At 35.1% G+C, this 72089-nt stretch overlaps 6 protein-coding genes across 8 annotated transcripts in view; 3 read left to right on the top strand and 3 right to left on the bottom strand.

Annotated features, from left to right (window-relative positions):
- Nucleotides 1-11779: 11779 nt before the first annotated feature.
- LOC112056810 (lipase 1-like) lies at nucleotides 11780-13177 on the bottom strand. The gene has a single exon (XM_024097295.2). It carries the CDS (start codon nucleotides 13126-13128, stop codon nucleotides 11911-11913), a length of 1218 nt encoding a protein of 405 aa, XP_023953063.1. The 5' UTR covers nucleotides 13129-13177; the 3' UTR covers nucleotides 11780-11910.
- A 12009-nt stretch (nucleotides 13178-25186) lies between these two features.
- LOC112056437 (molybdenum cofactor sulfurase) lies at nucleotides 25187-32511 on the top strand. Its single transcript, XM_024096872.2, has 6 exons — nucleotides 25187-25536; nucleotides 26316-27135; nucleotides 27627-27921; nucleotides 28818-29454; nucleotides 29897-30336; nucleotides 31105-32511. Exons 1-6 carry the CDS (start codon nucleotides 25464-25466, stop codon nucleotides 31324-31326), a joined length of 2487 nt encoding a protein of 828 aa, XP_023952640.2. The 5' UTR covers nucleotides 25187-25463; the 3' UTR covers nucleotides 31327-32511.
- Nucleotides 32218-33970, bottom strand: LOC112056439 (migration and invasion enhancer 1). The gene is made up of 3 exons (XM_024096873.2): nucleotides 33798-33970; nucleotides 33614-33711; nucleotides 32218-32657 (listed from the first exon to the last, which is right to left on the bottom strand). Exons 1-3 carry the CDS (start codon nucleotides 33845-33847, stop codon nucleotides 32494-32496), a joined length of 312 nt encoding a protein of 103 aa, XP_023952641.2. The 5' UTR covers nucleotides 33848-33970; the 3' UTR covers nucleotides 32218-32493.
- Nucleotides 33971-34623: 653 nt separating this feature from the next.
- Nucleotides 34624-46909, top strand: LOC112056441 (ras-related protein Rab-27A). Its single transcript, XM_052884861.1, has 6 exons — nucleotides 34624-34745; nucleotides 34830-35125; nucleotides 36328-36395; nucleotides 39119-39233; nucleotides 40057-40253; nucleotides 40993-46909. The coding sequence occupies exons 2-6, from the start codon at nucleotides 34967-34969 to the stop codon at nucleotides 41096-41098; spliced, it is 645 nt and encodes a 214-aa protein (XP_052740821.1). The 5' UTR covers nucleotides 34624-34745; nucleotides 34830-34966; the 3' UTR covers nucleotides 41099-46909.
- Nucleotides 46910-47048: 139 nt separating this feature from the next.
- Nucleotides 47049-49928, bottom strand: LOC112056440 (transcription factor Adf-1). Its single transcript, XM_024096874.2, has 2 exons — nucleotides 49520-49928; nucleotides 47049-48607 (listed from the first exon to the last, which is right to left on the bottom strand). The coding sequence occupies exons 1-2, from the start codon at nucleotides 49731-49733 to the stop codon at nucleotides 47985-47987; spliced, it is 837 nt and encodes a 278-aa protein (XP_023952642.2). The 5' UTR covers nucleotides 49734-49928; the 3' UTR covers nucleotides 47049-47984.
- A 3447-nt stretch (nucleotides 49929-53375) lies between these two features.
- Nucleotides 53376-72089, top strand: part of LOC112054660 (uncharacterized) — a 226855-nt gene continuing 208141 nt past the window's right edge. For all 3 annotated transcript variants that reach the window (XM_052884841.1, XM_052884842.1, XM_052884839.1), the window contains exon 1: nucleotides 53376-53913. The gene's annotated coding sequence lies outside the window, so the exon portion shown is untranslated. The remainder of the gene's footprint in view (nucleotides 53914-72089) is intronic.

Genomic DNA, 72089 nt, shown 5'->3' with positions numbered 1-72089 from the left:
ATTAGAGATAGGGCATCAAAACTGAGGCGGACAAATGTGGATAATAATTGCCTTTATTTCATTTAGTCGCTTAAAAAGTACCTAAGTATTGTCTACAATGTCAAATTGTGTTTTTAGGAAGTGTAAAAACTATATAAACATAAATATATAATGTAAGTAAACACAATATTGTGCATGTGTGCCCTCAGTGGAGTCACTTGGCGACTAAAATTCGGATCACTTTTTGTGGTGATTTTGTTGGCACATAACTTGTCTATAGTATAAAATCATTAGGGTATAACTGCTTATTTTAGTCCATAATGGCTAAAAATCGCTTTTATTAATGCTGAGACTTTGTCAGCCAATGCTCCTACCATAGGTTGGTAAGTACCTAAATATGATAGGTGACGCAAGTATGGAGTTTTATCTTCAACAACTCGCTTTAGTTGTGGGTAGTTTTATAATTCAAACACCTTCAAAGCAAGAGTGAATAGGCATCTTCTAGGTAAGCACGCTCCAACTTAGATCGCATTCATGCTTTCCATCAGGCTTAATTGTGATCAAGCGCAGGCCTATATTGCAAAATCAAAAAAAAAAAAAAAAAAAAAAAAAAAAAACAAAGTATAGTCCACTCTCTTGTCCAACCATCTTCTCCTTTGACGACAGGGTATGTCTATATAGTTTAAATTAAACAAAAAATATTTAAAACTTTGTGTTCTATTTTCATATGCAATTTCTAAAACCAAACAACGGATTATATAGGCTTAACAATTTCAAAGAGATCCACGTGTTAAGTCGAGCGTTAAAAACACTCCACTTAACATATCGGTTCAATCGGTCAAAGCTTGTATTACATTAAGTTTTATTTACGTGACACTTTGAAGCGGGGCAGAGCTCTGAAAGGGGTAATTAGGCGAAAGATTCACACGAGCGCTGGCCCGGGTGATCGCGTTGAACAAATTAGATCATGTTATTGAGCAAAGAACCTATTTATGAGTGGCAATAATAACTTTGCTAACGGATGACAAGTTGATTACCTTTCATCTATTTTACAATATCTATAAGTAGAATATATATTTTTTTAATTCTAAAGTTAGCCCTTCACTACAATCTCACAGGTAAGTGATGATGCAATTTAAGATGGAAGCGAGCTAACTTATTATGAGGAGGATGAAAATCCAATAATTATTTTTTTTGGTCCAAATTATTTAGACCAAACTACACACATCATTGATAGGTATCCCTCGTTTGTTCTTATGGGTGATTTAAATACCAAGCACCCATACTGGAACTGCCCTGCTGCGAACTTACGCGGTAGAGTATTATTTAATCACATGATTAATAAAGAATATGACATCTTTGCCCCAAGTACACCCACTTTAGTTCATTACAACAGTTCATACACTCCTACCACTCCGGATGTGGTCATAGCTAAAGGTATTAATGTTATTGCTGATATGGAAACTTTTTCTTGTCTATCTTCAAACCATTTTCCAATCTTTTTTACTGTTGGAGGTAAATTTTCTCGCAAATCATTTAAAACTTATAATTTCAAAAACGCTGATTGGGCTAAATACAGAAAGTATATAAATGAAAACATCTCTCTCATAATTGCACCTTTCAAATCTACCACTGAAATAGATAGTAATATTGAACATTTAACTAAAATTATCACTAGTGCCAGAGACCACAGTGTTCCGGTTATAACAGTTATAAATACAATCAAACTACCTCGCCGCATTAGAAAAATTATAAAAATAAAAAACTCGTACCGTAGATCTTCCTTAAAAGTACAAGATAAGTCAGTTAAAAAGTACCTTCTCTCTGAATTTAACAGATTACAATACGAAATTAACAATGAAATTAAAAAATTTAACGATAATATTTGGTCACGCAAGCTTGCTAAAGTTGATAATCCATCATCTGACTTACCACGTTTAATAAAATCATTAAATCCTAAACTAAATACAATTCCTCCTCTTCAAATTACCGAAAATTCTCTCACATCATCCACAGAAGAGCAGTGTGAGGTCTTAGCAGAGGCTTTCCTAGCTAACATGAATATAACAAGTAGTTGGTTCAGCGAATCTGAGGCAGTAGTTGCTGAAGCAGTTACCAAACTAAATGTTGTAAATTCCATAACTCTTGAAGGCCTCGTTAGACCATCTCAAATTCGAAACTTATTAAATAAACTTAAGTCACGCAAAGCTCCTGGTATCGATGGTATAAGTAACATATTACTCAAAAATTTGCCACAGAAATGTTTGGTCCTCCTTACTAAAATTTTCAACGGATGCCTATTATTGAACTACTATCCATCCCAGTGGAAGGTTGCAAAAATGATAGCAATAAAAAAACCAGGAAAGGATGCATCTTTAGCCTCAAGTTACAGGCCCATTAGCTTGCTACCCAGTCTGGGAAAATTATTCGAATCTATCATTTTAACGCGTCTTCAGAAAGTTACAAATAATTTGATCATAAACGAGCAATTTGGGTTCCGTCGTTATCACTCAACTACGCACCAACTAGCACGTGTGGCTGAGCATGTGGTACATGGCTTGAATCAGGGAAAATGCACTGGTATGATTCTGCTGGATATCGAAAAAGCCTTTGATTCGGTTTGGCATGAGGGTCTTCTACATAAACTAATAATAAACGACGTTCCCACCGGCCTCGTCAAACTAATTCAATCGTACTTGACAAACCGATCTTTTGCAGTCATTATAGACGATCACAAATCGTCCTTGAAATCTATACCAGCCGGCGTGCCCCAGGGTTCTATATTGGGCCCCTTTCTCTTTTCCCTTTACCTAAATGACATACCAAAACAACCACATACGCAACTAGCTATTTATGCAGACGATACAGCCTCCTACACGACTTCTGAGGACTGTGACCTCATAGTAGGACGCCTGCAGCTTTCCTTGGAGTTGCTAAGCAGTTATTTTAACAAATGGAAATTAAAACTAAACTCTGAAAAAACAGAGAGTATAATGTTTACCAGAAAACGTACTCTTCCCACCAAGATAATAAAAATAGGGAACCTTGTTATCCCCTGGAAGCGCCATATTAAGTATCTTGGTGTTTTAATTGACAATAAGGTTAATTGGTGTAAAAATATTGACAGTCTAATTTCCAAAGGGACTAAAGCTATCAACGCACTGCACCCAATCTTAAGTGGCAATTCTAAGCTGAGTGCAAAAACAAAATTAAAAGCTTATTCCACTTTAGTGAGACCATGTATAACATATGCAGCCCCTGTTTGGTGTAGCATCCCTGAAACAAGATACTGCAAATTACAAGTTATTCAAAACAAGGCATTAAAAATTTCATACAATACGCCATTTAGAACTAATTTAAAAAAACTACATTATCAGTTAAAATATCCGTTGCTAAAAGATTACATCCTTAAATTGTCTCGTAATTTTTATGTACATAATAACCCCATTCATCCTAACATTTTGGTTTCGTCAATAGGTCTTAGTAGACTCAAAACTTCATCGTACGCATCGACATACAATAAATATAGACTGCCCCATCACTATTTTCTCGGTGATTCATAGCAATAAGTAATAACAAGCGACCGGTGGCGCGCTCGTCACCGATCCGTTCGCCCAATATATTTGTGCGTTACCCGCAAAAAAAAAAAAAATCAAGTTCATTTCAATAATATACAATAAATACCATAGTAGAATAAGTTACCATCTGTAAAATTACTTCTGTGTAATAATATAATTAATAGTAATGTACTTACATGTATTATCATAAGTGCTTGCAACAAACGGGCGCTTAGCAGTGGTAGGTTGGTACCTACATGTCTTAAGTTAATAATAGTTTATTACTTTGTAAATTATGTCCTAATTGTTTTTCCTGCCATTATTCTAAATGTTTATAAAGGTGTGTAAGCCTGTACAAACAAATGACCATAGCATGTTAGCAATAAGAAATATTTATAAGTCTATTGTTCTAACAACACTGTTACAATATATTATATAATAAAGACATTTAAAAATCAAATCAAAATCAAACTACACACAGTTCAAATTTACTTTTACATCTACATGTTTATTGTTTACCGGTATAAAAAAATATTCTAAAATATGTAATTCCAAGTATAAAATAAGCTATGCAATTTGAAGTTTGTAAAATTAGTAACTTTTATTTCCTATACATACTTTAATCTCCAATTCGCCAGATTTCCGGTTATCTGTTTTTTTTATTATTATTTTCTTTTTTAAAGCTTTAATCTAGCGATCGGATTCAAACAAATGGCCTACCGGTAAATCCAGACCATTTTTCGGATTCAAAGCAACCACTAGACGCGTACCTAATCTCATCTAGAAGCGTAATACACTAAATACGAAAAATAAAAACTAAAAAGAGGACCGAGACAATTATTTAACCTGATTAAATACCGGGAAACAGTAGGAGGAGGAAATAAAGACGAGTAATTAATACCCTGCCCAGATACCGGGGAATGATTGCACGACTAAGTAAGAATAAAGAGATAAAAGCTCAAGGTAAATACCGGATAGTCTTGGTGCCTATGAGTAGAAAAAATTCATAAATAAAGCCTTATAAAATTAGACGTTTCAAATTATATAACGTCAAGAATATCTCTGTACAAATAATTGGTCAAGTTAGTGTCTATACGCTTAAAATAGGGTTCCGCAGAGACGTCGTGGCTATATACTCTTAGCACAGTGTCTCCATGGCAGTCCATGTCTAAATGATGACTTATTCTCTTAAACAAACCCCTCAGGAGCCGGAAGTAAGAAAGGGTGACTTCTACCTATAACTTTAACTTGTTATCGCGAAACAATATGTAAACGAAATCTTCAGAAAATCTAAGAATAAATACAAATGGAATTTGTTGAAATATTGCATATGAACAAGCGAATTAATGGTTTTTGATTGATGTGATTTCAAAACCCTTACCAATTTCCTTAATAAGAATATATTATTACTTTTTTTAACTCGAAAAATATTTTACTTTACGAGTCTTTTTCAGAATTATTTAGATTACTTTATTCACATTAATTTTTTCGAAGTGCTAGATTATATCTTGTTTTTTTTAAAATGAAATTTTTCTTTTAATAAAATGTATAGATAAACAAAAAAATCCGTGTTTCATTCGGGAACCCTAATAATATCAAAAACAATAACAATGAACCGGGTAAATAGTAGCTCAAAAGCACTAAGGAGCAACGAAATTTTCCTTAGCTCCGCGTGCAATTCAGTTTCTTACCTGAATTTAAGATTTAAAATGTCCTGCGCGCAACTTTGGCTTACGAAGCTATTATTACACTTGGCCCATATCCAACGAAGGCCCCGTTCAATATTCTAATAAAGTGATGAAATTGCATTTCTGAATATATTATAAGTTTAACATCAACTAGTCTATCACTCAACGTCATAGCGATTGTTGTTTGTGTTACTTTAAATCACCTTCTTAAAAACCAACTTTTCACCCGTATTAATCCCGTTTTTGTAGTAAGTAGTAGGCTTGGAAGAAAGCTATGTAGTGGTACGCCCATCGGCTGTTTGTAAAATTTGTTTTTTTAGGAAAATTGCCTGATAAAGGTAATGCTGTCTAAGTTGGAACACACTTACCTAGAAGATGCCTATTAACTCTTGCTTTGAAGCTAACAGTCAGGAAAATGCCCTTGTAGGGCATTCCAAATTTTTGCTGTGCAATACAAATCGTTATTTACCCCATTGCGACTTATCTTCGCGACTCGTTGTTCTATGACAATGACTTTGGTTCTTCTACGTATCTCATTTCTGATTTGAACACGCAAAAATACTTCGAGCGTAACTCGCTCCATCACCCTTGTGACTCTTTTTGTGAAACTCATTTATCGACTACATCTCGGATCGTAGGTCTTCACTGGCGACACTTTGGTCTTCAGAAGAGATTGCGGCGCAAAGACGTAGCGAAGTTTTTCCAACGCCAAGTTGGATTTGATCATTCAAAATATGCTGAAGATAATATCATAGTGAAATATTGATAAATATTTAATTAAACCAGCCGTGATAGCCTAGTGGATCTGCCTTCCTGCCTGCCTGCCTTCGATTCTGAGCGCAGGTTTGAATTCGGTCTAGTTCGTGAGAATTTTCTTAATTCTCTACGTGTGTGAATCTCGAGTTAGCCGAAAATGGGTTACTAATGATGATGATGAGTTAATTAAGAACATAAATAAGTTTGATGTACGTGAACAAGTCTAGTTTCTACAAGACAAATACGTACAAATCTACATAAAAGTATGAAACTTATAAACCAAAACCGATATAGCCAGTACTCTGTCGGATTCATTGTTGAACGTGAAGCGATGCAGCCGTCGATTTGTCGGCAGGCTTTATTTCCGTCTGTCGCGCCGTGTGGAAACCTGATAGCGCTTATATTTTATTTTCAATATTCCAGTAATCGAAAGAGCAACACCGCTCACTGGTGGAACGTACCTACGTACGTACGAACGTAACCTGTAGTTTGTAAACTGAGATGGATTTTTTTACTAACATTTTTCATATCGGTTTTTGGTATTTTCCTATATAAATCTGACGACCTTCGGGCGCAACTGTGCATACACACCATATCGTAAAAATTCAGGTAGAGAGTATGTATTTTTTTTTTCAAATATTGGCTATGTATTCTTTTATAAACACTATCCTGTGCTCTGTACGATAATAATTTAATAGGTGTTTTTTTAAAAGGATTGGTTTTATATTGTAGTCGCGTTTAAAAATACGGCTGATTTTTTTAAAAGAGTATTTTTTACTGAACGCTTTTTTTCTTCAAAATTCAGATAGAGTTCTGGTGTATGTATTTTTTTTCATTATTGGGCATATTATCTTTTATAAACATTCAATAATAATTAAACTGGTGTTTTTTTTCTTTTATCAAGTTTGGTTTTATATTGAAGTCGCGTTTAAAAATACGGCTGATTTTTTTAAGAAAATCTTCAGAAGAATATTTACTTGAGAAGAAACTCTGATCTGCCTAATAGCTGGCTGGGTTAGCTATTTATCATGGAAGTCCTAGGTTCGATTAATAGACAAAATCATAAAGATTTTTTTTGAAGTTGAAGCTGTTTACACTCTTGTCATTTTAAATTTAATAAACTTAAAGTCTTTTACTAAAGTCTTTAACTTAGGTATTTAAACTCGCTATTAGAGCAGAGTGTCAAGTTGAAACTCTAAATCCCCTCTCCTTTTTAAGTGAGTACTTAATATGACATTTCTATTTCGAGCTGAAAATCGCTACTGAATAATTTTCTAACCACTACTCGACAAATTTGTGAGGAAATTTTGCTTCAGTTCTACAAAGTTGATAAAGGAGTGCTAATTAAACATGTTATACGTATGGCCTATTTTATTTTTAGTTCGCATACTTTGATTCAGAAGAAAAACGTAACGGATACCAGATCATTATCAGCCTATTAAAACAGCCTACTGCAGATCGAGGCCTCTCCTCATAAAGGATGGGATATGGAGCATAGACCCAGCACACCGCTTCAATGTTAGATTCACATTTAACGATCACTATGAAATGTTAATGATAGCAGTGGCGTGCACTTCATACATGCATTAAAGTACTGCATACCCAAAGAGTTGTCTTCGTAACGCTTATTAAATGAAGATTTTTCCAGTCTTCTTAATTTTATTACTAATGCATACCCTGATCGACAACGTTATGCACACCACTGAATGATAACAACTGGGATCGATGGCTTCACGTGCTCTCCGAGGCACGGGGTGTAACACCAACTTTCCAACTCCATGTTGAAAATTTGCACTGAAATTTTCTAGAAAGAAAAAAAATTCAATATTTCATAGTCCGACCGGCAGGACTCGAATCCAGGACCTCATTATCCAAACTCTATCCACTGGACCAACGAGGCAGGATTTACAACAAATACTTGTATAATACTTTGAGGATGCAATTTACTTATCACCCCAGCCATAAAATACTAAAATAATATTTTTAATTAGTTACAAGAATAACAAAATCTAAATTTAAAATAAATAAAATTATTATAACAAATACACATCATCCAATTGTTCACCCATAAGCAAGGTAACCAATACGCTGGCACTGTTACTCTGGATGGCAAGACTTATTCTTTGGGGCAAATAAGCGCCAGAGCTCTTGGGTTACCTGATGCATGGATCAATTTATCGGACATAGAATTATTTTTTTTTGGTATCTATATCTAATGACCAAGGGATTAAAGTCTCAAAAATACAAAGTCATTAGATATGACCGAGTATTTACGACGCTTAAAGAATTGAGCGTATTCAGCAGCTGCACCAGGCGTTAGCGAAGTGCGCGTGAGATGAGATATAATACCTACTTGTTTTTCTCATTTAAAGTATAAAATATAGCACTCAACATAATGATCTATGTGCCCAAGTAATATACACGTAATGCCATCTCTCGGCATTATCTCGTACTGTTTTTTTTTTAATTTCTCGCAGTCTAATCGAAACCAACCAAGTGCCTCAGCTTATAGAGTAGCAGGAGAAGTTCTACGTCTCTTATCCGGGGAAGGAGGCCTTGATGCATATGCAGGCATTCCTATGCATAACAACAATAATAGTAGATTGTTATGCAAGGGGCTAAAAAGACCCATTATATACGAGGTATTTTTAGGGCCCGAGACGAAGGCGAGGGCCGCCTAAATAGAAACCGAGTTTATAATGGGTTTAGCCCCACGTGTTACACTCTGCTTTTCACTACGATTGCGAGAAAATAAAATAGTTTAGTACAATATTTAATGATTTATATTAATTGAAAATTAAATGTACAAAGTCTACAATTTTAGATATTAAGGGAGATGCTTTAACCCGGCAACATAATTTTCGACTCCTGTGAAGATGAATAATGACTATTTGAGGTAAACGTGAGAGATAATAGTTTAAAAAACTCATTTTGTAAGTGAATCCATTCGTTGTTGTTTTCTCCACTTTACCTAGGTAGGTATTTAAGTAAATGCGTCTCGATTTTGATGGTAACAGATTGAAAAATTCATCCATCTCCAAATTAGGATCACCATTATCACTAGATAAAGACAACAATAACAATTAACGTTGAACAATATGTATGTTACGGTCACAAATTTACAATAAATTTCATTAAAAAAATCAAATATGGATTATTCACGGCAATATTGTTTTTAAAATTCTCGCTTTTTAATTTTATTTTTCTTTCACACGAGAAAAAGGCAAAGGTATTACACTGTACAGGATGTCCCATGTCTTCAAATCTCGCTCTGTTCGCAACTCAAACAAAAATTAAATAAAAAAATGAACGCATTCCACAGACAAGAACGCTGCATTTCATTCTAATTTAAAGTTTTTTATTTATTTTTCAAAACAATCAGAGCCTTACCTATAATGATTCTATTTTCGAATAAAACCTCCTTAGTTTTATAGTAGGCTAGTGCTTAGCTAGTACTCGTAACAGACAAGAATTAAAAAAACAAAATTACTTTAGCCCCTAGAGGCTAAAATGCTTGTTTAGCCCCGCTGTGGAGTGGTAATATGACAGTGTTTTTAAGCAAGAGTAGTGAAAAACCCTTTTTGATGTAATTAAGCAATCTAGTATCAAAATGACTACTCAATGAAAAAAATGCGTATTTCAGCCAACAATATTAACATAATAAATAACTCAAGAATTATCGTTAAAATTGAATGAAAAATATGAGCGATTCTGAGGAAGGCGTATTTTTTCTATTTTCTGCAAACCAAAATTGCAGTTTTTCCTAAAAACAAAACCCTATAATAGTAAAATATATTTAGCTCAATATGGTCAGCCGAGGCTTTTGACGATAGCTAAATATATTGTTTGTCCTCACGTTGAGTTCATTTAAACCACGTCAATAACAGCCGATGAATGACAATGAAGGAGGTCCAGTTAACTGTTGACCCGACCAACCGGCGCGTTCATTATCCGGACAAAGCAGAGTGTTTTCAACGTTAAATTGAGTGTGAGAGGCAATCCGAACTGAGCCTCTGTCGCCGACACCGGGTCAGACAGATGCGAGTTGCTTTTTAGGGTTCCACACCCAATAGGTAAAACCCTACTATTAACTAACTATCCGCCCGTCTGTCCGTCAGACACCAGGCTTTGTCTCATGAATTGTGATAGTTAGACAGTAGAAATTCTAACTGATGATGTATATCTGTTGCCGCAACAACAAATCTATGCTTAGAGTTTCTCTGCGTGATCGAATCAACAATGAGGCGATCCGCAGACGAACCATAGTCACCGATATAGCTCAGCGAGTCGCGAAGCTGAAGTGGCAATGGGCAGGCCACATAGTTCGAAGAGCCGATGGAGTTGGGGTTCCAAGGTGCTGGAATGGCGACCCCACACCGGAAAGCGCAATGTTGGTCGACTCCCCACTAGGTGGACCGAGGACATCAAGCGGATTGCAGGAAACCGCTGGAAGCTAGCGGCTTGAGATCGTTTTGCTTGGAGGTCCATGCTTGAGGCCTATGTCCAGCTGTGGACGTCCATCGGCTGATAATGATGATGGTGATGATGATGATGTACAACAAAAGCTAAAAAACAGCATAAAATAAATATTTAAGGGTTTCCAACACCAACATGCAACATGCATGATGCATGAAATATTCACAAAATATTGATTTGTATGCTTTTAAAATATATTAAAATTAAATCAATATTTAATATTTAAGAGGAGAGGAAGGCCAAAGAAGAGATGGTTGGATTGTGTGAAAGAGGACATGTGTAAAAGGAGTGGATGATGAGTTGACGAGTAATAGAAACGAATGGAAAAGATTGACATATTTTTCCGACCCCACTTAAGTGGGATGAGGGTAAGGAGATGATGATGATTTAAGACGGCCTTCTATACTTACAACCAGCGTGATGTTATTGCCGTTTTCATAGATAATAGAACAGAACCCTTCATCAAAGTCCGACTCGCACTTGGCCGGTTCATTTTTTTTTTTCAATTTTTGGCCCTGCATTCACACATCCGCAGGTACTTGCATGTGTTGAGTTCTAGCTGTGTTTTACTCATAGGTTTTACATTGTATTTAGGTGCTCCATCAACTGGGCTTAACAATTGAGTGCATTTGACGTAGCTTTTTAAAACTAACAGTTGATCTTCGACGTTGTTTTTAATTAAAATGAAAAGGGTGTTAATAAGTTTGTTTTTCAATCTATCTTTATATCAGAGTGACTGTCTGGGGCAACGTAGCTTCTAAATGAATTCTGGTTTTCTTTTTGATAGTTGACATGATCGAACTTTTAGCTATACATAATAACAAGTAATATTCTAATAACTTAACACGTATTTTAATTTCTTTACTTTAAAATTAAGCTAAACATTTTTTATTTCAGTAAAAACTAAACACTTTTTCAATCTTCGTAAGCACTATTTGTCTTATTTTTGTCGTCACTTCCTGGTTTAATGCATTTCCCAATTAATTACTATTTCTTTCTTTATATTAATTCAAAAAATAAAAACTTAAAACAAAAATTAAAACGATGTTTTAAACTTTTCATTAAGAAACTTTAAAACGTTTTACATTTTTAACCGACTTCAAAAAAAGGAGGAGGTTATCAATTCGTCGGAATCTTCGAAAAAGAAATGTACCTCGCCAACTGGCATTGAAGCAGTGTGGTGGTTTTAGGCTCCATATACATATGTATATGGAGAGACCTGACCCTGTAGTAAGGCCTTTAAAATAGGCTGGTAATGATGAGGATTTTAATGCTTTACATTACTAATTTCACTTATTTGCACCGATATCCGATCCACAAATTTTGTAATTGTAATTTATTTTTAAGCAGCCTTTATATTATAATATTAGTATAAATAAACATTTACTTAATAGTAACTAAGCTAATATCACAATCATCTACAATCAAAAAAAATATTCGAATCTCGTTCACTGTTATGTTACATTTCTCTTCAAGTTATCCAAAATTGTCAAAACAGGTTTATTGATGATGGAATTCACACGCGCACCGTATACAAACTCAAGGTGAGTAAATTGCAATGTCTCGTTTAATTGAATCAACTTTGTAACTGATTTTAACTTTTTTAAAAGTACTTTAACATCTTCAGCGTCACTGAACCAATCCACTTCACTTGCGACCAATGTACTCGGCACACTGACCAATGACACGTCGTATTCTGGTGGTACAGCAGAGGAATACACCTCAAGGTTTTTTGTTGCTCCATAGTCGTATCGTTGAAATCTCTGAGTCGAGTAACCTTGGATAAAATGCAAGAACACTCTTGCCGACGTCCCAGCTGGTATATGAGTTGTTATAACAGGCAATTTTTGCGGCAGTAAATTAGTCAGCTTTTGCAGACCAAAGTTCACGAATAACTCCAATTCGCATAACAATCTGACGGGTGAAAGAGCGTCACAAACCGAGGCGTGGTACAGATTTAAATTTTCATTGAATGGGAAAACTTCATACACATTCTGTGCTTCTGCTAACCATGTTAGGAAGCTCAATTTTTTGGAAAAGAAATCAATTAACGGATACTTCGTATATTTCAACCACGCTACAGGCGCTAGTAAGACAGCGTGATCGATTTTCTTATTATACTCAGGTCGCAAACTGCACATCACGAATAACGCTGTGGTGCCTTGAGAAAACCCAACATAAGAAAGTTTTGAATAGTTTGTTTCGGAGAGCACGTAATTAATTGTAGCGGGAACATCATATGATCCAATTTCCTCGTAACTGAAATCCCAGAACAACTTTTGGGGAATCTCCTTGACGTGTTCCTTACAGTATCTGTTGCCTCTTGCGTTGAAAATCCAAACGTCGTATCCAGCATCTGCTAGCTGATATGCTAAGGAATATTTCGGTCCCAAAACGAGCCAAGAATCCGAGCTGTCTCCAATACCATGAACCAATAACACAGGAGGTCCTTTTCTGGTTATGCGGAAAGTTTTCAGTTTATATCCATCTTCGGTAATCACAACATGTTTCTCTGAAGTATAATTGTATTTTTGTAACAGTTGCAATGAATCTAGAAATACATCTTCACTGTGTTCACTTGATTGTCTTGCGAGTTTATATTTGCTAAAGGAAACAGCACTGTTGATGTTGGAGATACAAAATATAAATAATAACTTGTAAGAGAGATTCATGATATGAGAACGGATATCACAAGCGACCGGAATCACGAAGCTAAAGCTAATGGCAGAACACGACCAAATTCAATGTCACGTTGTAAATAAAATAAATTTATATTCATTAAAAAAACTGGTCATAATAATATACAGGATGTAGAATATGAAAGTGATTTATGTAACTTAATGTACCATTATAAGGAAGCCTTCGAACCATTTCATTTCAATTCAAAACTATATAGATAAATAAACTAAAGCATTGCCTGTTTTGTTCTAAAGTGTACAATTTTGTCTACATAAATAGATCTGATAAAATTTCTAGACCTTATAGTCGAGATCATTTAAATATTAGATTAATTCTCCAGTTCATTATTTTTAAATTTAATTTCCTGTAGCTTTTCGTAAAAAGCTATTTAGCATTATTATTATGAAATAAAAACAATAGTTAAACATACATAACGTGTCGTTTAAGTACATCCATTTTATTTTTATTTTATAAGAACTATCTGGTTAGGTCCCGAGGGTTAGGAGGGTTAGGTCCTGGGTTTGATTATTGGGTCGGGTTTTGTAATATTTTCTTTCTTCCAACAATTCGGTAGTTTTAATTAGTATTACAACTCCATGCTGCGGAGAGAACGTCAGTACAGTAATTCTCTATATCATTTGATCGTCATCATCATCATCTTCTTCTAAGCTTCATATTTATAAGGAGGAGGGGCATGGCCATTTAGTGGGCCATTATAATACATAGGTTGATAATGATGAAGAATATGGTTAATTTTAAAATAAAGTAGATAATTGAACTAAAGGTTACTAGATATATATTTTCGAAAGTCAAGGTTGAATGATTTTATAGTAGTTAATTCACCGATTTATTATGTAGATATTTTGCTACATTGCTACAAAAAATCAAGTTCACGATTAAACAAATGCGTACCTACATAATATTTGACCCTGTGACGCAAGGTCGCCTATAAGGTATGTTCAGATTGCCAAGATCCTGCCGCGCGTCAATAAGTTAAGTTAAGCGTCCCGTCTGTACAGGATGCCGAGCTACAATTTGTACTATCAATGTTTACAAAAACTTATGCTGTGTGGGGACTCCCGTTAAAATTTTTTATAAAATAAAATTCAAACGACTTCCAACACAAAAATAATCCTACCCACTAAACTAAGAAGCGAAAAATAACATCATATGTGCTACCTTCTGATCAGTTTGAAGGCTGAAACTACTTAATTAATTTAAATGAAACTTGGTGCGATATGAGACCATAATACGTAGACGGTTATAAAATACTTTTAGTCGCGAATATTAAATCAGAAAGGGGTGAAGCAGGGGTTGAAAGTTTGTATGGAAAGTCCTTCATTTTCAATGTAATTTATACTAGTTGATAATTCACCGATTTTTTAAGTAGATACTTTGCTCATTGCTACAAAAAATCAAGATCACAATTAAACAAATGCGCACATAAAATTTGACCCAGTGACGCAAGGTCGTCTAGATATGTTCAGATTGCCAAGCTCTTGTCGCGCGTCTACTCGTTCCGGCTGTTCAAAATGACTAGCGACAATATGAACTAGTATTACTATCAATGTTTAAATATAAAGTAGCAAATTATAAGTTATACAACATGGACTACCGTGTAAATTAAAATAAGAACAATATCAAAAAATAATGCTTTGCTTACCCAGTGACATTGAAATTCATTTAGAGGACTTAAATACATATATAAAACCTTTAAACATTTTGTGTTATCCTGGTACTTTGAGTTTTAGTGTGTTTAACGTTATTTTCATAAAAATCAAAAATGTTGTCATTCAGTAAGACAAACACAACGAGCTTGTAAAATGTCTAGACGCGCGGCTAGAAAACGCGCGTTTGTTTTTTGTCATCTGTATCCGCGCTAACTCGGGGTCAAGTTTTACTATTCGACGGTCGTAGACTAAAATTATCCTATTTTATTCATAATCATGATCCTTAACAAAAGTCTTGAACAGTGTATAAATTACTAGCCCGCTACGATGTCTGCCATTGTAAAAAATTCAAAATTGTATTACTAGTTATTTCGAATTTATAAGGCCGCTTATTTTACTGAGCAAGAATTTATTGCCTTCTCAGGAGATTCTGCATTCAAAACCGGTACGCGGTGTAGTCACTAGTCACTCATCATCATCATCATCATCAGTAACAGTAGGTCTCGAGCCGCCAGCATCCAGCGGCTCCCGGCACCTCACTTGGTGTCCTCAGTCCACCTAATGGGGGGTCGGCCAACACTGCCAACTTGGGATCCCAACATCCATCGGCTCCAGCTTCGCGACTCATTGAGCTGTGTCAGTCACTTTAGTCCTTCTGATATCCACTTTTCTGATTCGATCACGCAGAGAAACTCCAAGCATAACTCGCTCCATCGCCCGCTGACTGACTTTGAGCCTATAGTTAGCGACCAAGTCTCGGATCCATAGGTCATCACTGGCAACACACACTGTTCGAAGACTTCCATCTTCTCTAAGTCTTCTTACGTCTCTCATTAGTCACTAAATAAGCTATAAGCTTTGGATTTTATGCCGTGATTTAAAAAGTGTTCGTTTCTTACCTACCTAAGTATTTAACAAGCGTGACCCCAATGTTACACCAATCTTTTCGTTTAGTATAGACTTGTTACATTACAACATTTCGCCGTTTATACAAGATGCCATTTGTTAACTCCATAAGAGGATGACTATATATCCAATGGCACTTGACTTGAATCTTGAAATCATCAGGGCCGCGGAAGGGTCAATGTTAAAAGTGATTTTATATTACTTAACTTTGGTTAACGATATAATGGAGGTATAAGTTTACATCAATGTTAATTGTATCCAGTTTTAAACCAGTTATTTAAGCACAAGCTCGTGATGCCCAGTGGATACGACCTTTGCCTCCAATTTCGGAGGATGTAGGTTTGAACCTAGCCTGAGGTATGTACCTTTTTACATCAACTTTTTATTTAGTTTGTGCGTTTTAAGAAATTATAATTTATCTCATGTGTCTCAAACGGTGAATGAAAAACATCGTGAGGAAATCTGCATAGCTAAGAATTTTCTGAAGAAGTATGTGAATTCTGCCTGGGCCAGCGTGCTGGACTAAGGCCTTGCCCTTCTCATTCTGAGAGGGGAAAAAAAGAAAATGCACGAGCAATCTCAATAATAACTCAAATGTAATGTTTCTAAAAAAAATAGTTCCTTCATATGCTTAGTGGTTAGGTACGTTAAGTAAAGCTAATTCCGGATTTCACGACAGGACTGGATTAAGGGGTCTAAGGGAGACCAAAACGCGTCATCTTTTTATATCTATATTACTACGATTGGATATAAAATATTAGGTTTAATAGGTATTTTGACGGCCTCCGAGGCGCAGTGGTATGCGCGGTGGATTTACAAGACGGAGGTCCTGGGTTCGATCCCCGGCTGATTTTCTTAATTTGTCCAGGTCTGGCTGGTGGTAGGCTTCGGCTGTGGCTAGTTACCACCCTACCGACGAAGACGTACCGCCAAGCGATTTAGCGTTCCGGTACGATGCCGTGTAGAAACCGAAAGGGGTGTGGATTTTCATCCTCCTCCTAACAAGTTAGCCCGCTTCCATCTTAGACTGCATCATCACTTATTATCAGGTGAGATTGTAGTCAAGGGCTAACTTGTAAAGAATAAAATATATATATTAAATTATCTGCACAGGCAACATTATGGGCTCGAATAGTATTTAATTAACAAGGAATTCGACGTAATGCCTCCGGAAGCCATTACTTATGTTTGCCTAGAAATTAATACTTCCTATATTCATTACCATTGCCAACTTGTTGCAATTAATAAATACTAATCGTAACTTGAAGTTTTTCCGATGAAAATGATTTAAGGCAACTAGTTTTAGCGACCTCGGCAGACAGAATTATCTTCACCTATAGGAATTTACGCCTATATATCTGTCGATCCCAATCTATAATATAAAAATGAATCGCAAAATGCGTTGGTAAGCGCATAACTCAACAACGCCTGGACCAATTTGGCCAGTTCTTTTTTTTAAATGAAGTTCTAGGATGGGCAAGGGTAGTTGAAAGTTTACATTGAGTTTCAAGCGGACGAAGTCGCGGGCGTCCGCTAGTAACACAATATAACCGATATACTTATAATTATTATGTATAGGTACTAATTTGACCGTTATTAAATAAATAACAATTGGAAAACTTCCAAAGAAAACATAATAAATGTTAAAGAGCACTTAATAGACTAAGCACCGCGTTAAAACCGATCAGTAAATAGGACGTAGACTTACATATACGATCATAGGTTAAGGATAGGTCTTGCGGAAATGCCAGAGTGTTACAAACTAGGGAACGCCGTCGACTCCGTTCGCGTGAAATTCTGTTTATAACAAACGCCATGTCAGCCATGGATTGTTCCGGAATAAAAAGTAGCCTACGTTTTTCACTAACATCCAATTTATCTACATAGTTGTACGAGTATACCACATCTTAATCGTTTCTGTGGATTCTTTCTTTAGCCTTGTAAAGGTAACAAACGGACAGGTATAATTTGTATGTGTTATCGCCGTGTTGCTACGACTGTACAGGCGGCTTTAGTGTGCTCGAGCCGTTCACATCTCTTGTTGTGTAATTCTTTATGGGTTACTTGGGAAAGGCGGGGAGAGTGACTTGAGTAGAAAAGGGGAGTGTTTGTTAACAGTCAAAGGCGCATTTAACCCTATTTACAACGTTCACAAGTGCGTGACTTCACTTAAGGTCATTCTCTGCCATTCTAGGGTCTTATTTTAGTTACAGTTTGATTTGTTAATTAAGTTGTCCTGGCAAATTATGTGAATCACAACCTTTGTTCGACATGAGTTTTCTTATTTTTGTAATCACTTCTGAGTCTGCTAAAATATGGAAAGTTATTTTTATATTGTGTTTTATGAAATTGTTTGAATTTTTTTTTATTCTAATTATTTTGTCTTATTTAACTCGTACAGTTTTAATAGACTGGAACTAAAATCATCACAGCCAATAACGCCTATATTCAAATGAAAAGCAGGCCTTGTTTGCATACTCCATCATACTTTTTACACATATCAATATACAAAAAACAAAGAGGCGTAAAAAGTCAACCAATATTTTTTTCATCTACCGCCCGAGGCTCTTCGTAAACAGCGAACTGTTTTAGCGTCACTGCGTTTTGTCACACGCTCCAGTGGAGGTGGTAGTAATTGTTTTACCGTGGTGTAAAAATGGCTCTGTAAATCGAATATTTTCTATATATATAAATATCATTTGGTGTCCGTTATTCTCATTCTTTTTTTAAATAACATTGAACGTTTTTGACAAATATAGAGCTTTACACGCAGTCCAAAACCTTTACGGCCATATTTATAAAGATCTAAACCTCAATTTTCTTCAAAGTAAAGTAAACTTAAAGTAGTAGTGATTTGGTTCACTATAATTTTGTAGAAAAATTAATTGAAATCTTAATCCATGTTTATAAATATGGCTATTAGGGCTAAAACCAATAAACATAGGTAGTTACGGGACAGTGACGTGTACCTACAATGTTTTAAGAAGGATAGGCACTAGGCTAATAGGATATAGGATAGTACATAATATTTTTTTTTTTTAGCAATAATAAGCATAGAGATCAAACAAAACAGAAAATTCCTCCTCCAATAATAGATTCGTAATGACTTAATGAGTACAGGATAGACAGTGCATTTGTGCTTCTAAGAAGTCTGTACATCCGTATAGACGGATATTTTATTGTTAGCAAAAAAAAATATACAATGTAAAATAACTAAATTTTTTTTCTTAAATGATTTTATTTTAATATTTGCCATATTATGTGACCAATATCGGAAATATTCCCCCAAGTAGTCGGTAAAGCCTGTGTATGGAGTAAGTACGACAATAGTCCAGCGGGGCAGGGATCGAACCACCACCTCTCGGTGATGAGTCCGGCCCCATTTCCACTGAGCTAATGAGGCTTTATAACTCGAGAGAGTGTGTGCTTCAAATTTAGCTCCATTTCTCTTTATCATAATAAGGTGAGAGACAGAGAAACATAGAGACGAATAAAAACTCACACTGTTAAAAGATAAAACATCGTTAGATATCAGCCTCTCTAGCCATGTTACATATTTATTACGATTACGATTTTCTTTCTACAATAGACACAGGTACATACCCGATTATAACGAAAGTAAATCCTATACATTTTAAAATTTTCGAAGCATTAGCGATTTTTTAAAGAGAATCTACATTCAACATGGTTAGAGACGAAGGTGAGATCACAATCAAGGACCTTCTGCTCCGGGTGACAGGCGTTTCTTATAAACGTCTCCAATTTTTTTAACCATCTATGCGTGGACTGTAGTCATGCGACCCGTAGATTCTTTTTCTATAATCGTAAACGCTTCATAAATTTAAAAAAATGTATGGAAATGACATTCGTTGTTGACTGGTCACGTGATCAAGTTTTCAATCGGATCTATGATTCCTATCGGGCGCCATCGCTTCGCCATCCGGTGTCCGGGAGTATGGTTTTAGAAGAGATATTCTATTACTTCTAAAATCCTTGTCGACCGTAGACACTGTTTTTCACTCCAGAATATGATCGAGATATATCGCATTCCATACTTACTTTACACTAACAATTGGCATAGGTACCTATATATTATTAGAATCAAACAGGAGAGGCACCATATTTGGATCGCGCTCCATTCTAAAATTTACTTTGGGCCGGCGCAGATTCCCATACACGTTTTTAGTTTTCGTTAGTGTTTGTAGAAAGAGAAACGACATGCCACATGGCTACAGGCCAAGGCTAGATGGTTCAAAAAATGCTGACGTATAAAAGAAACATCTCCCAATATTTCACATTGAAACCCCACCCGGAGCGAATTATAAACTGTTTGGCAAACTGTTATTGGCTCACTGCACTTCGGCGCGCGCCTCGCCGGGTTTGCATCGTTGTTAATTGATTTTTAAAATTCAATTACTTTCAAAATATAACCTATACGTGGGTGGTGTTAAATTTATTTACTGGAGCGAAGTTTTTGACTTGTAAAGCGTATATAGGTACACCTGTCTGTTGCAAACAGTTTTGTTGTTTCATAAAGTCAGATTCTATACATTCGTCGTTATCAACCCACATACGGCTCACTGCTGAGCTCGAGTCTCCTCTCAGAATGAGAGGGGTTAGGCCAATATTTCACCACACTGGCCCAATGCGGATTGGTAGACTTCACACACGCAGAGAATTAAGAAATTCTCTGGTATGCAGGTTTCCTCACAATGTTTTTTTTCACCGATTGAGACACGTGATATTTAATTTCTTTAAATGCACACAACTGAAAAGTTGGAGGACCGGATTCGAACCCACAACCTCCGAAATCGGAGGCAGAGGTCATATCCACTGGGCTATCACGTCTCATTCTATACATTGAAATATCTATAATAATAACGAAAATATTTCGTATAAAAGCTGAAGCCTCAATAGCTCCAGGCTGACGGACTGAAGCCAGACTTTACACCGAGAGGTTATGGGTGTGATCCTTGATAGATTTAAAAAAAACTGTTGATCACTAATAAAAATTAAAAGGAATAACAAAGTAAAAAAATGTGCTTGTGTGTGTTTTACACGTCAATCAGCTATAGTATACTTGTTTCTGTGAACTAAGTAGGTAACCCAATGAATAGCATAAAGTTAGGCTTAAACTTAAACATAACGGTACCTTACCAAACAGCTTTCTTAGGCTTCATTCATATATCAGCCTATTTTATGGACTCACTACAGGGCCAGTTAAGCTACTTATTATAATTAACATCAAATCAATAGAAACCGTATTTTTTGTATTCTGTACAGCTCACAATAACAACTAGGGAATGTCATCTACGTGACATCCACGAATGGTTGTCAGCAGACACTAGATGACATATTTTACCTAAAATCTCAATTTTGATCAGATAGCAATAAATAAAATAATGAATACGAAATCACGTAACTTACGCATTACTAACAAGTAGCTAGTTGGTAATTAATAAAAATACATTCTATAGATAAATTCTATACTAACTAACTTACGTCAAAGTTCGTGAATTGGCATAGCTTTTCATACAGTTAACTTTAATGTTTTTCCGACCTTACCAAACTAAAGAAACTTCTTGTTAGCCAGGCGTAAGATGGTACTGTGCTACGAATGGCATCACTCCATTCATCGACGACGAAACAATAAGAGACAACAAAATATTTTCTGTTTATAAACAGTAGATTCAATTAATGCCCTCATAAAACGAGCGCCTGCGATAGTCAAATACACCTCATTTATAGAAGGCTGAAATTCAGCCTATATTTTTATATAAACTTTTGAATTGTTCATTATCATTCTAATAAAATATACTTACCTAAGAAATAAATAAAAATAAAAATAGCTTTATTTAATTACAGTTTAATAGATCGTTAGTGGGTTAGTTCATATATATTTTTTTACATAGTGTTATTTTTTTTTTAATTATTTTTGGTAAGGACTGCTTTAGCAGTGAAATCTTCCTTCAATTGTAGCCAACATCCAGAAACACTGATTTTCCTACAACCCAGACTATATCGTCAAATCCACCTTCTTAAAACATTTTGAGTCTCGGTACTAGTTTGTAACCATTTGGGACCATTTATCTATCGTTCTATTAGATCTTGAAAAGTATATTGATTTATTCTAAGGCTTAAATATATACTCCCAAATTTTAATTATAAATCAAAGTTATAATTAAACGTCCGAAAAACGCTGTTAGCCAGCCACCAGTATGTCGTCTAACTAAAGGTTTCAAGCAAGCCTTGTTTACTAGTTTTTGGCATTCAGCTTTTTAATAAAAACCATGATTTTTAGTTAGTTAGTAGTTACAATATCTGTATTTAACTAGATTAAAGGAAAACTGTGAATTAAAGTATTTACATTTCACGCAGTTTTTCATTTCAGTTTTTACAATAATCTTTTACTATATTTTATTAAAATTGGTATTTTTCGGATCCTTTTTCCAAGACCTACACAAAAATAATATGGTTTATTTCAAATTCGATATGAGTCAACTACCCTATTGGCTACCGTAGGTACTTGCCTATACTGTAAGCTAAGAAACTATCAGCCAACCGAAAATGAGGGAGTTGTGGCTTACACAGGCGTTTGTTTTGTGTATTCTGAAATATACCTCTAACCTCATTCTTTCTCTGAATGGCACACACGATCAGGGGCTATTGTTAAGTTCATACCATTGTTAATAGTTCAAAATAATCTATCTCGATTACTTTTCAATTTCAATATTTAGAAAATAAACTCAATATACCATTCTACCTATAGACAAATAGACGTGACGTGAGAAAATAATATATTGTGCTATTTACGTAATAAAAGTGCCAAGCTTTTCCATTAACGTGCTATATTTGTTTGGCAATGGTGTTTGCTGGTTTTATTACTCACTTTTGTGAACTCCTTTACTCATTTAATTCAGGTAAGTTTTTATATAATCGTAATTTATTTTGGCCTATTCGAATATGTATTTTTAAAATATTGCAACTAGTGTGAGAAAGCTTAATTACCAACTATGTTTAATTACTAGCGGACGCCAGCGACTTCGTCCGCCTTTAGACCTCCTTAATCAGGTCCTCTCGCAAAATCCGTTCTTAGCGGATCTATAAACTACCTCGCTGCCAAATTTCATCTTTGTACGTCAAGCGGCTTCCGCATAATTATTTTTTGATGACTTGTACATTATAAAATTTAAAACACTCAGGTATACACACCTACCTAAGAGAGTCGTGATAGGTCAGTGAATACGACCTCAACTTTCAATTCGGACGGCGTAGGTTCCAATCCGATCCGGGGCATACACCTCCACCATTACATTTATGTGCATTTTGAGAAATTTAATATCACGTGTCTCAAACGGTGAAGGAAAAACGTGAGAAAGCCTTCATACCTGAGAAATTTCTTAAATCTCTATGTTTGTGAAGTTAGTTTTATTTTATATTTTTTGTACCAAATCGGTAGATACTAAATAAATGAAAAATATAATATGTCTGCCGTATAAATAGATTTACCTGCATTGAAATAGAAGAGCAAGTGTCCTCGTCGTGAACGTCAATTCACTTAAAGGAGTCGATCACGCTCGCTTGGCACTAAAAGCTACTAAAAGCACTCCATAAAAGCAATAATTAAATTGGCGTAACACAATTTAGTCAGGCAAATGCTAGTGTAGGTAGACCTACCCCATAGATATAGATAGGACTAGGTACCTAATAGGTACATTCGCGTGCTTTGCTCACCGTAAGTGCAAATTATCGCTAATTAATTTTAGCACTTTAGTTGTTATCTGGATTATTGTTGTTTATGCACAGGTCTAATTTTGAGTTTGTCGTCACCATTATCAGGCAATGGACGTCTACAGCTGGACATTTTTGTAGAAACCGAAAGTGGTTGTTGACTTTCATCCTTTTCCTAACAAGTTAGCCCGCTTCCATTTTTAACCGACTTCAAAAAGGAGGAGGTTCTCAATTCGGTCGGTATTTTTTTTTTAATTGCATCATCACTTACCATCAGGTGAGATTGTATAGCTAGCTCGTTCGTAACACTACGTGTTACGTACGGTACGTCTTTGCCGATAGGGTGGTAACTAGCAACGGCCGAAGCCTCCCACCAGCCAGACCTGGACCAATTAAGAAAACCTCAATCGGCCCAGCCGGGGATCAAACCCAGAACCTCCGTCTTGTAAATCCACCGCGCATACCACTGCAAAAAAGTTTCTTAAGTCATAATACGGTAAACATTCTCAGCCCGGAGTTGAGACATTGTTGGTGTTGACCCGTGGCTTGAAGAGCACGTTAAGTCGGTACCGGTCCTATCTTTAACACATTGGTTGTTTACAGTAAGTATAATACTACGCCCGCCAGACTCATTGGAGAAGCGTGGTGGGTCTATGCCTATGCGTCTATCTATATCTATAATTTTCAAAGAAAATTTTACCTTTACAACATTAATATCCATTGTAGCCGCCATTATAAAATCAAGATAGACGAAGAGCTAGATACAAAAATGACTAATAAGAATTATTTCCTATAACATTGACTTGATCGATCTTCAAACCTTGAGTGAACACCAGTGAACACTCAAGTCAACATCGAAGGCACCGGTGTCCGTTACAAATAAATGTCAAAACAATTAATTAATGTCATATTGTTTAAAGTTAATTATGTATGTAATTAAGTAAGTGATTGCTATGGCACTGGTAGATAAAGTAGGTATGATATTATGATTGAGCATAATATTCATTGAGCATCTTGTATTGTTTTAAGCAGTAGAAATACTTTTATGTTTTATGTGAAATGAAGTTTTTTACTTTTGTGATACGGAACCCTTATCACAAAAGTAAAATCTTCCACTTCAAGATCACTTCTGCGTCCATCTCTTTAAGCCAAGATTATCTTATGCCAATTTACGCAGACAAAGATCGAGTTTTGTTAGACTGTAACATACAGACTGTAACTGAACTGCCGCTCAAGAGCTGCATGTACCGATTTAAAATTACTACGATTTTCCCGGCAAAACTCCAAATCAAAATTTTGCGGTTTCGAAGTAATTGTATTATATGTTTTGAACTCTCCAAATAATTATGTTTTTTTTTTTCTATCTGTAATAATGTTGTCAATTTGTTTAAGATGGTTCATTTTAATTTCTTCGCCACTTTGGGAGGTATGCAGGTTTAATGTCATTTGTGTAAGGCGCTGTCAATTTTAGTTCGTTTTAGCCGCGGGACTTTTTTCATAACGCGGAGTAGTCGTCAGTCCGTTTAACACTTACAGATAACGAAGATTTTTTCTGTCGATGAAGTGTTGTTATCAATTTTGTAAATTGTCGACATTGACAGATGTTCGTTAGTAACGAAAACCGAACACCTGTCAATGTCAAATTTCAAAATCACAAACGTCAAATGGAGGTGAAAATTGTTGACAATTTGACATTGTCAACAACTTTCACCTCCATTTGACGTTTGTGATTTTTCATTTTCACATCCAATCCAGCCAATCATTAAGAGTTTTTCATTATTTACCAATCCCATGTTTTTTTTTAAATATGATTGAAGTATTCTATTTATTCAGCTGTTTAGTGTTACTGCAGCCTATTCGCAATGTGTGGTTTTTGCTTATTATCTGTTAATAACTACTTAATGCTCAAGGCTAAATTTAAGTAACTGTACGGAGGTTTTCATCATCAAACATTATGCATTGTATCAGAGAAAATAGCGACCGACTTTACGTTAATTGTATTTTATACAGAACACGTAAACATGTCTGTACTAAGCAGCGTAATCGACAATCAACGTATGCAAAATATAAGAAATGAATTTGGAAGACTAGGCGGTGAGTGGTTTCATTATTTTTAATTATTGTAATGCATAATGGATAATATAAATCAAGAAATTAAATTATCTTAGCACCTACTTATATCAACCGATGAAAAACGAGAAGGTTATCAATTCAACATGTAATTTTTTATGTATGAACACACGTAAGTTTTCACTGAGTGGTCCCATTTAGATATATTTTTTTAATTACAATAAAATTAATGGGTACTTATACAATTAATCATCCCCTGTTTTCCTAAAAATAAAGAAAGGGATAATTTATACTTATTTAATATTGTAAAGTAAAACCACACATAACTATATAGTATAGTGTAGTCTGATTTTGATAATTTTATTAGATAGGCCCTCAAATTTATTTAAACAAAAACTTTCTACCCTTAGGGTGGGAAAATAGGGGTACTAGCCACCGCCTCGCAGTTTCACCCGCATAGTTCCTGTTCCTGCGAGAATTTGTATAAAGTATAATTAATTTATAATACTCACAAATAACTGTGCTCTCTAGTGGTAAAAGATTTTTTAAAATTGGTTCTCTAGATCCAGAGATTACCCCTACAGTACCACAAACTTTACCTCTATATATTATTTTAGTACAAAACAAAACTTAGGTTTAATACTTAAATTGGTTATTATTTCATACTACTAATTGTGTATTATTGTGATGTAGGTAAAAAGTAATACAATATCATATGAAATTAATGTAATTAATGTTATATAAATTATTAATTGCATAATATTTTTTACAAAAGCCTTCTCAAATATTTGTTAATGTTTCAGATAAATGCTATTTAGACAATGCTGGGACAGCATTATATCCACAAATACTTTTGACAAAAGTGAATGAAGACCTATCGAGTAATGTCTACTTAAATCCACACTCTGACAAATATACAAGAGATTGTATTGAACAAATAAGATGTACTGTATTGAACCATTTCAATACAGATCAATCAAAATACAGTGTAATATTCACATCTGGCTCGACACAAGCATTAAAATTGGTAGTGGAGACATTTGAGTTCAATAGCAAAGATGATGAAAACAGCCATGGATCTTATATTTATCTTCGAGATAACCATACTTCTGTGATAGGCCTGCGTGAATTGGCTGAACAAAAAAATGCAGACATTATTCATATATCTCACGATGACTTTCTAAACTCACTGAAAACCTGTAAAAAAGGCAAACTGAGATGTACAGAAACAAATATGAGCAAAAGTAATACTTTGTTAGCATATCCAGCACAAAGTAACTTCAATGGCTACAAATATCCGTTAGATTGTGTGGAGAAAATAAAAAATGGCTGCCTCAATAGTTATTTAAAGACACAGTTATGTGAAGTTAACTGTAATTGGTATATTTTATTGGATGCAGCTTCATTTGTGGCTACAAGCAAACTTGATTTGTCGTCCACTCAACCAGATTTTGTGTGTCTATCATTTTACAAAATATTTGGATTCCCAACAGGATTGGGCGCATTGCTAGTGAAAAATACATCACAAAATGTTCTCCTTAAAAAATACTTTGGCGGTGGAACTGTAGATATTGTTCTCAGTAGTGAAGACTTTCATATCAAAAGACAGTCTCTTCATGAAAGGTAAACTTTGGGTAAAGGTAAATTTTAATACTAGACACCAAGAGATTATACTTGCATAGTTCCCATTCCTGCAGAAATACAAGGATAAAGTATTATATTATGCCTGTGTTATTTCCTGATGCTCTTGCACACTTGCGAGTTTTCAAAATTTCTTTAGCAGTTTAGCCACAAAAGCATAATAAACAAACACACTTTTGCTTGTATACTGCTGATAAACAGCCAACTTGAATTAAATAAACAATGGAAGGATAATTGACTTGTTTAGACAATCCATATAAACATTTAATAAAGTTTCTATTTTGATGCATATATCCATACTAATATTACATAAATAATAGTAGGTTATGTATTATCCAACCATCATGAAATTTTACATACACTTTGGTAAGAGAAATATATGGATGTAAAAAAAAAATTACTATTATGATTTTCGTTAAAGTTTACCATGAACATTTCAGATTAAATGAAATACCTCAAATATTCTGTTTCAGATTTGAAGATGGCACTCTACCATTTCTGTCTATCATTACCCTGAAACATTGCTATAATGTTTTGGCAAATTTAATACCCAAAGTGATAAACAATGACATAATGGATACATTATCGCATCACACTTATAATTTAGCGAAAGATTTGTACAAGCAATTTAGTGACCTCAGACATCCAAATGGTACCAAAGCAGTTATTTTGTATATGGACTCAGATTTTAGTGATATAAAAAAACAAGGGGGTATAGTTACTTTTAATCTGATTAGGGAAGATGGCACTTACATTGGATATGCAGAGGTAAGTAGTTTAAATTCATTAACCACTATCAGATGTTAATAATAGAGACTGGGACCAATGTATTAACATGCTCTCTGAGACACCACCAACTTCCCAACTCCAGGCTGAGATTTATCTGAAAATTTCTTAAAAGGAAAACTCAGAATCTCACAGAATCGCAGAATTCAAACCCAGGACCTCGTGATTCGAAACTACATAGGCTAACCACTAGACAATCAAGGCAGTCACAAAAAACAATATTTAAAAGTAAACTACTTTTTTATGTAAGTAAACTGCGTTTTGGGTCCAATGATTAGCCTATATGCCTAGATGAGTTTTAAACTATCTAAGAAAAAAATACTTTTCACTTATAAATGTCACTCTTAAATTGTAAAATATGTTAGTTTATAATCTCTCTCTGTAATCTTTCGATATATTGTGAACAGAACATACTGATTACAATTTAACGTGTTATTTTTCGGTCTGAACATACTGATATTTCGGTATCTTATACTATACTAATTTTTCGGTATGTTATACCGAAAAAAACACGCTAAATTGTAATCAGTATGTTGAGTTCACAATATATCGACAGATTACAAAATCGCGAGTGTGATTATAAACTAACTTATTTTAAAACTAGCTGACGTCGCGCGGTTTCACCCGCGTGGTTCCCGTTCCCGTAAAAATACAGGGATAATATATAGCCTATAACCTTCCTCGATAAACGGGCTATCTAACACTGAAATAATTTTTCAAATCGGACCAGTAGTTCCAGAGATTAGCGCGTTCAATCAAACAAACAAACAAACTCTTCAGCTTTATTATATTAGTATAGATTTAAAGGTGACATATATGTATAACAAAACACAATATTACTATTTTGAGGAATATTGTTAAGGTTTTATTTTCTGTAGTTTCAGCACATGGCAGACCTGTTTAATATTAGTTTGAGAACTGGATGCTTTTGCAATTCGGGATCTTGTCAAAGACATTTAATTGTTACAAACAAAGAAATGAAGAACATGCACAAAGCTGGCCACAAATGTGGGGACGAAGTGGATATAGTAAATGGCAGACCCACAGGTGCTGTGCGAGTTTCTTTTGGGTATCACAATACATTCAATGATGTAGATAAGTTAGTCGCAATGGTAACAAAATGTTTTGTGCGACAAAATTACCAGAAACCAGAGAGATATATGTTGAAATACAAAAACGATGTAGTAGAAATACCCAAAACAAAAGAAATAAGCTTTAAAGAAGAAATACTAGCGCTTTTAAATGAAAAAAAAATACTTAATAATACCTCAGAAACAATTAACACAGGCTCCAAAGCAACTTTAGCTGAAATAGCCATATTCCCAATCAAATCTTGTGGTGCTTTCAAAATAAATTCCGGGTGGAAAATAGGTTCCAAAGGATTCGAGTATGACAGAGAGTGGATGATTGTTAAAGACAATGGCGTCTGTCTCACACAGAAGCAAAACACCCAAATGTGTATGATTCAACCCGTAATTGATCTTAATACCAGGCGCCTGACGTTAAATTTTAAAGGTATGGAATTTTGATTTTATACATAATGACATCTAGCCCCAAAGTAAGCACAGCTTATGTTATTGGTACCAGGGCGATTGATGTCATTAACAACCCATATTCGGCTCACATTTAAGCACAAGTCTCCTCTCAGAATGAGGGGTCAGGCTATTAGTTCACCACGCTGACGTAGAGAATTAAGAAAATTCTCAGGTATGAAGGTTTATTCACGACGTTTTACCGAAAAATAAAAATAAAAAAACTTAACTGACTTCTAAGATAGGTCTGAAGTGATTTTCATGAAAATTAAATGGGACCAATCTGGAAGTATTCTCTTTCACACAAAATTGGTTAGGAAATAATAAAGTTATGAGGTAACAAAATAAATAAATAAAACATGCGCGTCAAATTGAGAACTCCTTTTTTAAGTCGGTTAAAAACCATACTAAACCTTTTTTTGCAGGCTCTACAATCTCAATACCTTTGGACATGTCACCGAATAACAAATACCAAGAAAGATCGACAACACCATTTTGTCAAAGCAAAGTATGCACAGACATTGTGAAAGGTTACGATTGCGGTGACGATGTAGCTGATTGGATATCAAATGCTCTGGGCATCTCATACCTACGACTGATTAGACAAGCGAGTGATGATAGTAGAATGAAAAAAAATAAAAACAGTGAAGAAAAAAACATGCTCTCACTAAGCAATCAAGCCCAATTCCTTTTGATAAACAAAGCAACCGTTAGATGGCTGAAAAACAAAATTAGAGATACAACATTTACAGATGATTTGGAATCTTTGACCGACAGATTTAGGGGAAATTTAGTTGTTAACACATCTTATGAGCTTATAGAGAGGGAATGGCAGACAGTGATTATTGGAAAACAACAATTTAAGGTAGTATTATCTAAATATACACTTATTTTTCTTAATATTGTCCTCTACACATTGCCTATGAGTGAACGGAAATGTTCAAATATATGTCACTGTTACATTGTAAAATATGTATATATTCACTTCCGATAGATTATAATATACCGAAAGTCTGAAAAATAACACGTTAAATTGTAATCAGTATTTTCAGTTCACAATATGACGGCAGATTATAATATCACGAGTGAGATTTTAAAACATATCAACCCCAAAAAGAAAATTAAAACATTTTTATACACATTTCCATAGAAATACTTGTAGTTCTCCCAATCCAGGCCTTTCATATTTTTATTGAAATACTTGTGGCGTCCCCAATTCAGGTTTTTTATTTCTATAGAAATAGATATACTTAAGAGTTGAGACTCCCCCATCCAGGTATTTCAATAGACATACTTGTGGCGCCCCCCATTCTGATTTTATATAAAAACTAGCCGATGCACCGCGGTTTCCCCAGCTGGCTCAATTGAGGTTTTCTCTCAATTGGTCCAGGTTTGGCTGATGGGAGACTTCAGTTGTGGCTATATCCATTCTACCGACAAAGACGTTTCGCCAAGAGATTAAGCATTCCGGTACGATGTGTAGAAACTGAAACTCCTAACAAGTTAGCCCACTTCTATCTAAGACAGCATCATCATTTACCATCAGGTGAGATTGTAATCAAGGGCTAACGCACAATGGCTATGTAAAGAATTTAAAAAAAATGTTATGTTAATAGCTCTGATATTTTTATAGGTTGATGGTCCATGTTCAAGATGTCAAATGGTATGCATAGATCAAAGCACAGGAGAAAAAACAGTAGAACCACTAAGAACCATATCTGAAGAATTTGCTGGTAAAATGAGATTTGGAATATACTTAAGTTATCTGGGACCTGTGAATGGGTGCAAAGATTTGACATTGTATACTAATTCTGATGTAACTCCATATTTAAATGACGATAATATTAGCAGATAATTTTTATATGCAATATGTTGATCCCCTATTAAAAAGTGGATGCACAATCAGCGAAGCAAATCGTTCAATGAGTGCCAACACAACATCTTGGCACTCAATTCAAGTAGTCGCATTTGCAAATTCAACCTTAAACTCAATACTTAAGGTTGAATTTTCTCTGAATTTAGAACTTTATTGAATATTGGAAAATATTTAAAGGTATAATTTTCTTTACTTCTAAAATTGTCAAAGAAAAATTGGCCAGTTATTAAATGAAAATTTCTACATGATTGAGCGTCTTTTTATTATAAGAGGTCAATGATGCAATATTACTTTTTGTGATCTGTAGGAAATGTTCCTTATATAGAATGGCTGTTTTAATTTTTTATGGTAGCAATACATTATGTATTTTTAATGTAATTAATATATTTATTTTTATACTTATTATGCACATTTATGCACAACTTCATATTATATTGATGGATGACTGAAAATATCAAATATTTTCAAGTAACTTAACTTTTATAAAGAGATTTTATCTTAGTTTTTGTATAACCTATATAAAAATGAATTTTTAACATACCAGATAAGACTGAACTTGTTTGCATTTGACACATATTTGTATTCTGATATACAAGTATGCTGTGAAAAATATTTCTATAAAGACATGTCTTTAAATATTTCTACTTTATGTCCATTGTACATGTAAGAAAACCAGCCTATTTATTTTTTATCATTTTTATAGTTTGTCAACCAAAGCCAGATTTGGCTTTGGCTGTAAGTGTATAAACAAACTTAAGGCTGCCAGTCCACTGAAGCGGAGCAAGATATTTTCTCCAATTCAGCAACAAAAAATTGTGCAAATTTAGTAAACAGTTGCTGAATTGGAAAAAAGAAATTAAATTAAAAATATTATTAGTATGATATTTATTTACTATTATTTTAATAATTATTTTTTTTCATTGAACATTAATAACTTAATTATTTCTACAACATTATCTACATACTAGAGTGTTTAGAGAAAAGGATTGGTAACCCATGAAGCCTGTTTTTTTTTATTTTCAGTTAGTACTAGTAGTGAATAGAGGCATAATCCCATTCTATCCACTAATGTAGTATATTTGAGCACTGTTATTAATTTGTTTTTATATTTTTAAGGGAAATGGTGTTGTGATATTTTATTAAATGTTATGATATAGTGCAGTTTATTGGTTGTTCTCCTTTAATCTCCCTTGGCTCTGCGCCATTCTGTACTTCATTAACAACGCCTGCCACTTCCTCATAATCTGGTAGAGCCATTGTTTGTAGTTTTGAATAAATCAGTTTATTGTTGACCACCACTTCAAAAGAACCTAAAAAAAAATATTCTTACTTATACTACAGCTTTCTTGATGAGTACTGTTTACCGACAAACAAATTGAAAATGAGGGTATATCACAAGTCATTTCACACCTAATAATAATTATAATTGACATTTTCTTAATAAGGTTAGAATAATTAGATATGTTTAATTTTTATATAACATTTTATAAACAAACTGTACATAATTTAAAATAAATAAGTTATGAAATGACATGCCTTCATTTCTAATTCGTTTGTTGGTAAATAGTACTCATCAAGAAAGGCTGTAGTATAGTTGTAAATTGTTCATCAAGAAAAAATATATATTTATTATATTAGTGACCTTTATGAAAAATTCTAATTAAAATTAAACTAAAAAAAATTAGTACTAAACAGTTATTTTCAAATAGCACAAATTTACCTACTGTTTTGAGGTAGGTACAGACTGGATTTTACACACATGGCAGTAGAGATCTACCATCTATAAATCATTTCTATAGTTAAAATGGTAATAATATTATAATCAAGATTTTTTTTCAAATATACATATGTACAATGCAGGTTGGAAGCCTTATGTAAGAATGAAGTAGGTCTAAGAATACCTTTTCAATAAATTAATTAAACAAATAAAAAAACCCGACTGCATAAATTATACAAAAACTGAAAAGAAATAAACAAGCTCAGTCCAGAAGTGTAGAAAGCAATTAGAAAACAGTCGGGACCTATTATATTGAATAGAATGATTTTCGTCTACATTTTTTTACAGGTCCCGACTGTTTTCTAATTGCTTTCTATTTATATTTTTATAGTACTATTATTATCCATCACATGACATCAGGCCATTTGTAGGGCCTCCAAATATCAGTCCTGAGCCGCCTGCAATCAGCTACTCGTTGCAATATTTGTATTTGTTGATAATTATTTTTAAACTGTTTGTCTGTTCATGTAAAATAGCAAACATACCTACCTTGTCTACCTTTGTTACAAATTACTATTGCTTCTGGACTAATACTTTTAATTGTTTTGGCAAGACTTAAGCAATGACTTCCATAGTCGCACACTTTACTGAAAAACAAAATTTGTTCAAGTCTTAATCGTTAAACATTAGGTAATTACTGTCTCCATTATCCATTTAATAAATATTAAATTACCAATACTCGATCTCTACTTTTGGTATATGACGTAGGCTTTCATCGGCCATATAATTTAAATATTTGATCAAATAAATTCAGCGGAATTTGTGGCAAGTATGTCATAAATTCTTATTTGTAAATTTTCATTTTTCAGTGTAATTTTAGTGTAATTCTGACAATGACAACTGTCACTACTCACTTGTCAGTGTCACTGACAATTGGCATTTTTTTTAATATTAAGCTTTACGGCTCTGGTGTCTAGCCATTTTGAGCCCTATTTTTTGGCATTTCAAGCAACTTTTACCACGGACCTAAAACTCTAAGTCTAAACCTAGGGTCACATTTTTGTTTGCGGTGTTTTGGTTGTGTTGGATTCGTAAAACCGTAGAAATAAAAGAGATAGACAAATAGTAGGGATGGGCAAGTAGATAAAATATATCGATATATATGGTATCGATATTTTTCAAATGTATCGATACATATTTTTTAAAAATATCGATATTTCGATATATCGATATTTTTTTCCCAAGAGAAGACTACTTATAGATATATTAAACATTGTCAAAAGTACGTACATAGTAAGTACGTAAGTACTACCTATTTATTTTGCACTGGCTTCTAAGACCTTCAGTCTTCACTGCACAGATCACAAACGGGGCATAGACTAATAGATAATTTTCATTAGTACTTATTAGGTCCATGATAATTTTTTATTCATTTGTTTGTTTTTGATACTCGAAATAAATATCGAAAATCGATATATCGAAAAATAAAATATCGCCGATAAATATCGATTATTTTCGGAAAAAATATCGATATATTGATATATCGATTTTTTTTGCTTAACAAATAGAGAGATATATCACAGTCATAGAGTAGTGATAGTGTATGACACAGATTAATAGATACATTAATGATCTGTGGTCATAGATTATCTAAAACAAAACAAATTATGGATTTTATTTTGTGATTTGAATTTGTATTTGTAATAATATTTTGATTTAAACTCCGACTCAATACTCAATTACTCATCAAAGCTTACATTTTCAGTGCTTGAAAGTTGACGAAGTCTAAAATTTCAATGGGTAATCCTATTATTATCTGACACGATCTAATTCACATCTATTTAGCGAATAAATCTAGTGATTCAGTTTCAATATGGATTTTAAGTACAACTTATAATTAAGATGATTACCTCAAATATGGACTACGATTATCTTATTAAACTTCTATGTGTTGGCGATTCTGGTGTTGGTAAAACGAGCTTTTTATACAAGTATACTGATGGCGTTTTTCACACACAATTCATATCAACTGTTGGAATTGACTTTAGAGAAAAGACTGTGGTAGGTACAAAAACTATCATTCCTCACAAATTATTACAATTTCAGATGCTTCAAATTAGTTATCTGAGTGCTGTCAAAACTCAAAAGTTCTAACAAAACTTGCACCCTCTATAGAAAGTATTTTAAATTTTATTCATCATATTCCTCATTATCAGCCTTTCTCAGGTCACAAGTTCAGTGCTCACTCCTTATAAGAGTTAAACCCACCCTCCAATGTGGGATAAAAATATTAGGGTGATATATGATAATGTTTTAACAATAACCATCAAATGTTACCATATAAGGCAAGATCTAATGAAGACCTGTATACCTAATTTCCTAGTATGTGACCAACGATAATAATAATAATAAATATACTTAAACAATACACATCACTATCTAGCCCCAAAGTAAGCATACAGAGTAGCTTGTGTTATGGGTGCTAAGATAGTTGATATTATAATATTAATATACAATTATATACTACATATAAATACTGATATAATGTATAAATACACACAGACACTGGAAAACAACCATGCTCATCACACAAATATTTTCCAGTTGTGGGAATCGAACCCACGGCCCTGGATGCAGAAAGCAGGGTCACTACCCACTGTGCCACACGGCCGTCAAATACGATATATCTCATGAATGGACAAAATGTCAACCAATGGTGGCAAAGTAGTCTTAGTCCCATCTCTTATGAAAGAGATGCAATATTTCCAGCCTCTGTAGCCAAGTGGCACGACAATTCTCTTTCTACAATTACAAACACTTCGAAAACTAGAAAAATGTATAGGAATTACAGATCTTGATCATGTGACCTGTCGATAGCAAATGTATTAATTAATGTGGTTTATTTACATTGAGCCCAAAGCCAATTGGGCACAAGTTTATACTTGTTGCTGTACTTTTATGTTGATAATTTCCATGTTAAATATCTGCAAGAACCTCAGAAAGGTTTCACGCTTGCTCCCTCTCTTAGTTAAGATCCCCAAGTCTGATTCTCAGTGGCCAGTAACATCTCATCATTAAGCAGGTACCTAATGAGAAACTGCTGGATACATTATAGCTCAAGACTAATTGATTGATTGCCCTTTTATGTCCAGCAGTCTGTCCAATGGCAAATAATAATGATAATTATGATTATTTGTCATTATTACATCATTTTAAATGACAAAAAAATAATCTTTTAATCTTGAAATGATTTTTTTTTGCAGATTTATCAACAGAATACAAGGCAACATCGTATACATTTGCAGTTATGGGACACAGCCGGCCAAGAGAGGTGATGATGGGCAATTTATATTTACAACACTAAATTAGGAAATTTTGCAATAGGGCTGGACACTTAACATGCATTAAAGACAAACATTTTATACTACTTATTAGATATACTTATCACTAGTGCGTGGAAACTAAGGCAAACAAAGGTGGCTAATCAATTGTCTTAATGTTATTTAGTCGCATAGTAATATACACTTATATACTTATAGAGGGGACGTTTGACGAGGCCAGACGGGTGATCAGTCCTAATTAGGGACCATTCCACCCAATTCCCGTGGTAAAAGGACACAGGTTCACTGGTGTCTCGACAGTGTTCCCCCCTCAAATCTTCCTGTAGCCTTTGTGAACCTAACAATATCCCCTATACTGAGATCTGTCAGGTCTACTTCATTTAATGTATCCTTACCTAGTAACTCCCATCTTACCAGCGCGAACATGGGACACTCAGCTATAAAGTGATAGCTGGTCTCCTCCTCACCACAACCTGGACATGATGAATCTTCTATGATTTTCATTATCTTCAAGTGTCTATTGAGCAGACAATGTCCAGTTGTCATGCCTGCTACCAGTGCTATGTTGGGTCTGCTTTGTAACAGTAGTTGTGTTGTTTTCTTCTTGTCGAATGACTTCAGGAACATTTTTGACTGTCTGCATTTAGTCGAGCTATTCCATCGTGTATTCGATTCTCTTTCTATGATTCCTTCAATAACCCTCTTTATTATTGAGTATGGGATGGGTAGGCAGGGCTCCGGCCCTAGGAACTCGAGACCTGCTCCCATCCTAGCTAGTTCGTCTGCTTTTTCATTGCCGTAGTTCCCTTGATGTCCAGGAACTCAGGCAATGGTCACTTTAGTCCTTTCAGCCAGAGAGTTCAATATGTTCTTACATTCTCTTACTAGGGCTGATGTGGTATCATTTCTTTTAAGCGCTTTTAGTGCAGCTTGACTATCACTATATATAACAATTTCTTTGGTTTCTATATCTGCTAAGTCCATCAAATCGAAGGCACAAACCATAATGGCGTATGTCTCTGCTTGGAAGACGCTTGCAAATTTGCCTAGACTGATTGCCTGGTCCTTGTTTGGAATGGTGCTGTAGAAAACTCCAGCACCACTGAGCTTTGTGGATTCCCGCCTTGATCCATCTGTGTAACACACTATGCTGCATTCATGGGCGGTTTCTAACTGCCATGTATCTTTTGATCCTATATGTACTCTATATTTCTTATCGAAGATGCGCTGTCTCTTGATAAGGTCATTGTTGTTGATTATCATTGACAGTTTATCTCCGTACACTTTATCTATATCTGTGTGTCCTTTGTCCATGAAATTACCTTTCCACTGTTTGGACACTTTCATTCTATACCATTGTTCTAATGCATTCTTTTTAGCTCTTAGGTCCAAGGGATATAGTCCCAAAAGGACCTCCAGCGCTGCAGAGGGTGTTGTCCTAATAGCACCTGAGATCATCAAGGACGCCAACCTTTGTACCTTAGTTAGTTCTTTGCTGTTTGACTTTATTGCAGCTCTATGCCACCAAACAGTAGCTCCATACAGAACTCTAGGAAGAATGATAGCTGTATATATCCATTTTATTACTTTTGGCTTTATACCCCAGGTTCTGCCCACAGCCCTTCTACATTGCATTAGAGTTAGTTTGGCTTTGGCACACTGCACTTGGATATGAGTTCTAAATCTTAGGGTAATGTCTAAAATAACCCCCAGATATTTGATTTCTTTTGTAATTTCTAGCTTGACACCTTTAATTGTAATAGGTATCAGGTGTGCCTTTCTGCGTCTAGTAAACAGCACTAGTTTGGTCTTGGAGGGGTTGAGGTTAAGACCTTTTTCTCGACACCAAGCCAGTGTATTTTTTATGCCTTTGCACATTATGTTCCTTACGGTATGCAGATCTCTGCCCGTGACTAGGAGTACGCCATCGTCAGAGTAGGCCTGCATATAAATTCTCATATCATTGATCTTAACTATTAATGAATCTAATAGGAGGCACCATAGCAAAGGCGATAAACAGCCTCCTTGAGGAAATCCTCTGGTAGATCTTACAGTTTGAGTCTCTCCTCCTAAATCTGCTGAAATCAGTCGATGTGTTAGCATGTTCATGATCCAGCTTTTTACTATATCGTCTATCCCGTCGCGGTTAAGTGCGAACTCTATTGCTCTTCGGTTTGCTCTATCGAATGCCCCTTCTACATCGAAGAAACATCCCAGTGCAAATTCTTTGTAGTTGATAGACCTTTCTATCCTAACCACTAGATTATGTAAGGCCGTTTCTGTTGATTTGCCCGCCATGTAGGCATGTTGATTGTTGTGTAGTGGCCAGGTGCTCAAGGTAACTTTTGATCGCATAGTAAACAACACAAGTTATATATTACAATATATTTTAATTTTCCCTTGAAGAGCATCTATGCCGGAAGTGCTTTAGTATTGATGATTGATCAGTCAGTAAGTGATTTTAAAACTACTTGTTATATTCAAAAAAAATTTAAATATACCGTATCTATTTATTGCCTGCTTGGTTACTGAAAATTCAAGTATTTGGTTTTATCCACAACAAAATTATAGGGGGTCAAAAATGGCTTGTATTGCTTTGAGAAAAGTATGATACGGCCATGTCTCCTTTTTGCTCTACTTGGCGAGGGCACTGCTGTGCCTCCATATAATTGTAACATACATTATACCAACAACAATTTATATCAATTTACAGATTCAGGAGTTTAACAACAGCATTTTACAGAGATGCAATGGGCTTCTTACTACTTTTTGATTTGACAAATGAGGCATCATTCTTAGAGGTTCGCAACTGGATTGAACAATTAAAGGTGAAAAATATTTTAGTACTTATACAAATTATATCAATAACTAGTTGACGCCGCGCGGTTTCACGCGCGTGGTTTTCGTTCTTGTAGGACTACGATGATAATAATTATATAGCCAAAAGCCTTCCTCGATAAATGGGCTATCTAACACTGAAAGAATTTTTCAAATTGGACCAGTAGTTCTTGAGATTAGCGCGTTCAATCAAACAAACAAACAAACTCTTCTCCTATATTAATATAGATAGTATAGATTTAAGAGTATTGTGTATTGTGATCCTTAGAGACTTAACATTCATCATTATCTCAAGGTTGATAATGTGCTCTTCCTTCTTTCATTTCCTTTCTTTTCTTATTTCATAGCATATTTTAATGTGCCAAACTCTGAATCCGATCTAATTCTGAACACAACACAACAAATATTCTAGAGCCATTATAATAGCTGCACAGTGTCAAATGTGTTGTAATGTCAGAGCGATTAGAACTTTGGCTCATACTATAGATAATATTTAATGAAAACGTAAGTCAAACTAAATTCATTATAAGTTGGGGAGGCTTTTTATGAAAATCAGTTCATTAAATTTTGTGTCCAGGGCTTCTAGCCAAGTTGCATCAATCTCTTTTTACAATCCCTGCAAAAACTAAAAAAAGGATATAATATATATCTGAGTATCGTGACTTATTCATAAAGAATGTCATTCCCATGTATTTATTGGTTTTAAAGAAGTTTTGTAGAATGAGATCCTGGTGCGTTTCCCACATGTACAAGTCAGCATTTGCCAGTATGTTGTATACGAGTATTTATAATTTTTGTCTGTGTGTCTTTCAGACTCACAGCCTCAGTGACGACCCTGACATAGTTCTGTGTGGTCATAAATGTGATCTGCAGGAGAAACGGCTGGTGAACCAAAACCGTGCCAGAGAATTTGCAAAGAACTACAATTTACCGTACTTGGAAACAAGTGCCAAAACTGGACTAAACATTGACCGTGCTATCGAAATATTGCTCGACAAGATCATGTTAAGGTTTGTTACTATATCTTAATCTTAACATTGTGTAGAACTTATTTGCTTTCAGTTGTCTGTTGTTTTAGAACTTTTAAACTATGCAAACAAAATTTAATGCAATTTCATTACTATACCACAGCCATTCTTGATGAGTACTGTTTACCAACAAACAAATTAAAAATGAGGGTATAAATCACTAGTCATTTCACACCTATTAATAATTATAATTAACTTATTTTTAAATTAATTTTATTAATAGGCTTAGAACAATTAGATATGGTTAACAAACCATACATAATTTAAAATAAATAAGTTATGAAATGACATGCGTGTTTTAACTTCATTTCTAATTTATTTGTTGGTAAACAATGCTCATCTCATCAATCATCGATCTGCTATTAAAAAATGGATGCACAATCAGAGACCAAAATACGTCCCCACTCAATAAGTGCCAAACACAACTTCTTGGCACTCAATTCAAGTAGTCGCATTTGAAAATTTAACCTTAATCTCAATCCTCAAGGCTAAATTTGCTCTGAATTTGGGATTTTATTGAATATTGGACTATATTTAAGGGCCTTTAAGTATAATTTTCTTTATCAATAATTCTAAAACTGCCAAAGCAAAGTTGGCCAGTTTTTAAGTGAAATTTTTTACATGATTGTGCGTCCTAAGAAGTCAATGATGATAATGAATAGTTTAATAAACAATATTGTTGTTACATTTTGAATCTGTTATTACACATTTTTTTTTTCAGAATGGAAACATCTGTTGAATATGCAATGCTGTGTGCATCAGGCCGAAGGCGTCAGTCCTTACAAAGGCTGCAAGCGAAGCAGGATAGAAAGCTGTGCTCCTGTTAAAACATTCCAAACTGAGATTTTTATACATTCCTCAGTAAAAAGTAGGTGCCCTGGAGTATTTTTAAGGTAATTTTTGTTAAATTTAATGTATTATTATTAGGTCAGACTAAATTTACAGATCTATGTAAACTTTTACAGAGATTATAATGTCTGTATATCTGTTAATTTAGTCACAATGTTTAATTTATTTATATTTATTGTAAAAAGCGATCATTTATAAGGCCTTCATAATTGATATAATAATGTAAAAATTGTTAAAAATTAAAAGGTTTTCTCTAAAACACAAAATAATTATAAAGTTATAATATTCGGTGTCTATGCAAATTTTTGGACCAAACTATTAAATGGATACCTTAAAAATGTTTTTGGGCGCCTAGAAAATTTTTCTGCCTAACTAAATAACTAAAGTTTCAATGATAAACTTAAAATTTAAAACTAAAATTTTTATTCTTATTTTTACTATTAAGGAAAATAATGCCAAAAGAGCTGTTTTGAGACTGATTTTGATTTTTAATAGTCATACGAAATTTTCAGCACAATTCAATGGTGCTAATATGGCTTTACAGTAATCTATGAACTAAAATAAACAGATGTAAAAATAAAATGTGTGAAAACTCAAAAAAAAATTGTTACGAAATTTGTTGAAAAATGTAAGATATAAAATAAATGTCAGTAAAATATATTAATGCAAAACCCAAAAAATAAATAAAGCCCAAACATTCCTAGTAATAATAATAATTAATATTACAAATGTATATTAAATATTATTTAGATGAGACCTTTTTAATCTGTCAACTTGGCTTGGCAAATTCGTTCGTAACACTCTTGATAGTCCGCGCGGGAGAGGGGTTGCGATGCCCCGCGCGCACGACTTTATATCCGCGCAGTCCTTCCTTCTGCCCCGCGCGTACGGCTTCACACCCGCGCAGTCCTTCCCCCCCGTCGCCCGCATATCATGGGAGTGTCACCAACGAACTTGCCAAGCTATTGTCTAGTTTAGAGAATAATGTAAAGTCCATATAGCATTGTTACAAATTAATATCTGCTCTTTTATATGATAAACTGAATTGAGATTTTACGACGACTTTAATAGTAATAAATATTTCGTAAAACACTTAAAATCCTGAACTTGCTATGTAAATTAATGCAACTAATTTCACTGCCTGATATATTTTATTTATTAAAAAAAATTACAACTGATACAATAAAACTATTCAATGTTTTGTATGTTGTGAGCTTTAGTGGTGATCACAAATTGTTTTAAAATTAAATATGTCTATGTCATATTTGTCAATGTCGATCTGTTTTATGATTTTATCAAATAATATTGTAATTTATTTGCAAGTTATTCAACTTATGACGACTTTTTTATTTGTGTATATTTGTTATAATATTTGTAGTTCTAATTTTGTTACCATTATGTCTAAGATGTGTATCACGACTAACAAAAACAAATGGGCCGGTCAATGGGGATGGAATGGGGATGATGACTAGGTTTAAATATATTTATTTTTATGATACATTCGGGTAAATAAGATCAATGTTAACTAATTTATACAGAAAAAGCAAAGATTGTCTAGATATTTGTAAAATAAATAAGATTATGAAATTTCAAAATCTATTAAAAATCTTTTATCGTAATTAGATGAAAATTCATACAGTTTTAGCTTCCTTACATTATATGTGACGTTTTTCAGGGATTCGTGGCAGAGCCGCAAACATGACACTCTAAATACCTGTATCTCCGAAAGTAATGATCGCATATACCCTGTTACTTTTACAAAATTACTTTACTATTAGCATACTCCTATATTCTTTTATCTACAATTTAAAAAAACTGTCATCATCTCTGTATTATGTCTACCCCGCCTTAAGATATGTTGTGGTGTCTACAGCACTTATGTCTGATTTTTTTTGTTATTTTATAATATTGTACAATTATTTTCAGTGTTAAGGGTAATTAGTTGATTTTTACACCTCAACATATGTGTCATACAAAATGTAATGTAAAACAGTATTATCTTACACACGTGTATAGAAAATAAACTATATTTTACATCATTTTAAAATGTAAAATATAATTTAAAAATATTGTCAGCATAATTATATGTGTAAGATTAGAGACAAAGTGAGAATTACTGAATTGAAAAGTGCTTGAAAATGAATGTTTCTTGTGCCAGGAAAAAATTATTTAGACGTATTACATTTCAAAATAATTAATATTATTCTGAGTGGAATTTTGCAAAATTCAGTGATGGCACAGGTTTTGTTACCAGAGTAAGCACGAAGTAGATCGTAATAGAGATCAGAAAGCAATAGAGTGATTTAGAAATAGATTCGTTTTTGGGGGAAGATCCTCATATTTAGCCGACGAACTTTCAGCTTTATTAAGTAGATTTTTTTAATAATAATTGTGTCAATAGTCAGGGATCCCTAGAACATTGTGTACCTACACCTGATTACTAATAAGCTGATTTTTCGTGAGTAGCTTCTAGTAAATTCTTGATTTTGGTAGCTAACTGAGCTACCAAGAAATGAAAATTTCAGAGCGTCGAAACGAGATAATGTACCACAAAATTTGTAGGACATTGTGGCTGAGTTAAGTAAAAAAAATCTGTTAAATAACAACTTTTGTTACTCTACCCTCCTTATTCTCCTCAAGGTTATTAAAAGTTGTTACTAACCAGCTGTTTTTTTTACTGTTGCTTAATGAATAGTTATACATTTTAACAGCCACATTGTTCTACAAATTGCTTGGTACATTATTTCGTTCCGACGCTCTGAAATTTTCATTTCCTGGTTACCCAGTTAATCCAACAGAATCAAGAATTTTCGTAAATAAAAAAGTAGATCGTCTCATCGAGATGAAGCTACTCACGAAAAATTAGCTTGTTAGTACCTAATCAGATGTACAAAATGTTCTAGGGATCCCTGACTATAACTTATTGTTGTGTATTTGCTTATGTTTATAGTGTTCCTTAAAAGTGCAGGGTAAAATTATTCTAGTCATTTTTTTTTTGTATAATCTATGATTGTTTAGCTATTGTTGTTTTGCTTGCCTTGCCGTGCATTCGAGTGTTTGATTTGCACAAATTTGTTTGCCATTTTGGATGCATTTAAACTTAATATTAAGCTGTTAGCTGGTTTATATCATAGCTTAGTTTAAATATGCACTTGGTTTCATAGATTAGGGTCGCTGAGTATCTGGCTATATGGAGCCAAAGCTGTTTTGTGCTATCACAATGTTGTCGATGTTTGTCCATTTACATTGATGTTTTTTAGGGATTCATTGTGTTGGTGTTTTTGCCAGATATGTGCTGACCCTTAGGCGCGATTTATACAGAAATGATGTTGCGTAAAGATTTGGTAGATAGACTTATCGTTGATTGCGTATACTAATATACAAGCCGAAGTCCCGCGGTTTCACCCGCGTAGTTCGCGTTCCATGGCGAATACGGCGGTAAATTAGCCTGTGCCACTCAGAAATAACGTGGCTGTCTAGTGTTAGGTAAAAGAATTTTCAAAATCGGTTCAGTCATCATCATCATTATCAGCCAATGGACGTCCACTGCAGGACATAGGCCTCCAAGTACGATGGTTTCGAGCCGCCAGCATCCAGCGGCTTCCTGAAACCCACTTGATATCCTTGTTCCATCTAGTGGGGTTAATTTTCCCCAGAACGCTACAAACTTTACCTCTTTATAATATTAGTGTAGATATTTAAGAATTGTGGCAAATGTATGACTGAACATAATAATATCTAATAATAATTAACTAAAAGCACGTTAAACTTAATCAAGCAAACCCCTATTACCTACTTTGGACTTGGTACATCCCAAGTGAAGGCGTATTTGTGCCACACGAAGATATTTGAAATGTTCGTACGTTAGCCCTAAACTACAAATTACATATTGGATAGAAGCAGGCGTTACTTTGCGGAAGTTCATCATGATTATATAATGATTTATTTATTTTGCTATCATCCGATTTTATCCGAGAGTATTTTGTCGGACCTGGGTGACGTTGTCGCATGGGTTCGCCGAATTTTCGCGGATGATAGCAAAATAAATAAATCATTATATAATTACAAATTACAATCTCACCTGGTGGTAAATGATGCAATCTAAGATGGAAACACGTCCGCAACTTGCTAGGAGGAGGATGAAAATCCACACCCTTTTCTGTTTCTAAACATCGTACCGGAACGCTAAATTGCTAGTTATTGGCGTGCTATCGAATTTGACAATGCGACTTCTATCTAAATATGTAAAACTCAAAGGTGACTGACTGACATAGTGCTCTATCAACTCTATAAGATCTATCACAGCTCAAACCACTAGACGACAGACGTATCGGGCTGAAATTTGGCATGCAGGTAGATGTTATGACATCCACTAAAAAAGGATTTTGACCAATTCTACCCCAAAGTGGATAAAAAAGGGGTTGAAAGTTTTTATGAAACTTTGTCAATTTTGTGGCGATTTGGCTGAAATTTGGAATTAAAATAGATTTTACTCTGGATTGACACATAGGATACCTTTCATCCTGAAATCCATGGTGCCCGCGGGATTTGTAAAAAACTTAAATCCACGGGGACAAAGTCGCGATCGTCCGCTAGTTTCTGTATAAATCGCGTCTAAATCGATAGATATGTACAGTGAGCATCAAATAAAAGATACAAATATCAAAATGTAATTTAGTTTGTTGCCATATCGTGCTACAGTAGATTGCATCCAGCTCGCCTAGAATGCGTCAACGATATAATATCCATGGAAATGCTGTCGTCAACGAAAGAAAGATATCACTTAAGGATTTCGTCGACATTGGTCGAAGATTTCTCTCTTTTTGTAATGTCTTTGACGCATTGGTGATGAAAATAAAATGTCTATACGGAAGGCTATATTATTTAGTTTAAATTTTTTTAGTTTAGAATTATTAAAGCACTGTTAAAATTATTGTAAAATAAATCTATGTTATAAATCCACATTATCTGAGGCTCACTGTAGGTACAGACGTAAAATAATAATTGAACAACATTCGCCATATCATAAATTATCATCAATCGATTTTCTAGATCTTATATATATTGAACCAAAATTAATATTATAATAGTCTTACTATACGATAGTGAAATATGTATTTGAAGATTTATTATAGACTTAAAAGTATTACCAATTTATAAAAATTATACACGTTACTTAGTAATATTACGTCGGGTGGCTTTTGTAAAACTTTACTTATTACTGTTGTATTATATTTCTTTATTATCTTTAAAAAATATCTACTGGCTTTGTGCATATAAATCTATCCCATTTTATTACCTATATACATATTTTTATTATTATATTTACAATTAAAGTCTACACTCTGATAAACATTTTTTTGCATTAACTACTGACACTGAAAATAAAAATATGTAAGTATGATACATCGATCTCCTATTAAAAAGTGGATGCACAATAAGCGATCAAAAAACATCCCCACTCAATGAGTGCCAAACACAACTTCTTGGCACTCAATTCAAGTAGTCGCTTTTGCAAATTCAACCTTGAACTCAATCCTTAAGGTTGAATTTGTCTTAATTTGAGAAAAAAATGCGTCTACAATATTGGATATAACTCAAAAACGTTAAATTATAATTTTCTAAATATCTGCTTTTAGTAAAATGGTATAGGTTTTTATTAAGAACCATTGTAATGGTGTTATATCTTCAATGACCAAGCCGTTAGCTTTTATGTCAATTTGTGTACGATTCAATTTGTTATACGATTAATGTTTGAAATGTATTCCAATTAAACCATTTAAAGAACATGATGTTTTTTACAATAGTTTTTACTCTTTTTTTAGCCAAATATTTTAATCCACAAAGGGCGAAAACAACTCGGCGATGGGTCGTCGCATCACAAAAACGATGCCGCAGCGTAATGCGATGCGTTGACGCAACGCAAATATTTCATAGTTTAGGTGACTTACGGGAAAATTATGGCCATTAGTTCTCCTCAAAATCAGGATAAAAAGATTTACAAACTTCCTTTCACGCCTCTGTTTAAAAAAAAACATCTTTAAATTCTTCTATGGTCAGAAGACCGTAGAAGAAAAATATCCTTAAATTGTTCTACGGTCTTATGACCGTAGAAGAAGTCAAGGACTTTTTTTTTAAACAGTCCCGAAGGGCAGGCCGTTCCTGAATTAATGAAAAGTGAAATGAGTTATTCAATATCGTAATCAGTCATGTTGGAGTGCATACGCGCGGACGCAGCGTACTGTGGACTGAACGTTAAAGGTCCGTTTATATCTAGAGTCACATCACAGTGCGTCGCAGACAAGTAGCGTGGCAGACACCCACAAACACCGTTACATGTAGCCTGCCACAAGTGTGACACTGATATGCGGGCGACAGGGAGAAAGGCTGCGCGGGTGTAAAGTCTTGCATGCATAAGTCGTGTTTTTCATTCATCGCTACATGTCGCCTGTCCCGCGCGGCCCGTCAGGTTGCCAAGCTGTAATATGTCACACATCGACTGACACCGTCATCAGCGTTGGACGTGGGAAAACACGTATATTTTTGCTAAAACTGATTAGACACTTCTCTGTGGAAGATTTAGTAGTAATTGCCTTACTAAAAGAAGACAAGAATAAAAGTAAAAAACGCATGGCAGTTCATCCTATGCTTAAGCAAAGAACGACGACGATGAAGAAAAATTTTTCAAATATTTTCGCATGAATCGGTATCAGTTTGACATTTTACTAAATAAAATAAAATTGCTGATAACCAAACACGATACAGTTTTCAAGGAGTTTTCAAGTTCTTGTCACCAAAAAGAAAAGCTAGCAGTATGTCTCAGTTAAGATTTATAAAGAATATTTACTTTACTTAATCAATGTACTACTCGTAATATTGATTAAGTAAAGTAGATTCATTTTTTGTGGTCGGGCTACTCAGAATATCTATTTCCATACGAGAGACTATTTCAAATATCTTGGCTTTTGCTATAGCCCTGTCTCGTGGCGGAAAAGTTCGCAAGGTAGTTGTGATCCCAGCCATAAACTGTTCAATATCATCTTGCGGTGGAATATTTTTCTTACTGTCTATGATATACTTCATTAGCACTGCAATAGGTGTTTCATCAGTACGTTTTTGGCCTCGGTTAGTGCGCTGAGGGTAGTCAGTTGTAGCTTGTGATAATGTAGTTAGCAATGGATCAGTCATTTGTTGACTAGCCTCAGGTGTAGATGATCGTGTGTCAGTTATATTTTGTCCAACTTCAGGTGACAGAGCGATATCCTCTTCTTCGTTAGTGTTGTCGTCAATATCAGATGCTGGTACTGTTGGAATTGGACGTATAGTCGGTCTTTCCTTCATGTACGGTAACAAAAAAGACATTTCATCTTCATACTTCCATTTTTTGTTGGGTATGCCCTGCCCACTTTTGGTTTGTTTTTTCTTTTTTTTAATGGTACGTCTGAAGGCATCTCGTAGCAGTGCCCATGCTTTCTTACATTCTGTTCCTGAAACAAGGAAACAAATAGAATAATATTATATCTTTTTAATAATTATAGATAAAAAAAAGATTTAGTTTTCTTAAATGTTATAAATTGTTTTACTAAATGTAAATAAGTCTTAAAACAAAACATAAAAAAATAATATAAAATAACACTCGTATCTACAATATTAAATGCACAAAGTATCCAAACATTTTCTAATACTTTTATTCAGTAAAAAAAGGATACGAAACAAATTAATATTAAAAGGAACGGAACTCGCGTTCCATATTATTCTAAATTCAAAATATTCGGTGTGAGGCATAGATTTACGATTATGGTGTGAGATCTATTACCGAATTGAATCACAAATTGAAAAAAAAACAAACGTCCATTCCCTTGTTTCAAAATCCAAATTATTATTATTATTATTAATTACAATAATTAAAACCGGGATTGAATTTTTATTTATTATTTATTTAATAACATTCTTATTTTTTAAATAACAACCTTCTTTGTGCATTCTTCAACTTGACATTGAAAAAAGAACCAGCATCCTGCTAAATACCAATAACAACATGCGATAAACCATTGGATAAAATTTCCTAATAACTATGTGAAAAAATTAAGGCAAAAAAAGTCATGCTTTATTTACATAAAGATACCTGCCTTAACAAAAGTTAAAGTAGGCACGTAAAAAACCTACCTATACAATGATATATCGCATGTTGTTATTTAAGCAGGCTCCCATACATTTTTGCCGGTTCTCCTATAGAGCGCTTAAATATGGACAAAAAACAAGAAGATCGTCGAATAGATAGAAGTCGATTATTGTTATTTCACTGAGTGAGTAGACACGACTTTTCTTTACTAGTTTCAAGCAAACACATAATTTTTGAGTTAGAGAGGTAAAAATAAAATATGTACCTACTTACTCACCATTCTTTTTAAGTTTTATTCCTATTTCTTTCCATGCCTGATCCTTTTTCATATTGTCACTGTATTTTTTATCAGTTAAATCATAAAGATATTTATAATCTCTGACAATTTCTATTAGTTTTTCGTTATCCATGGTAAAAAAAAGTAAAACACGTCTGTACGGTTCCGATACTCTATTCACACTGCCCAGCAGGTAGCAGACACGTACAGACATGAACCGCACATACAAAATATTCTTTCCGCGAATACTGGCCGGGCGCGGCACGTGTCTATCGGCATCTGCGCGGCCGCGTTACGATAAATATAAATACGTTAATAAACACTGTATAGAAGATTACATACATACGGTCCCGAAATATCTAAACACGAAATGCAAGCGTTCACGAGGTCCGTTTATATCTACTGACAGTGCGTCACAGACAAGTGGCGTGGCAAACACCCACAGACACCGACAGACCCACAGACAAAGTATTCACATTGCCTAGCAGGTAGCTAGAGACACTTAAACCTTTTCATGAAAGAAGTCCCCCAGACGCGGCGCTAATGTATTATGGCGCGCATTGTCATTTGGTAATGGCGGTCTTATTGTAATTTGTGTTAGGCGCTGTCAATTTTAGGTCAGGTTTAATGAAAAGGACATCTACAGACATGAACCGCACAGACAAAATATTCTTTCCGCGAATACTGGCCGGGCGCGGCCCGTGTCTGTCAAAGTGTGCGTGGCCGCGTTACGATAGATATAAATAAGTACGTTAATAAACACTGTATAGAAGTATATTATTTTGTCTGCCACTGCACGTGACTGGGATGCTAAATGTCTGCAGATATAAACCATAACGTAGCGGGCAAACTAGCGGATGGCGTGTGTGACGCGCTCGCGGGCATTTCAAACTTCTCGTATGATGTACTAGCCGACACCCAGATTTTACCCGCGTAGTTCCCGTTCCTGTGGGAATATGGGGATAAAATATATCTTAGGACACTCACAAATAACGTGGTTTTCTAGAAATTAGAGGTAAAAGAATTTGTAAACTCTAACTAACGTAACTCTACCTAAAGATTACTCTCTACGACACCACAAAAATATAATATTAATAGTTAGTCCGTCCAGTAATAATAGTAATAGGTTTTATCTGGGGAAAAATTCCTACTGTGCTGAATTTTTGTATACACCTTCATTACGGTGTTATTATGAAGATGTGAAAAATCGACATCGATATCGTGCCGGCTAAAAAAGTTACAAAGGTCACGAAAATCAGTTTTTCGCAAATATTTCGCGACCATTGCTTGGAGGTCAAAAATTATATAAATTTTTCCTCATATAATTGTCTACAAAAAATGTCTTCGCAGATTTTCTGTAAAATTAACGGTTCTCGATTAAAGCGCTGAGAAAGCCATGGACTTTCTACGATCAAAAACGTTCAGGAAAATTTAAAAATGTATAATCAAAGTTCGACATTGTTATGTAACGTGGTCGACGCAACAAATAGAAAAGTAGCACTCGCAACCATATTAACCACGATATCTATTCGTGCCTGGACTCCTAGTACAAATATAAATAGAGATCGTTAATTTGTAGCCAAGTTGCCAATTTTGACAAGCGCTTACGATTCAAAGTCGATGTTCATTGATGATACGTAGACCGTTGACGATCGCTCCAAACTTGCAGTAAACGCTACAAAATGCCCGTCTTGCAAACAGCTGATCGAATACAGAATTGTAGTTTATCAATGTTTTATTAATAGGTACGCTTTTCTTTTTAAGTTATAATTATCACCGTGGTTAAAACATAATTTTATTATATTTAAACAACAAAGTTTGTAAAAAAAAATTAGATTAATTATTTTTGTGTAAAAGTTTACTACAAAGCTCAATAGATGGGGCTAAACCTAGGAAGGTTACAGCGCCTCGAGAGGTGGCGCTGTACCTACCTTTCATAAGTATAGCGCATAATAATATATTTATAACATTTAGTTAAAATAACCATTTTAATCGAAAAAAAAAATGGTATTATTGTAATATTAAATATTAATAGGATTATCAATAAAATTGAAGAGATGTTATGCCTTATTTTTAGTTATTTATTTATCTCACTAAATAATAGACAACTTTTATAGGAGATCATTCACGCTCCATACATTTTTGGGCTCTTTTTGACAGTGCCGGCAAACGAAAAAAAACACGAATCGTTAGAACTAGCCATTTGGAGTAATAGCTAATATGGCATGAAAGTGGTAGGAGGACTTTGAACCAAGTTATATAATACAGGTTCGACAATTCGTTATTTCCATACATTTCGACGATTTTGAAGTGCCCGCCAGGAAAAAAATCCGGTACGTATCGTTAAAACTGCCCATTTGAAGCATTAGTTAGTATGGCTCAAATATTGTAGGATTGCTCTGACTGAACCAAGTTTTAAAGGTTCGATGACTCGTCACTTCTATACATTTACTGAGTTTTGTAAGTGCCTACCATTTGCAGCAATAGTTATTATGGTATAAACATTGTAGTAGGTATAGCTCTTAGTCATATTTACAGTTTCGAAGATTCGTGAAATCCATCAAGTATTATTTAGTAGAACACAAATGTTGTAGGTTTGTACCAAATTATAAAGGTTCGATGTCGAGTCACTTCTATGCATATTACCTATTGAGTTTTGTAGGTAAGTGCCCACCAACAATATTAATGATGCGTATCGTTTTAACTAGTCATTTATGGCAATAGTTAGCATAACACGAATGTTGAAGGATTTATCTCAATCAAGTTATATAGGTTCGATAGCCCGTCATATCCATACATTTTATTGATTTTTAAAGTGATTTCAACTGATCATTTAGAACATTATCTACTTAGTTAGTTAGTATGGCAGACACGTTGTAGAAATGCTCTCAGCCAAGTTATACAAGTGTGTCATATCCATGCCTTTATTTTATTGAGTTTTAGGTGCCAGCCACAAAAAATGGTCAATATTGTTATAACTGGCTGTAATAGGAACTGAGACTAATACAGGACCCAGTCATCTGAAGCCACATAGGCACAGATAATATATGTACACATAGGTTAAAACCACTGTATCTCAAAATACCAGAATGTTTAATCGCTTGTCCGTTAGGTATCCGTCTTTACGGGTATGGTGGTCAGTGGTACTCCACGGCCGATGCCTATTAGGTCAGATCTGAACCAGAAATTATAAAATAATAAACTAATCCGTGCTGGGAATCTAAACTGGAAATCGAACCTCTCTTTTGCTGCGTCAGAGAGTTGAAAGAAAGAAAAACATTTATCTCAAAAATTGTGCCACGCTTAACCACTTAATAGAATAATTGTAGTGCCTAATACTCAAACCGCTTAGTCTAAGCATCAGAACACAAGTATGTCATATTTGGCACAACGTAACAAGAGTTCGTAAAAAGTCATCAGATTATAAATTACCCAATCTACGTTCTCTATTCTGAAGCTTCTAGCTGCTAGACTCTAGCATCTAATTGGTCTCAAGCTACCTATGTAGAGCTTACCTTAATGAAACGAGTTTTTAAACATAGATCATGTACGAAGCAACGTGATCAAATTACCCATAAATTAAGTTTCAACATTAGGAGCTGGGTATTCACCTTGCTGCAATCTCTATCTCCAAATCCCTAAGCACACGTGAAATATCCGCTTGCAGTATTTAATTATACATTTCCATTCGACTGCAAACTTTATTGTCTGTGTTTTAGAATTCAGATTACTTTGCCTTGTTCTCGTTAATGTGGTGAGGAGACACAATGCAGTTTCAAACAAACCTTGTTCCAAGGCCGCAATGCACAAATTTGTCTGTTGCCAAAGGATCGTCTCCCCTTCGTTTCTACGCGCAGCCGCAGAAGTTTTACGTCACACTAGCGCTAAACTAAAGCTTTCTCAATAATACTGATACTATCATATTTGCTAACAACTCATAATAACAACAACTTAAAGGATTCCTTTGTTTCCGTTAAGTTGTAAACGATGTTCTTACACACGTGTGAGAGAAAGCTTTTGTATCAGAGTTAATGCGTAACGCGAAATTCGAAATTCAAACCGTACACTGTGATGTTGTTTTCGGATTCCCAGTTTTCACACGAAGCTATGTTCAGAGCGTTGAGCCAGTTTGTTTATGTATTGAAAGACAACAGAGTGTAGCCGGCTCCACGAGGCACGAGTTTATAGCGCCTAGTCGTGTTATAAGACGGCATGAATTGATCAGTGAGTTGGTTCGCGGTCCACATCTCGGGTTGCAGCTGAAATTGTACGCGTAAAGGACGTTTGTAATGCGATTACTGTCAGTGCGGTGTGCGTTTGTACGAGGATAACGAGCGAAAGACGAAAATACGAGAAAAGGACATCTGTGACTGCATTTTGAAGCTGTTATTGCGGTAAGTAATCATATATCTAAATAAAATTAATTTAAATAGTGTTTAAACTAAACGTAAGTACACCATGGTTAACCAAAATATACTTAATGCAGTTATTTATGCAATAAAGTTTTGTTTAATATTTTTTTAATTAAATAATCTAAAGGTTATTTTTTTAAATTATGATAACTCTGATTCTGAATTACTTAATCTAATACTAATATTATTATAGACACTTACCTAAAATATCTAGGTTTTAGGAAAATCTTGTAACTCTTTATGTTCAAGTTTCAAGGTTATAAGGTTTTTATTAAAATTAATTTCATGCCTCTCTTGCACTTGCATTTATAAATCAGGAGATGAATATCTATAATTCATTCGCATGATGAATTATGCTACTAAAATCTTTTAATTAACATTTAATAGATTTACTTTTTTTAGGTACTCAAATTACCTACCCACTGCATAATATGCTTGACAAAAATCGATTTCCGTCAGAAACTACACAATGAGTTTTTCTTAATTAAACGAGACCTTCTTTTTCCAAAAGGTTTTCTGGTTCCAAGTTTTATAGTACCTAATTTCCAAATTTATTCTGGAAAGACTTTCCAAAAATTTACAGGTATTAAGTAGGTATTCTCGAGTTGGAAATTACTTCCGTGGTAATTTGTTGAGCTTCTGGAAAAACGTCGCCGGTTTAGAGGAAGAAAAAATAAAAATTTGTAGGTTTGATGACGTAGACAACTGCTACGTCGTAGGTAGCTTACAGGTAGTAGTAGGTTTTTCAGTAGGTAGTACTTGGTAGGTAGGTTGGTTCAATAGGTAGGTAGCTCTTAGTGCCAGGGCCTTGTTCTATATCAGCCGATAGACGTCCACTGCTGGGCACAAACTTCTTGCATGGACTTCCAAGCAAAACGGGTTCGAGTCACCAGCATCCAGGGGCTTCCTGTAGTCTGCTTGATGTCCTCAGTCGTGGGAGGTCGTCATTTCTGCACCTTGGGACACCAACGTCCATCGGCTTTTAGAACTATGTGGCCTGCCCATTGCTAATTCAGCTTCGCGACTAGCTGAGCTATGTCAGTGACTTTGGTTCATCTGCGTATCTCCTCATTTATAATTCAAACACGCAGAGAAACTCCAAGCATAGCACGCTCAATCGCCGGCAGAGTAACTTTGAGCCTTTGAACCAAGTTTCAGATCCGTAGGTCATCACTGGCTCAAAAAATACGTTGTAATATATAGTTATAGGCAAAGGAGATTTAAAACCTATGACGGACATCTCATCTCTCACTATCAATTGTCTCATTGGTCTAGTGATTAGCCAATGTGGCTTCGGTTCACACACACCTCAACCCACAGCCTTGTGGGTTCGAGTCCTTGGTCGAACCTTACTCGTAATACCTACAGAGCTTTTCATTATTTTGAGAAATCATCAGTTAAATTCTCAGTTCAGAGATGGTGGTGCCATTAAGGCGTCGGTACCGGGCATTATCATTAACATCTGATACTTGTCGTTAAAGAAAGATCATCACGCTAAGCCCACCATCCCGCATAGGAGCAGCGTGGTGGGTCTACGCTCCATATCCCCTTTCCTATAGGGAGACCAGCCCCTGTAGCCTAGTGGCACGTCGATTCTCTTTCTACGATGGCAAACGCTTCGAAAACTAGAAAAATGTATGGGAGTGACATTTGCTGCTGAAACGCTGCTGAGAAACGCTGCTGCTCAGCAGCGTTTCTCAACAGGTGGGCCTGAAAATGAACATGGGCAAAACAAAAATAATGTGTAATGCTCATGTATCGCTCCACCCAGTTATAGTTGAGAACGCTGCACTCGAAATTGTAGACGAATACATATATCTAGGACATATGATCCAGTTAGGTAGGTCCAATTTCGAGAAAGAGGTGAACCGTCGAATCCAACTCGGCTGGGCTGCATTCGGGAAACTTCGCGACATCTTTTCGTCCGAAATTCCTCAGTGCCTGAAGACAAAAGTCTTCGAACAGTGCGTGTTGCCAGTGATGACCTATGGTTCCGAGACTTGGTCGCTAACTATGGGCCTCATAAGAAGGCTCAGAGTCACACAGCGGGCGATGGAACGAGCTATGTTAGGAGTATCTCTGCGTGATCGAATCAGAAATGAGGAGATCCGCAGAAGAACCAAAGTCACTGACATAGCTCAACGAGTTGCGAAGCTGAAGTGGCAATGGGCGGGGCACATAGTGCGAAGAGCCGATGGACGTTGGGGTCCCAAAGTGCTGGAATGGCGACCCCGCACTAGTAAGCGCAGTGTTGGCCGACCCCCCACCAGGTGGACTGACGACATCAAGCGAGTCGCAGGGATTCGCTGGATGCAGGTGGCTCAGTATCGTGATGTTTGGAAGTCCCTACAAAAGGCCTATGTCCTGCAGTGGACGTCCATCGGCTGATATGATGATGATGATGATGATGACATTTGCTATCGACAGGTCATGTGATCAAGTTGTCGATTAGATCTGTCATTCCCATACATCTTTCTATTTTTCGAAGCGTTGGCGTTTGTAGAAAAAGAATCGAAGTGCCACTTGGCTACAGGCCCTGGCCCTGTAGGGTTCCGTAAAAATGATCATGATGGACATACTAGGACGTATTACTATAACATTTACTACTAAGTGTTACTCTTTAACAGGCTATAAATAAATAAATAAATAAATATACTTAAACAATACACATCACTATCTAGCCCCAAAGTAAGCATACAGAGTAGCTTGTGTTATGGGTGCTAAGATTGTTGATATTATAATATTAATATAGAATTATATACTACATATAAATACTTATATAATGTATAAATACACACAGACACTGGAAAACACCCGTGTTCATCACACAAATATTTTCCAGTTGTGGGAATCGAACCCACGGCCGTGGATGCAGAAAGCAGGGTCACTACCCACTGCGCCACGCGGCTGTCAATACGGCTATAGTTTTCCACTTAGCATCAGGCTGTTTGTTCGGTCAATTGATACCTGAAAATGTGTGAAAATTATTCGTAATAGCGGGCATGAAGAGGTTAGTCATCAATAATTTTTAGCACTAAGGTCAATGGCAATGATATCACACTTGTTTCTTTGCTAAATGCGTTGTCTTCGCAACACTCGCCATTAATTATTTGTAATTGAAGCTTCCTTTATTCGCGTAGACACGGTTTGTTACGCGTAGAAGTTGCATGTGGCATGGATATGGATACCTCAAACCAAATATAGAAGGACCAAAGAACCAAATTCACAAACAAAATTGTCTATCATTTTATGAGGAAAACGAGCTTAGATTTGACATATATCTTATATTCATTAGAAGTTTTGTCAGGTTTTTACACCATTCAACTACACAAAAAGGTATTTATACGGAGCTCTTTGACCGATTACAATTATGAAACATCGATACTATATAGACGGTTTTTATAACCGCATTAGATCGTTGATTACTTTGACAAGGTTCGATAGCAATGATTATTATTTTATACCTACTATAGAATGTTTCGTGCCTGCAAAATCACCGAATTTAGCGACTCTACTGAGCGCACACTTGCACAATTTTGTGTTTACTTACATTATATATTAATGTATAGTTTATACACTTCCCAAACACACAACTCGATATACAGTTTTGATACGCTAGTGGCCTCTCTCTAGTATAAAATATCATTCTTTCGATAGTCAACATAGTTTATAATTGACTTAACTATACTTATAGTTGCGATGTCTGTCTGTCCTACTGTCTGTCTGACTGGTAGGAGTGGGTACGACAATATTCCAGCGGGCGGGAATCAAATCCATATCGTTGAGCTATTGAGGCTTTATCTTTAGGGCTCTCTGTGTTAACTTTGTTTTCTTCATCTCACAATTTGAATGGTGCTAGAAGAATGGCATAAAAGCAATAATGAAGCGGAATTCCAGCAATACCAGAAAATTCATGTCTCCGGGATGCCTTCTTACAAAAATAACTTTTCCCCAATGTGAGATTCGAATGTTCAAACACAAAGTCTAACCGAAAGCCTTTTTAACCGACTTCAAAGAAAAGGAGGAGGTTCTCAATTCTTTGAAAGCGGTGCCAACACAGTTTGCAATGCATTAACTCTAGCCGTTTAAATTATAAAGTTTTAGCATTTTCAGACGGTTTTCCCCGAGGTTCTTTCAGAAACGGCTTTAATTAATACGCCACTAGCTTGACACCGCCTTCAAAGTGATCAGAAGGTAGCACATACGATGTTATTTTACGCTTTCAAACGACTTCAAAATCACAAAAACAAACTAAGTTTTTGTGATTTTGAAGTCGATTGTTGAATTATTATGTTAAAAATATTCTATAAAGTACGTAAGTAGAATCTTTTCTATAAAGTACGACTTTTATTTTCGTTTCTTTAAAAGGAAATAACATTTATTTAGTATGTTATTCCAGTCAACTTATTTGTAAGCAGTCCATTATTCTCCCTCGCTTAATTCGCCTAAGGCGTGACCAAGTTTACATTTGTTGTTATTCTAACAGTGTCCGAAGTTCTATTACACTCAATTATTTTTAATTAATCGTAACTACGTGCTCCCTTGTTAACTTCTTGTTTCTTCGCGAGTGCTTCGTAGTGTATACTTAGTAGCTTTGTTTCTAAACCAATTAAATGTTTCAGAGATGTAGTTCACGGACTGGGTTTAAATAGCTAATTAGGTTAGAATATTGCGGCAGTAAAATTTACAGGGCAGTGTGGTACGATTGTGGCACCACAAAATGTAAAGCGAGCAAAATATACCTGCATATTTTAACAAATTGGATTTTGTAAGGCCCAAATATTTTGGTCATATCGATTTATCATAATGTCCCGTTGGATCGTGATTATAACAACATTAGTCAAACCCCAGCGATTTAGCCGTGCAGTTCCCGTTCCCATGGGAATAAAGGTATAAAATATTCCTATTTTACTCCGCGGAGAAGTAACTTTCCATTGATAAAAGAATTTTCAAAATTGGTTTAGTATATCCAGAGATTATTCCCTACAACCTCACAGAAGTAACAAAATTTATCTATACCTCTTTAAAATATTAGTTTTAGTTCAGTTTAGTAATCATTGAGTAAAAACATCGGTCTCTTATGAAGGCTCAGAGTTACACAGCGGGCGACGGAACGAGCTTTGCTTGGAGTATCTCTGCGTCATCGAATTAGAAATGAGAAAATCCGCAGAAGAACCAACCACCGACATATCTCAAGTCAAGAAGCTGAAGTGGCAATAGGCGGGGCACATAGTTCGAAGAGCCGATGGACGTTGGGGTCCCAAAGTGCTGGGATGATGACCCAGCACTAGAAAATGCGGTGTTGGTCGACCCCCCACCTCGTGGACTGACGACGTCAAGCGAGTCGCAGGGATTGGTTGGATGCAAGCGTCTCAGGATCGTGATGTTTGGAAGTCCCTACAAAAGGTCTATGTCTTGCAGTGGACGTCCATCAGCTGATATGATGATGATGATGAGTAAAAACAGTGTGTCAGTTCAAGTTCTGTCTTTGTTATCGACGAAAAGTTAAACAACTATCTGAATTTTCCGAAACCAAGTGACCGAGTTCCATTTGAACGAAGTCGCGTATATCCACCAGTCTTTATATTATAATGTCGTAATCATTGGAACTAATAAAACACCGATGGCAGCAATAAATAAATAGTTATCTCATCTCCTATCTTCACTAATTAGAGCAACCGGATGCTTGCAAATTGATGTTCGATCCACGTTGTTAGTAAGAAATATGTATTCGATCATTTACGAACATCACCCACACTGTGGTATGCATAAATACAGACTGCAGCGTTTAATATTCTCTTCCCGTTTTTCTGGTAACATAAACAGTTTACTTTGGGAATATGGGCGAAGGTTAACTCATACCATTCGAAGTCTGATAGCTGTTATATTTATGTTGTGGTAAAATTGCCTCGCAGAAGAATGTGGCTTATAAAAAATAACAAATATCATATAATTTCAAATGCTATTACATTTTTCTTTCTCTATCTATCTATCTATATTGGCAAGTCGTCCTAGCGAAGCTGTCTCCTGGCTTCTAGGCATGCACCATCGAAAGGTTGGTAGGGTTTGCTTTCGTTTTGGTGGTGAAAACCTGCCCTAGATACTTATCAAGGAACTATCGAATTCCCTAACCAGCTAAAGTCAACAGAGTTCTATTCCCGTGAGTTCGTTCCACACCAAGTTCCATACGCAAATATTAACCCTACTAATATTATTACTCTTTATCACCACTACCACTGAAGCGATTTGGCTGAAATTTGGAATGGAAATAGATTTTACTCTGTATTAACACATGGGCTACTTTTTATTTCAAAAAATCCAAGGTTTCCCGAGATTTGCGAAAAATGATGATTTTAGTGATATGAATGTTTGTTACTCTTTCACGCCTCGACTTCTTAACCGATATATTATAGCCTGGATTAACACATAGGCTACTTTTTATCTCGGAAAATGCTTGGTTCCGAGTTATTTGTGAAAACTAAATTCCAAGCAGACGAAGTCGCGGGCGTCCGCTAGATTAAATATAAATTTAAAAAAAAAATTCGTGAGTATGACTGAGTTTGCATGAACGGCATAGTAGATTTTGTTAAACAAGAGTTATTTAATCTTATTCCCCTGAATAAATTCATTATGTATAATCATCGTTTATAGATTGAATGATTTGGATGTTCAGTCTACACTGAAGTGAACGTAAGTCTAGATTAAACCAAATCAAATTCGGAGACTTCCAAACACAAAGTCTCAAGACACTAAGTTTAACTTAAATACTAATTACTTTAGTGTGGAAGTTTGTGAAAACTTAACTTTAAGTTTATGGGATTTCAGTGGACCATCTTTTCAACTAACTTTTTGAGTTGTGTCTTCATCTAGCGACTGCGCTTAGTAAAATCCATTTTAAAATCATCTTTTACAATAGGTACTTATGTAATTTGTTTTAAGAATTAAATTTTATAGTATGGTAATTTGGTATGGTTTCCGTGGCACCTCACAATTACACTGTTTTTTGTAGTGTCTAAAAATTACCTAAGTATATCTTTCGTTCACTAATATTTGACTAGTAAATGTAAGCACAATTTGAGAATGTGTTTCTCTTTACTTCTATAGAGAACACCCCATAGTACCTCTATTATATACATAGGTTAATTTGTCTTGAATAATCACAAGCAAACAATGTACGGGTTAGCATATTAGAAATTATCAGGAATGCTTATCTTTAATGAAAACTACCAGTTTTTTTTGCCATAATTTTAAATTACGACCAATAGTCACGTTCCTCTCCAATTACAAATTAGTTGGAAAAAGTGTTTTGTGGCTACAACAATTATATTCTATGACCTTTGTATACTCCGGTCCTTTTACCGTGAAGCTATTGAGACACCAATGGAATTTTAAAGACGAAGTCGCGCTGAAATATCAGTAAATTAATCTATACTAATATTATAAAGCTCAAGAGTTTGTTTGTTTGATTGAACGCGCTAATCTCAGGAACTGCTGGTCCGATTTGGAAAATTCTTTCAGTGTTAGATAGCCCATTTATCGAGGAAGGCTTATTTATATTCCATATATAAGCCTTCCTGTTTTCTCAAATCATTATTTACACGATACTAAAACACAAACAAACTAAATTTTGTTGGTCTGTCTATGTGTTTGTCCGGGCTAATATCTGGAATGGATTAACCAATTTTAAAGGGACTATTACTGGATGATAGAAGAGGTTATAAAGCAACATACAAGTAAAATTTTATCCCCGGAAAATCTATGGCTTCCGCGGTATTTCTGGAAAACTGAATTTCACGTGTACAAAGTCGCGGGCGTCCGCTAGTAATAAATAATTTGAGCCAGTCAAAGTAACAGTTTCCTCGTTCACTTCCCGCCAAGTTTCCGTATCTGATCTCCAACAAAACTTCGATATTGGATCATCCGAAGCTTACATTAATTACAATTTTGTTGACAGCACAACTTTGCACGGATACTTTCCCTAATTTTATAATATTAAGGACTACATTTTAAAGAGAATTGTGATATATTGTACGATTATTGCGTTTCTCAAATAAAATGATATTATTTTCTTATTGCTTTCGTTTGTACCACGACCCACCCACCAGGGGGACTGACGACGTCAAGCAAGTCGCAGGCATTCTCTGGATGCAGGTGGCAGTATCGTGATGTTTGGAAGTCACTGCAAAAGGCCTATGTCCTGCAGTGGATGTCCATCGGCTGATATGATTTCGTTTGTAGACAAAATTAAGAACTATCTTTGTACAGATTTAAATGTCTAGTTTTTTCTTATGATTTTGAATGAAATTTCGATTAGCTGTACTGTTAAAACTGCACAGTAAAAACTGAAGGTCTTTGTGTCTGCATTTATATGTTAACCAACACCTATGTAAGGCAAAGTGTCTAATATCGTTTTTGGCTGGTGAGAGGCTTCGGCCGTGGCTAGTTACCACCCTAACGACAAAGACGTACCGCCAAGCGATTTAGCTATCCGGTACGATGTCGTGTAGACACCGAAAGGGGTGTGGATTTTTATCCTCCTCCTAACAAATTAGCCCGATTTCATCTTATACATTACCATCAGGTGAGATTGTAGTCAAAGGCTAACTTATAGTGAATAAAAAAAAAACAGTCGAACTGTAAAGTTAAAACATATAAATAAAATTCAGAAATATGATATAAAAGTTTAGTTTGAAAGCGGGTTGTGTTAGTTACAACGCCCTATCATTAAGATTAAAACTATCTTATATGCTGTTATAACTGTTAGGCCAATTTTCCGAGTCTGGCCGTGATGTACCTAATAAAACGACCATAAAAGACTAGACTAATCTTCTTACACAAGTGGTACAATGAATGTGGGATAAAAGTTTATGAAAGGGAATTAAGAAGCGTGCCTCCGCTCTGCAATGCCCTTGTGCTAGATTAGAACTGTTTGGAAACTTAATTTTTCAGCATTTTACGGTTAACTTTGAAGCACTTTTCTTGTTGGTAGATTAAAATATTGACCCATTTAAAAATATCGCCTTAAGCCTCCATTCTTACGAACGTTTTTATCGGGCGTTAAAAAAGCGTTCAAATACAACAAATGCATTCCCAAGTACCTACATGTTCACACATTAGCGTTTTAAATACGCGACGCTTTTTTTCGAGCTGTGTTGCATTTTCAATTTTGGGCGTTGGAGATAGAGCTTCATTTAACTTCATACTATATTACAACGCTTTTTAACGTCCATTAAAAAAACGCTTGAGCGAATGGGGGCTTATAATTCAAAAAAGTTTTGAAGTAGACTTTCTACTGCGATCATTTGATGACGACTTATTTGGTGCAAATGTGTATTTGGTGAGGGAGGTGACTAGACTTTAGGACTAGGTCCCACTTCTGATCAATTTAGGAATTTATTATTTTTTTTTTAAACCAAGAGGTGGGGCAGGTTAGGTATCTAATGATTTATTTAAAAAGATAAGTTTCTAAATTAATACGTTAGGCTGTTTTGACGCTATGTTATACATATAACATTTTTAATTAAAATTAGGAAATTTAACATAATGTGGGTATTAAATCTACCAATACTCGTAATCGTATGTAATAAATTACGTAAAACATTTCAACTCGTAGGCAGAGGTGTATTTGGGTCTAGGTCCCACTTCTGATCAATTTAGGAATTTATTATTATTTTTTAAACCAAGAGGTGGGGCAGGTTAGGTATCTATTGGTTTATTTTATTATTTATTTATTTATTTATTATTCAACAAACAACACATTGAATTTAAGCCTAACCATAGTGCAACACAAACCACAGTTGGTTTTACTGTGCACTGGTTATTATTGCATAATACAATATTTAGGAACAAACAGAACATTATTAACAAACAGAAGAGGATAAATAAACAGATTAACAAACAGAAGAGGATAAATACCAAGAATAATCATTATAGGGTAGTTAAATAAAAGTGTGAGTGAACCGGTGCTGCGACGCTACACAGGCTGTCCCAAAAAATAATTCTTTAGTTTCTGCTTATGTACGTTCGGTATCTTTTAGAAGATTCTTTACCGCATCCGGAAAATCGTTAAAGATTGTTGGAACAATATATTCCAGCCTTCTCTTACCATACCCATTTATGAAGTTCGGTACATACAATTTACATTTTTTGAACTTCTTAGTTGTTTATTGTATGTAATATTTAAAAAGCTAAGCTTCTAAATTAGGACGTTAGGCTGTTTTAAAGCTATCTTATATAATATTTTTAATTAAAATTAGGAAATTTAACATAAATTAGGAAATTTAAGGGCACTAAATCTACCAATACTCGTAATCGTATGTAATAAATTACGTAAAACATATCAACTCGTAGGCAGTTGTGGATTTACCAGTAGGCTAAGTAGGCTGGAGCTTAGGGCCGCAGATTTTAGAGGGCGGCAAATTTGGCCCAAAAAACTTTATCTTCTACAGAAATGAAGAAAATGTAACCATAATTCTAATATTTTAGTCCTGTATTCCCTATACAGTTTTACAAAGATATTAAAACTTGCAATTATATTGAAACAATTTATGGTAATTGTATTGATTCGATACCTATCGAATTTCAGAGTTCAGGGGCTGCAAAAATTAAATTAAAAAAAAAAGCCTACTGGCGGCAAATTTGTAAATCCGCTACTGCTTCTAGGTACTTGTTATAATACAAGTTAGATTTCAATACCTAATACGAGCTTTTATCTTTGCTTCCAAATGAACTGTTTATGTATCTATAATCTAGGATTGGATCCCAAAGGAGTGTCATTTCAAATTGAAATTTACGCAGATAAGTTGGGTCCGCCGAAATAACTTTACGATCTGGCAAAGACGTTGGTAACTGTCCTCCCTTATCTATCGCTGACCTAACCCTTTTCACTGCCGCCTTTGGACAGAATTCATCGATATTTATGCTGTAGCTAAGTAAGTATAATATGAGTTGTGATTCTGGAACGTTTGTAGAATGTAATGTGATATTGTTTGGGTATTATTTGTATACGCTTTTATTTAGTTTGTGACATGGAGGGTCATATTTTGAACTCAACTTTCTTTTTTCACTTTCAGATGAATCTTGCTATACATAATATATTTTATGTCAATGTAATAATAAATATATAATGGAATGACAAAATGAAAAGACCAAATTGTGCATGTGTGCGCTCAGTATTGTAGCCCATTATTCGGATCACTTTTTGCTTTTTGATTTTGTAGGGACATAACCGATCTATAGTATAAAATTATCATTACTTCACACGCCGTCTCAGGGATTTTGCTCTTTCTTCTTAAAAATTCATTAATATTTTCAGCCTGAAATGGGAAAGTTGGTGGAGTCTTATCCCCGTATCTTTAAGAGCACGTTAAGCCGTCGGCCCTGATCATTATCATTAACATCTGATAATGATGGATGAATAATAGCTTTGGCCGTGACTAGTTACTACCTTACCGGCAAAAACGTACCGCCAAGCGATTTAGCGTTCCGGTAAGATGTTGTGTAGAAACCGAAAGGGGTTAGGATTTTCATCCTCATCGTAACAAGTAAGCCCGCTTCCATCTTAGGTTGTGTCATCACTTACCATCAAGAGCGATTGTATGAAATTGATTGATATTATTGTAGTAAAAGGCTAACTTGTTGAGAATAAAAAATAATTTTCGTTTCATTCAAAATTATCACGCTAAGCCCGTCTACCCGCATTAGATCACGGTGGGTCTAAGCTCTATCCCCTTTCCCATTATGTTCTAATATCGTTAAAAATAACTCTTATTTAAATAGCCGCAATTATAATAGCTGTTAAAAAAACTAGGAAGTGTTCAAGTTATTTAACGGTTTACGTCTCTAGCAGATTCAACTAAGTTGAACTATGCCATGAATCGTCCGCGGAGTAATGTTCCGAACAGCTGTCCACTGCACCCTTCATTATTCACCCTTCGGATCCCTCCTGCATGTTCCTACACCACGCCTATCGATTCAAATAAAATGGATGACCGGAAAAAAATAAAAGATAACGAATAACATCGGGAATCACGAGTAAAAAAAACGTAGTCATACCGTAAATAATATAATACTATAAACGTACATTTTTGAATATTGTATTTTATTGAGGTAATCTATGGTAGGCAATATGTGAACTATCATACGTCAAAGTTAGTGAATTAGCCTGCTATAGTACGAGTCATCATCATCATCATATCAGCCGATGGACGTCCATTGCAGGATAGGCCTTTTGTAGGGACTTCCAAACATCACGATACTGAGCCACCTGTATCCAGCGACTCGCTTGATGTCGTCAGTCCACCTGGGGGTCGACCAACACTGCGCTTTCTATTGCGGGGTCGCCATTCCAGCACTTTGGGACCCCAACATCCATTGGCTCTTCGAACTATTGCCACGACTAGTACATTATAATAGGCCGATAATGGTGATAGACATTGCTAATTACAATTAAACAGTATTGTGTTTTCACACAAAACAAAATGGATCTACTAATGAAAGCCTAATTATAAAAACAATTTAACTATACATTATCCAGCGGCGTATTAAAGTATCAACGTAGAATTATCTGGCATTTATTGGAGCTCATTAAAACTTTATGTGAGTTCACTTTATTAAACAAATTGTGTGCTTCGACTATCCGATCGCGGCGTCCTGTGATATTTTATTCATTATTATTTCGCTGTTTCGTTGAACTGGGTATCAAGTTATTAGTTTACAACGATTTTACGTGCAACTGAAGTGGAACGTAGGCACGATATCAACTATAAAGAATTTGCTTGGTGATTGAATTTAATTAAACTTTTGTAAGACTAATGATTAAATACAACCATTTCTTATGCAATCGTAAATGACTTTGGACCTTATAATAAAAATCAATATCTAATGTTGGTTTGAGTAAATTTTGTTACTATTTCAGTATGGAATTTCTATTTTCTGCTAATCATTACTAGCCTATTTTAACTGCCCACTAAATGATCAAGCCTTCCTCCTCATAGGAGAGGGGATATGGAGCTTTTTGACGGCTTCGGCCGTGGCTAGTTACCACCCTACCGTTAAAGACGCACCGCAAAGCGATTTAGCGTTTCGGTACGGTGTCGATTAGAAATCAAAAGGGGATTTCATCCTACTCTTAACAATTTAGCCAGTTTCCATCTTAGATTGCATATAATCACCTACCATCAAGTGAGATTCCAATACTCACCTCTAACAATCGCCAGCAGATGTTAATGATAATTACCAGGATAGACACCTTAACATACTCTTCAAAGCAGGGGCTTTTAGGTAATTCCTACTCCGGCTTGAGAAATCTTACTGAAACTTCTGGGAAGAATGAAAAGGCACAGTAAGCTAACCGGAATATTCCGCAAATCAAAACAGTCAAATTCTCTACTTTAATGTTAATTTAAGAGAACTGTTTTCTGATGGAATATAGTAGGAATAGTATACTAGCGGATGATCGCGACTTCGACCGCGTGGAATTCAGTTTTTCACAAATCCCGCGGGAACCATGGATTTTGCGGGATGAAAAGTCTAACAAGAAAAAGCCTATGTGTTAATCCAGAGTAAAATCTATTTCCATTTAAAATTTCAGCCAAATCGTTTTAGTAGTAGCGCAAAGGAGTAACAAACATACACACTTACACACACAGTTAAACACAAACTTTATAATATTAGTGTGCTAGAGTGATATTAAGAAATATTATTTAAAATTATCTAATTTAATTAGTTATTTTTTAAATTCTCCCCAATGTTTCTTGCGCTATCAGTTAAAATAAATCACCCCTCAGTACGCTTTATTGGCACCAACTCGGTGGAGGTCATTCTAATTAACCTAATAGAAGCTTACGCTTTGAATTTCGCCGTCCTCTATAAAATATCGCCTCCACGACCACACCCAGTGTGCTAAGTAGCTCTAGCTTCCATATGTTGCAGCCTATAATAATTTCCTATGTGACCTGAGCGCCTGCAGTAGTCAGATAGACCACATTTTATGAAGGTTTGTCAGCGATCCTACCATAGGTCACTACGATATCCAAGTATGGACTACAGTGGAATTACAAGACGGAGGTCCTGGGTTCGATCCCCGGTTGGGCTGATTGAGGTTTTCTTAATTGGTCCAGGTCTGGCGGCAAAGATGTAAAGACGTACCGCCAAGCAATTTAGTTTCCGGTACGATGTCGTGTAGAAACCGAAATGGTTGTGGATTTAGATTATCATCTTACGCCTAAGAAGTTAGCCCGCTTTCATCTTAGATTGCATCATCACTAACCATCAGGACAGGGTGAGATTGCAATCAATGGCTAATTTGTAAAGAATTATAGAAAAAAAAACCGTCCAAGTAAAAAAGAGGTTTTTTTTACGTTTTTCTCAACATAATATGAGAATTTATAGTCGTAAAGTATTCGTCGTACGGTATTTTGGAAATTGAGCGTATGAACCCTTAAAATCTGCAACCTCCAAAGCCACCACAGTCCGAACTTCATAATTAGTTAACGTTTTTGCTTATTGTAGGAGTATGGACTGACAAACCTACTAATATAAACGCGAAAGTTTTTATGGATGTTTGTTAATCTTAAACGCCACAATTACTCAACCGATTTGGGTCAAATTTAAAAGAAATATAGACAATACCCTGGATTAACATATAGGCTACTTGTTAATCCGACAAAATCCATGGTTTTTGCGAGATTTGCAAGAAAAACTGAATTCTACGAGGATGAAGTCGCACGCGGGTATGTGTTTCAATATTTATTAAATGAGGCATGTCTGGCTATAACAGGCTCATGTGCTAGCACAAGCTTATGCTGAAATCGGCTAAAATACGCCTCTTTATGTGTAGACATAGCACCATCGTATACACCACAGTAATTAAACCACGTGCGAGCGGGCCATATAGCAAGCAATTACAATCATAATTGCTAACAGATGCCACAGTTTTGCTTTTGAGGTCTTGTTACAGCTTCTATTTTACACAAGAGCTTTTTGTTTAGCAACGACAATACGTTATTGAGTGAATGGAATGGTAGGCATGTTGATACGTTTAAACCAGGAGTCGGCAACCTTTTCAGTTAAGTTACCAAAAATTACAATATAAAACTATACAGTTTTTAAAGAGCCACTAAACTAAACTACTCTTCTTCTTTTAGTTATTTACACATAGTACTTTTTATACTCGTATCTTTACATTGTTTCACAACGAAACGATAGTCTATAATTAGATAATTTAAATGATTAAAATGATCTTAAAATATAAATGCTAAACGTAAATGAAATGGAAATTTGGCATGGAGGTATCTTATAGTTAGTAGGTATCCACTAAGAGGGAATTCTGCGATAGGGTCGGATTAAAGAGTTCTAAGGGCGGACGAAGTCAAGGGGCGTCCGCTAGTATAACTATAAGATTGAGTAGTAAATCGATAGCAGCTTGGCTTGGCTTTTGAAAGTTTGGATCATGACTATTTGGTGGTAGACTTGGTTCCTTCTGACTCATAATTCCATTGGACAATTTTCAAAGGTTTTCCGAATAAATTAAATAAATTTGTAAATGCAATTATAGAACCGCAATTTTAAATCGACCGCAGGTTGCCGACCCCTGGTTTAAGCTAATACAAAAACCTTTGTCGATCGAGAACAACGGTGTCATTAAATATAAGAAAACAGTGAGTTAATTCATTCGTTCAGTGCCGGTCAAAATTTACTCGATGACGTAATGAGACGAATGAAAATATTTCGCATTGACGCGTAACGTAAACAACAAATTGGGACACATTAATTTTAGGCTTTAGGTACATCGTAATCTCGATATTTAATACGAGTATACCACCAATACCACCACCATATACCACCACCATATACCAATACCAACTCATTTTCAGTATACTGTAAATGAGTTGGTATACTGTAGGCACGGACATCGTATCGGAATCCATTGGGAAATACATTGTTTTAATCAGCAAATGGCCAGTGGTTTTGCTTTAGTAAATACTGGTTCTATACCCAAGAAATATCAATTTGACCCACACATAAAACTCGTACTACATTACTGGTAGCTAGTCCCATAGAGCTTTCCAACACTTTGAAAAAGTGAAATCTATCATATCAGGAGTAGGTACGTTAGGTACTTGTATTTTGTTTAAAATTAATTAAACGCAAGATAGTAAATTCATAAAAGATTTAAGCTCAATAAAGTTTGATATCTGAATAAAAACTTAATAGTTTTAACAACTTTAATTTTAACTGACTGACATAATATCGACGCCTAACCGAATGTATTCAAAAGTTGCAATTTGGACATTAATTTCCAATATAGTGAAGTAGTAGTACAGGTAGTATTCATCATTATCAGCTTAATTTAACAGCCTACAACAGGGCTAGGCCTACCTCCTTACAGGAGAGAGGATATATAGCTTAGACCCACCACGCTGCTTCAATTGCATACTTAAACTTTCCAACTCCGGGCTGAGAATAATTTCATAGCCTTACCAAGGACTCAAACCTATGACTTTGTGATCCGAACCACCAATCACCACCACTGCACCAACGAGACAGTGTCTATTAATAATTTCAGTATCTATGTCAAATATAATTTCAACTTTTCTGTAGGGTGCATTGAAATTAAAACGGTAAAGGAAAAACATCGTGAGGAAACCTGCATACCAGAGAATTTTCTTAATTCTTTGTGTGTGTGTAGTCTGTCTATCCGCATTGGGCCAGCGTGGTGAACTATTGACCTAACCCCTCTCATCTTGGGAAGAGACTGGCTCAGCAATGAGCCGATTATGAGTTTATAATGATGATTAATATAATTTCAACTATTTTGAACAACTTTTCACTTAACCTTACCACGATTAATGCTCAAGTAATATAGCATATTCCCTAAGTGTCTGGCTAGGCTACATCCGTCAAATATCTAGCAATGTATTTTATGTTACAGACGCATACTAATGAGCTTTGCTAATTTAAATTCGCACATGACTACGGTTGAATGCCCACATTTGTATGCGTGATGTATAGGCATAATGAACGGCCTAACCCAAATATAACCGATCTCGGGATTGATGGAAGATATGGGGAATAATTGAAAAATACGTTAATTCAGATACGATCGGAAATCGATCAAGCCAGAATGAATTTCAGATTTCGATGGAAGAATACATTTAACAATCCTGTAGAATTGTCACATTAATATTAAGATCTATAATCGAGGTATTTGAATTTTTGCCAAGATCTTCCAAAATAATGTAATGTCATAAATAAATACAAAACTACTAGGGCAGCTCTTTATTAACTAAAACAACGTTAGGACTGATACAGCATATATCAAATAATATAACAAGACCTTACACAGATACACAAATAGAAACAATAATGTTTTAGTCCTTTGAATTATTAATTCCAAAGATATAACAACGTACGTAACACTAATGATGGTCCGCGCGGGCCGGGGGGCATGAATGAATGAAAAACCCACGACTGATGCACTTCACTTTCCCATACGCACGATTTCACACCCGCGCAGACTTTCCCCCTGTCGCCCGCATATCATGGGAATGTCATTCAACGAACTTGCCAGACAATGGAATTAAATTACGGTTAAGGCATGTTTCCAAGCTTCCAATTTTAGATCGATCAAAATTTAGGTGAGAAAGAAAAGAGAAACATTGGTATTCATAGACGTTGTAGGGGCACCCCTAGGGGATCATTCACCCGCTTAGTGTTAAAGTCTCAAACAAATAGAGGTTAAATTCGACACTCAGTGGTTGAATGATCCCCTGGGGGGCCCATACAACGTCTATGAATTCCACTGTAAGAGTGGCCGCACAGTCAATAATGACAACTAGCGAAACCTCGCGGTTTCACCCGTGTAGTTCCCATTACCGTAGGAATACGGGGATAACATACAATGTTACTCCCTGATAATGTAGCTCAGTATTTTTAAAGAATTTTTCAATTCGGTCTAGTAGTTTTTGAGTTTATTCGTTACATACGAGTATACAAAAATACAGATCTTTCCTCTAAATATTATTATAGATGTAGATATGTAAGGCTCCCTCTTAGACAGCCAGTCTGAACCTTTGTGAAAAAATGAGCCACTTTTCAGTCACCAGTAGAAGCAAACTCGTACATTAGATTATGTAAACTTGATTATAGAGTTTCTC

Source organism: Bicyclus anynana, chromosome 12, assembly GCF_947172395.1.
Source record: "Bicyclus anynana chromosome 12, ilBicAnyn1.1, whole genome shotgun sequence".
Lineage (NCBI taxonomy): Eukaryota > Metazoa > Arthropoda > Insecta > Lepidoptera > Nymphalidae > Bicyclus > Bicyclus anynana.
The sequence above is the reverse complement of the archived record's forward strand: the minus strand, read 5'-3'. Positions and strand labels throughout refer to the sequence as shown.

What these genes read in the sequence shown, in the direction of transcription:
- LOC112056810 (XM_024097295.2), bottom strand. Translation starts at nt 13,128, where the DNA reads ATGAATCTCTCTTACAAGTTATTATTTATATTTTGTATCTCCAACATC.
- LOC112056437 (XM_024096872.2), top strand. Translation starts at nt 25,464, where the DNA reads ATGTCTGTACTAAGCAGCGTAATCGACAATCAACGTATGCAAAATATA. An exon ending in CCTGACGTTAAATTTTAAAG is followed by an intron (nt 29,455 to 29,896) that starts GTATGGAATTTT and finishes CTTTTTTTGCAG; the next exon opens with GCTCTACAATCTCAATACCT. An exon ending in TTGGAAAACAACAATTTAAG is followed by an intron (nt 30,337 to 31,104) that starts GTAGTATTATCT and finishes ATATTTTTATAG; the next exon opens with GTTGATGGTCCATGTTCAAG.
- LOC112056439 (XM_024096873.2), bottom strand. Translation starts at nt 33,847, where the DNA reads ATGGCCGATGAAAGCCTACGTCATATACCAAAAGTAGAGATCGAGTAT. An exon ending in AAAGTAGAGATCGAGTATTG is followed by an intron (nt 33,712 to 33,797) that starts GTAATTTAATAT and finishes TTTGTTTTTCAG; the next exon opens with TAAAGTGTGCGACTATGGAA. An exon ending in TTGTAACAAAGGTAGACAAG is followed by an intron (nt 32,658 to 33,613) that starts GTAGGTATGTTT and finishes ATTTTTTTTTAG; the next exon opens with GTTCTTTTGAAGTGGTGGTC.
- LOC112056441 (XM_052884861.1), top strand. Translation starts at nt 34,967, where the DNA reads ATGATTACCTCAAATATGGACTACGATTATCTTATTAAACTTCTATGT. An exon ending in ACTTTAGAGAAAAGACTGTG is followed by an intron (nt 35,126 to 36,327) that starts GTAGGTACAAAA and finishes TTTTTTTTGCAG; the next exon opens with ATTTATCAACAGAATACAAG. An exon ending in ACTGGATTGAACAATTAAAG is followed by an intron (nt 39,234 to 40,056) that starts GTGAAAAATATT and finishes TGTGTCTTTCAG; the next exon opens with ACTCACAGCCTCAGTGACGA.
- LOC112056440 (XM_024096874.2), bottom strand. Translation starts at nt 49,733, where the DNA reads ATGTCTGTACGTGTCTGCTACCTGCTGGGCAGTGTGAATAGAGTATCG. An exon ending in AATAAAACTTAAAAAGAATG is followed by an intron (nt 48,608 to 49,519) that starts GTGAGTAAGTAG and finishes TCCTTGTTTCAG; the next exon opens with GAACAGAATGTAAGAAAGCA.